Source organism: Triticum urartu, chromosome 1A (assembly GCF_056163025.1).
Source record: "Triticum urartu cultivar PI428250 chromosome 1A, HENAU_Tu73, whole genome shotgun sequence".
Taxonomy (NCBI): Eukaryota; Viridiplantae; Streptophyta; class Magnoliopsida; order Poales; family Poaceae; genus Triticum; species Triticum urartu.
Genome location: NC_141873.1, coordinates 552,555,728 through 552,627,816, shown reverse-complemented (window position 1 = coordinate 552,627,816; position 72,089 = coordinate 552,555,728). Strand labels below are relative to the sequence as shown.

Genomic DNA, 72,089 nt, shown 5'->3' with positions numbered 1-72,089 from the left:
CATAGTCATAGAAACATGTATAAGTCATGAAGAAAGCAATAGCAACAAACTAAACGATCAAGTGCTAAGCTAACGGAATGGGTCAAGTCAATCAGATCATTCTCCTAATGATGTGATCCCGTTAATCAAATGATAACTCATGTCTATGGTTAGGAAGCATAACCATCTTTGATCAACGAGCTAGTCAAGTAGAGGCATACTAGTGACATACTGTTTGTCTATGTATTCACACATGTATTATGTTTCCGGTTAATACAATTCTAGCATGAATAATAAACATTTATCATGATATAAGGAAATAAATAATAAATTTATTATTGCCTCTAGGGCATATTTCCTTCACTTAGGGGGTGGGGGCAAACAAGAAATACACATCTTTGACGGGGGGGGGCAAATGGCTAAACTCTCCTTAATTTAACCCTCCAAAAAAAATCTCTTCAGTAATTAGGCTAGGGCTGGGGGCAGTGGCCACCCCAGGACTGCATGTAGCTCCGCTGCTGGTATCAGGAACTCACTCATGGGGAGATATTGGCCCAATCGGAGGTCGGCTCTGGTGGTCATGGTGGTGGTGGTGGTAAGCACGAAAGTGCTTGAGTTCGTGTAGTATGAATTTGAGAAGGCTTTGTCCATGACATGAAGACATGCTATGTTGTGTTTTTTTTATCAAACTCGATCCATTTGGTGGTAAGCACGAAAGTGCTTGAGTTCGTGTAGTATGAATTTGAGAAGGCTTTGTCCATGACATGAGGACATGCTATGTTGTGTTTTTTTTATCAAACTCGATCCATTTGGTGGCTTTTGGATGAAGTATATGCATGTTTTAATTTGGATTGTTTGACTGAATGAACTATATGTGTGTTTTTATGTTGAATTGCTGCATATTATCAATTTGTATCATTCAAATGATTGATGAAAATCATGCAACTATTTTAAATGCGGGCGACAAAGGATAAAAAAATAGACAGTTTTTTTAAGAGTTAAAAATATAGAGGTTCGATTAGGTCCAACCACTATATAACTCCAAGTTATGGTTTAAAAAAGCACCTGAAGAATTATAGGATAAAGGATTGGTAGTGTTGCCCTTAGCCCGCCCAGTAGCCACCTGGCATGTAACCAACCCCATTTAAGCACGCTCATCGCATCATCATAAACTTCAACTTCGTCTCGCGAAGCTTCAACGGTTATGTCGTTTAACCCAGGTTTCAAATTCAGCAATATAATTTTGCATGCTTACTGCTGTGAAATCTCAAGGCCCCTATTTACCAACACACAAACAAAAAAGAATCTGCAAACCGCAATTTTGTATAGCCTCGTTTCCAAGTTGGCATGCTCTTAGTGTGGTATGTGTAAAGAGAGAAAAGAGCGCCAACTTAGAAAATAATAAATATTAAAAACTATTCACATTTTTTGGACTCACAATTTTACTTTTCCTCTAGAGTCCACGCAAGTCACTTGTTCATGGAACTTTTTTATAAGATTATACAGCTATACTGTTATTGCTTCAATTTCTTTTGAATATTTTTTGACTTCTTTTTGCATTTTCTAAAGTATTGCTTTTAAATCAGGTGCAATGGGTCCGAGACCCATTGGCTATTTCAGTACATTCTAGGCTTTTTATGTTGACATGGTTCATTTCATAAAGTACTTGTACTACCACTATATTTTGGTGGTTTTCAATAAAGGTTGCATTCTTCCAAATTGTTCTTACAGTTGAACATAAATTTGATTTAAAAGAGATTCGATTTAATTCGTTGCAGTAGCGAGAGAGGAAGTAAACCGGTAATGCTATAAACGAGGCGAGCGACATAGGACAGGAGTGACTTCGCGCACCCGTCAATGTCTCGCCGCTCCTCCATCCGCCTCCGCCCTCGCCAAGTCGCCATTCCTCCACCTCACACCGCCCTCATGCATCTGCGAGCGCGACGCCGCCTGGGAAGCCGCCGCGGCGCGCGCGAGGTCCGGGACGCTCACCACGGAGGACGCGCACCACATGCTCGACGAATTGCCGCGGCATGACACTTCGCTCTGCCCTGGCCCGCGCGCCGGCGTCCGGGCCCTGCAGCGACGGCGGGCCCACGCACTCTCACAGACGCCCTCTTTAGCTGCATGTCCCGAGGCGCCCGCCTCCATCCCCACCGGTCGCCTCCCGTCACGCTGCTTCGCCTCCGGCAAATGGGAGCAGCGTCCATCGTCGCTCTCGCTAAAGCCGTAGGGATCCAGGTTGTCCTAGGCGGCGCCGAGGCAAAGGGATGAGGAATGCCGGCGCACGTTACTGCCGGCTGGGGATTCTTCTCGGCTGCCTACGTCGCCGTGCACGGCGTCGCCGCTGGGCATCGCAAGTCTCAGGTTGTTACCGGCAGGAGATTCTTCTGGGTTGCCTACTTTTTTCGATGTATCTCGTTTTATGGCTTCAAGTGAATAAGTATGAAGTTCTAGACCATTTTATTCTGGACATCAACCCTCCATTTTATGTCATTCTAGGCTATTGCCCCTGTATTTAATTACTTAGCCATTCTTTACCATAAAAAAAAGGGCAGCCCAGTGCATGTAGCTCCCACTTGTGCAGGGTCCGACCACTTACCACACCCCTTTTAAATTATCTGCACGACAAGATTATAGCTGTCTGTTGAGAAGTCTTGCAGGCTGTTACTCCCATTGATTTGTTCAGCACTGTTACTTGTTAAGGCTTACTATATTATTGATTTGTTTGCAGCACTCCACCTATATGTCTTTGGGAGTAAGGGCACTTCTTGGCAAAATATCATGTGAAATATCCACTCTGCGAAAACCTTCATCGGATCTCACTCAGTAAGAATCTGAGCCAACCATTTATGGCTGAAACCATGCATCTTTTGGAGGTAATGTGTTACACCTTCTGCAAGCAAGACATGTGCATTTTGTTGATATCATCATGGATCCAGTGGTTGCTTTGTTATGTGATGTCAGATAGTCGCTATCACTGGTCGGCTCACTTATTATGCACCTCACTTGATCTTCCTGGAATTGTCTCTCATGTCCATGTGAAGTATTTTATACTGGTCCCTCGCCCTATATATGGCTACAAGGCAAAATAGAAATTGTTCTCTACAACTGTACTGATAACCCCTGGTATATTATGAACATATGTTCTTGCCAATGGAACCTTTTGGCACTCTTAATTTTGTGCATATACCTGGTCCTGCTTGCTTCATGCTATTCGGTTATAACCTATCAATAATTATTTGTGTCTTGCTGTAATTGAGTTTGTGTTCTGTTATTTAGTGCACTTGCACTTGTGGTTCTTCAATGGATCATGTCAATGCAACCTTTTTGCACATTTGCATCTGTGTGGTTGTTGTGTAACCTACATCCAGCAGTTGACTCAACTTTTTTTTTGTGCTCTCTGTTGGCTGGCATTGTGCTAGCTTTTACCTCTGTTGCAAGGGAAGCTTCCCTTTTGGTGGCTGTAAGTATTTGCTTGTCATATGCTGTGTGTTGTTAATATTTGAGCTTGTTCATTTTCTTTTTTGCTTTGAAATTGGTGACGAAGGTCAAGGATCTGGTCGTCCAGGTGAACTGTGAATAATGAACAATAGATAAGCAAAAAACTTTAATAGGAATTATAAGGCAACCACCAAACTGACAGTACAGTGAAGCGCGTTTATGCTTTGAGTTATATGATCATATCTCCACCCATATTTTGTAAATTTGAGGCAATTTTAACGAGAACACAACATAAATTTATTACTGAAATCAGAACATATAGTTGGCTATCAATCCCCTCAAAGCTACAAAGATCAACTAATCCATGCAGGCGCACGTTTACCACAAAATGTCTATATATCTTCTCCCTAGAAATGCCATGCATAGTCGATAGCTAGAATATCTTGTTTTCACCATGTGCTTATCATCCTACAAATTTGAGCCAATATACTTTCCATGCTTCATCTGCTGACCCGGGCACACCCCATAGGAGCACATGATACTTGCCGACCTTCTTATATCCATCTACTACTTTTATCACAAGAAAGTAGTTGTTGCCCTTTCCTGCAGGTTGCATGCTCACATAGAGCACATCAACAAGGGAGTTGTCCTTCTTGTTTACCAACTTGAACACCACAAAGCGCCCGATTTGCCAGTATAGGGCGTCATGAAAGTTCTGAACTTGCACCCATCCATTGCCAGTAGGGGCACCAGGTGGCGGTGCTGTTGCTGAGGGAGTAAGTGGTGTTGGTGCCGATGCCGGTGGTGGGGCATTACCTTGATAGGTCGGAGGTGTGGCAGGGGGACTAAATTGTGGTGGTGGTGGTTGGTTAACTTGGTACATCGGAGGTGTGGTAGGTGGACTTAATGGTGATGATGGCGGTGGGTGGTTACCTTGGTTGGTCGGAGGTATTGCTGGTGGACTAGACATAGGCGATGGGAAAGTAGATGGAGGAGGTGCTCTAGTGGTTGGTGCCATTGCTGGTGGACTCAATGGTGGTGGTGGAGGACTAGCTAAAACTGTCGGTGGCGAACTATATGAAGGTGGAGGTGGAGGGGACTGGTCATCAGTTTGGTACGTTGGAGGTGTAGCAGGGGGACTAGACAAAGGTGGTGTGGCAATGGATGGAGCCGGTGGTGTACCTGATGATGGTAGTGGAGGACTTGGTAGAGCTGCTGGTGGACTAGATGATGGAGTTTGCTCATCAGTTGAGTCTGTTGGAGGTGTTGCTGGTGGACTAGACATTGGTGATGGTGAAGTAGATGGAGGAGGTGCGCTAGTGGTTGGTGCTATTGATGGTGTACTCAATGGTGGTGGTGGTGGACTAGCTAAAGCTGCCGGTGGCGGATTGTATGATGGTGGAGGTGGAGGGGACTGGTCATCAGCTTGGTATGTTGGAGGTGTAGCAGGGGGACTAGACAAAGGTGGTGTGGCAATGGTTGGAGTCGGTGGTGTACTCGATGATGGTGGTGGAGGACTTGATAGAGCTACTGGTGGACTAGATGGGGGTGGTGATGAAGTTTGCTCATTAGTTGAGTCTGTTGGAGGTGTTGCTGCTGGACTAGATATAGGTGATGGGGAAGTAGATGGAGGAGGTGCACTAGTGCTTGGTGCTATTGCTGGTGGACTCAATGGTGGTGGTGGAGGACTAACTAATGTTGTTGGTGGCGGACTGTATGATGGTGGAGGTGGAGGGGACTGGTGATCAGGTTGGTACGTTGGAGGTGTAGCGGGGGGACTAGACAAAGGTGGTGTGGCAATGTATGGAGCCGGTGGTGTACTCGATGATGGTGGTGGAGGACTTGATAGAGCTATTGGTGGACTAGATGGGGGTGGTGATGGAGTTTGCTCATCAGTTGAGTCTGTTGGAGGTGTTCCTGGTGGAGTGTACATAGGCGATGGGGAAGTAGATGGAGGAGGTGCGCTAGTGGTCGGTGCTACTGCTGGTGGACTCAATAGTGGTGGTGGAGGACTAGCTAAAGCTGCCGGTGGTGGGCCGTATGATGGTGGAGGTGGAGGGGACTGGTCATCAGCTTGGTACGTTGGAGGTGTAGCGGGGGGACTAGACAAAGGTGGTGTGGCAATGTATGGAGCCGGTGGTGTACTTGATGATGGTGGTGGAGGACTTGATAGAGCTACTGGTGGACTAGATGGGGGTGGTGATGGAGTTTGCTCATCAGTTGAGTCTGTTGGAGGTGTTGCTGGTGGAGTGTACATAGGCGATGGTGAAGTAGATGGAGGAGGTGCGCTAGTGGTCGGTGCTACTGCTGGTGGACTCAATAGTGGTGGTGGAGGACTAGCTAAAGCTGCCGGTGGTGGGCCGTATGATGGTGGAGGTGGAGGGGACTGGTCATCAGCTTGGTACGTTGGAGGTGTAGCGGGGGGACTAGACAAAGGTGGTGTGGCAATGTATGGAGCCGGTGGTGTACTCGATGATGGTGGTGGAGGACTTGATAGAGCTACTGGTGGACTAGATGGGGGTGGTGATGGAGTTTGCTCATCAGTTGAGTCTGTTGGAGGTGTTGCTGGTGGAGTGTACATAGGCGATGGGGAAGTAGATGGAGGAGGTGCGCTAGTGGTCGGTGCTACTGCTGGTGGACTCAATGGTGGTGGTGGAGGACTAGCTAAAGCTGTCGGTGGCGGGCTGTATGATGGTGGAGGTGGAGGGGACTGGTCATCAGCTTGGTATGTTGGAGGTGTAGCGGGGGGACTAGACAAAGGTGGTGTGGTAATGGATGGAGCCGGTGGTGTACTCGATGATGGTGGTGGAGGACTTGGTAGAGCTACTGGTGGACTAGATGGGGGTGGTGATGGAGTTTGCTCATCAGTTGAGCCCGTTGGAGGTGTTGCTGGTGGAGTGTACATAGGCGATGGGGAAGTAGATGGAGGAGGTGCGCTAGTGGTCGGTGCTACTGCTGGTGGACTCAATGGTGGTGGTGGACTAGCTAAAGCTGTCGGTGGCGGGCTGTATGATGGTGGAGGTGGAGGGGACTGGTCATCAGCTTGGTACGTTGGAGGTGTTGCGGGGGGGCTAGACAAAGGTGGTGTGGTAATGGATGGAGCCGGTGGTGTACTCGATGATGGTGGTGGAGGACTTGATAGAGCTACTGGTGGACTAGATGGGGGTGGTGATGGAGTTTGCTCATCAGTTGAGCCCGTTGGAGGTGTTGCTGGTGGAGTGTACATAGGCGATGGGGAAGTAGATGGAGGAGGTGTGCTAGTGGTTGGTGCTATTGCTGGTGGACTCAATGGTGGTGGTGGAGGACTAGCTAATGTTGTCAGTGGCGAACTGTATGATGGTGGAGGTGGAGGGGATTGGTTATCAGCTTGGTACGTTGGAGGTGTGGCAGGGGGATTAGACAAAGGTGGTGTGGCAATGGATGGAGCCGGTGCTGTACTCGATGACGGTGGTGGAGGGCTTGATAGTGTTATTACTGGTGGACTAGATGATGGTGGTGATGTAGGAGTTTCCTCATCAGTTGAGTCTGATGGAGGTGTAGCAGGTGGGCTAGAGGGAGGTGGCTGAGTAGTTGGAGCTATTGGTGGGGGGCTAGATGACGATGATGGTGGAGGAGGCTGATCATTAGTTGGGTTCATAGGAGGTGCCACAGTTGGGCTTGATGGAGGTGGTGAGGGAATAGACGGAGGATTCAATGTAGGTGGTGGCGATTGATCATTAGGTTCGTAAGATGGAGGCGTAACAGGGGGACTAGATGGAGGTGTTTGTGGGGTGACTGGAGCTATCGTTGGGGGGCTAGATGAAGGAGATGGTGGAGGAGATTGATCATTAGTCGGGTTCATTGGAGGTGCCGCAGGCGCACTAGATGGAGGTGGTGGGGGAATGGGCGAAGGATTCAATGGAGGCGGTGGCGATTGATCATTAGGTTCGTAGGTTGGAGGTGTAACAGAGGGACTAGATGAAGGTGTTGGTGGGGGGCTTGATGAAGGCGGAGGAGGACTAGTTTCTGATGGAGGTGGAGGTGATGGAGTCATGGGTGGTGAATAAGATGGGGATGGCGGTGGTGATGGCGAACCATTACCTTGGTCTGGGGAAGGCCCAGGTGATGACGGTGTTGTCTCTCCATCATCGCACTCCTTTTCCGGTGGTCCACGACCATCATTGTCATGGTTTTTCGGACCATGTCCGGGCTTAGGGCATTTTGGTTTTTTCACCGGCCCTACACCATTTGATTTATGATCATCACCATCATGGGAATCCTTCCCACTTCCAACCGAAGAGCCCTTGTCATCGGCTTGGGATACATGGGCAGCAAGGACAAGAATCAGGAGGGAAAGTACTACAATGGGCAGTGATCTCATTGTAGGATGAAAACGCTAAGCGTAAACACCTACCAGAGAGCTGTTTTTGTTTGGCTTATGGGTTTGTGCAGAATGGGCAGCAATGCTAGCCATTTATAGTGGTGTTAGCCTTGGTAATGGCTACGTTTCGCTGGATCCAAGTCCCAGAAGCTTCTGACACTGTCACGCACTGCACCGGCCTGCATTTGTTAATTCGTAGGTCAGCTCCTCACGGACCGGCCAGCATTTGTTTCCTGTCAGATAAAAGAGGGGAGAAAGGATCATCACAAGTGAAAACCAGCAGTATAGTCCACTCGGTTTCTCTGCTAATTTCGTTGACATTTTACAGGCTCCATGGTTCTCCGTGCACAGCAGCTTAGTCTAGATCGCAGGGCCATGCATGGAACTAATTAATGCCACACTGTGTGATAATGGGTTGACCATTAGAAGCAGAGCTTGGTAGGCGTGGGCAGATTCCAAATGGAGCAGGCAAAAACTGTCAGGTGCCCTAGTTGAGTTGGTTGGCAGCACAGCACAGCACCGCTGCACACCATCTAGTTGACCTCAGAGATAGTTAGCTAGCAGTTTCAGATCTGCAGCAGCACACTGAAACCCTGGAAGCCCGGCCGATCAAAAGTCGCATATCTCCATGTGAAGCCCTCAGCTGCTCATATCTCTAGGTAGACTTAGGATCCAGTTGATCTGACGTTGTCGATTACTAGATTCACAGGTGGTACGTGTGACCACGCACGCAAGGTTGCATATGGGTGGTAGAATCAATGCCACAGCTTAGTAAGAACTCATGACCTGAAATTATGTGGGATAGGTACATATATTATACCAGGAGGCAACAGGTATCTCTACTAAATTTTTTTGGAAACTGCTCCTGCACCAGATCAGCTCGGTGGCTGTGTCAGCATCCCAAGCAACTCTCATTGATTCTCATTTCGATGCTGGTCCTCGTTTCTTCTCATCGGTGCAAAAGCTAGACCTACTTCCAGTCACATCTTTGCCCCAATGGCCAATGCTAATTTGACAGAGTGCAAACTTAACAGTTCAAGAAAGTAACAACGATGCTGGTACACAACTCTTGTAGGGGGACAATCATATTCATAGGAGAAGTGTATATTTCTGAAATATACACTTATTTCTTTTCTAAAAAGTATGTGGCGAGCGACGCGTCACATTACGTAGGAGTTCCAAGAGGCATTCAACGCCTTTGCTGACACAATGCCAATACAAAGAGGCCAACTGTCTAGAATCACTAGTTCTAGTGAAATCAAGTGGTTTTCCTGAGCTTTGTGTTTTGGTTTGCATACAAGCATAAGTTTAATTTGTTCCTTCACCAGTCTGATGTACTAGAGATGCCTTGCTTTACATGCCCGGTAATGTTAGGAGGGTCTATTTTGTTACCATCCTCGATTTTGGCATCCTGCATTAAGTCCTTGAGATGTTTTAAAGAGGCACGGGACGGGACATAAATGCGCAAGTAAATCGTGTATGCTATGCAACCATAATTGTTACAAAAAACTTTGCTCAATATATGCTTCTCGATTGTTCTGCTTGGTTTTTGCCACCAGCATGGCTGATTCAGAAGGTTTTTTTAATATAAATGTGCACACTTAGCAATGTGCTGCAAATAACTGTAAAATCGACCTAAATCCACTAGGTCTTGCAGATGCTATTTTCAGGAATACTAGTTCCCATTGAAGTATGGTGCTGTTGCTGCTAGCTTCCGGACCTCTAGTTCCATATATTATTTCTAGGTGCTACATGTCATGGTGCAGTAGTTCCATATGTTATTTCTAGCTTCACTGACCTCTTCTAGTTCCATATACAAATCATTTTGGGTCAGGAAGCTCCTGTGTTCTGATATGCTTCTTGTGAATTTTCATTTCGGAGTAGCTAGTTTCTGCTCATTGCTGTTAATGTCTTTCTGAAACATAAATGTAGAGTACTTCAGTTACTTGTTAAAGAAACTAGTAATGATCCACAACTAAATGCTCCAAAATCACTTTTTTTGTCTGTCCATCTACTAGTATTGTGGTCGTCATTGGGCATTTCTACTATATTTAGTTGATATTCAGAGAATACTTAGTTTATGTGCTGCATGCTGGACGAAAATATTTTCCATACATGAAAGCATGAAAATTGCACAAAAGGTGATTTGTGTTACTTTTCTTCATCTCTTTTGCTTAATGCTCTTTCCTTTACATTAGTGCATCTAAGTGGATTTTTTTTAGTAATGAGTGTCTTCTCATTCCAGTAAATAGATATTAAACAGTTACATTTGAGATGACTAGGTCTTATATTTGATTCACGCAAACAATTATGCATGTTAGACATATCATCTGGGAGAATATTTCTCTGTTTTTGCGTTCCTTGGTAGGAGCGTCTCATGACTATATTATTTCTGTGCAACGAAATGCAACTGTAGTGCCTTGGAAGAAATGCTAGAAATGGGAGCATGTGTGTTCATTAGAAATTGCCCAGGTGATTCGTCTTGGTATGTCGTTCATATATTTCATATTTACTCCCTCCGGTCCTTTTTACTCTGCATATTAGGTTTGTCCGAAGTCAATCTCATCCAACTTTGACCAAGTTTATATAAAAAATTATAGACATTCACATAACAACACCACTGTCATTAGATTCATCTTGGAATATATTTTCATATTATATTAATTAGATATTATAGATGCTAATAATTTCTAATATAAATTTGGTCAAACTTAGCAAAGTTTGACTTTTGGCAAATCCAATGTGCAGAGTAAAAAGGACCGGAGGGAGTACTTGACTGCTGGGCTGTGGTGCTCCGACAAGAAAAAGGAATTCGAATAGATGTTAGTGAGTTAAATTTTGAGGCCATCCATCCATTGGGCTCCACATTTTACCATAGTGAAATGTGGAGTTAGTTGGAAATGTCAGTTCTCTGTTTATATTGACCAATGTTTTCTATGTACATCACTTTGTTTTGCGATTGCTGGATTATTTGAGCCTTTCTAGTGATAGGTTCCAGTTGAGGTTCTTGGTTTAAATCTCCAGTTTGCATCACATCCTATGCCTGCAAATGACTCCACTGCTGGCACTTGAGTTTTAAATACACGACATATTATTATGTTACGGGTGGCAGGAAAGACGAACTTTTCGTAATAGCAGTGAGATTATTTAACAGTGTTGTAATGGCCTGCCCACATAACATGAACAATAATTCGTTCCTTGTCAATCTTGCCGATTTGATGCATCATGCATGAGTGTTACTTTTCTACTCCTCTCACCGTTAGCGTTACCCACAATTTCAGGCTATCACACCCTTTACAACTGGGCGAGGTGGATAGCTAGCATTTTCCTGATCTCATGGCGAACATCAGACTTTCTGACTTTATCCTGCATGTAGTAAGCACTTTATGCCTGCGTTCTACAGAATCTACGCGCCTTTGTACTGCACAAAAATCACTTGTTCTGATTGTCTGTCTGCAGAAGGAGAATGGAGTCCCTCGTCGATCGACCGATGCCTGTATCTAGCAAATCTTTGGAAGTTCGGTTTTTGCGGAAAAAAAGGTCAATGAAACTCCATTTTTTTATAGCTTTCATTTGGAATGCGACCTTACTTTCCACCAAGCCACTTAGGCATGCTGTTTTGGTCTAGTGCTTATGTGCTTCTAATATATTCATTTAGCACCTATCACAAAGCACTTTGTACAATGAAAAAAAAACAGAAACATCTTGACCATCGATAAGAGTAGGGGCAAGTCTAGGTCTCGCTTTATGCGAGACAAAAGACAATGTCGCCTGCATGATGCCGGTAGTGGGCCCAGTAAACACATGGTCTCGCCACGCTGATGTTATGCGCATTTTTCCTTTTGTTTATATTTCAAAAATATTAAATACATATATTATGAAATACATCTAGATACTTCTGTTTCAGCGACAATTAATATGGATCAGATGGAGTAAATTTTTTTAAAGTGTTTGTCACACATTTAAAAAATGTAAATGCAGTGTAAAAAATGTTTGCTCAATCATTCAAAATAAATGTATGTGAAATTCCAAAAATGTTAACGTATTTCAGAAAAACGTGCATCACATTATTTTTATTGTTATACCATGAAAACAAATGTCCGTCTAATTCAAACAAAAATGTTTCGTACCATTGAAACGACTGTGTGTTACATTTCGAAAAATGTTCATACTTTCAAACAAAACAAATTGTCACATTTTCTAAAAATGTTTATCCAATGTAGAAACATGTTTACATGGTTTAAAAACTGTTTCATATCATACCAAAACATGTTTAAACTGTGTTTGAATTTTTTAAACATGTATTCAGAAAATGTTAATCATACAAGTTGAGTCACTTATTTTGGGACGGAGGGAGTATTTAAAAATGTTAAATCTATATAAAAAAAATCCCTATCCCTATGAGCACCTCCGAAAGACTGAGCCGACATATCATCTTGAAATTTACGAAGTCACCGTAGGCACCTCGTCATCGACGGGAACGTCTCCTCCCACTAAATGCGCATCGCCAAAAATCCTGAAATAAATCCAGGAATAAATGTGAGCATCAGGACTTGAACCCTGGTGGGCTGAGGATACCACAGTCCCTCTAACCATCCAACCACAGGTTGGTTCACTAATTTCGTTTTTTCTTTTATGTTCTTTATTTCTATTTCTTTTTTTCTCCTTTTTGCGTATCATATAAAAAGTTCATCAAATATTAAAACAATGTTCATAGTATATTATGAAAAAAAATATCATAATGCATTATAAAAATGTTTATCCTGTATTAAAAAAATGGGCATCGTATATTAAGAAATTATTCAACATATATTACAAAATGTTCATTGTGCATTTGAAAAAATTTCACCGTATATTAAGACATTTTTCAGTGTATGCTACAGAATGTTCATTGTCTCTTTCAAATTTGTTCATTGTTTTTTACAAAAAAAATCACTGTATTTAACAATTTTTGGATGTATATTACAAAATGTGCAATGTGTGTTTAAAAATCATTCGGTGTATATAGTCATATTTTCATAAAATATTCGAAATAAAACCAAGCAAGAAATCGGGCACTACAGTGAACCAGGTAGTACAGTATCATTTTGCTATAATACCGAAAACGCTACAATTCCTCATTACTCCTTTCTTCCCAATATCTAAGGCGTCTCAGCTTTTGGAATATCCGAAAATATAAGGCATGTTATCTCCTCCCTCCCGCCTACATATTTTGACATTAATACACCGTATTTTTACATTTCATAAATTTTGTCGTATTTCATACATAAAAAGAGAATGTAAGAAAGTATGTACTCACCATAAAAATTATTTTATGTTACGTAAAATTATGAATGTGAAAACATAGTGTAAAACAAACATAAAATATGATTTTTATGGTCTTATAACCTATATTTTTGTTTTATACCAAATTTTACATATTGAATCAATATGCATGTAACTATTTATATTATAAACGTAATTTATTTGGAAAGCGATCGTAAGATTACCTCGGGTGAAGAATAACTTATTCTACACCCGAGGTAATCTTACGATCATTTCATAATTAAATTATAGATCATAAGAAAATAAAAATATAGATTCACTACGTAAAATTATAGTTACATTTCTATTGATTCACTACGTAAAATTTGACATAAGAAAATAAAAATATAGATCATAAGACAAGAAAATTTACAGTTTATGTGTATTTTAGACTATGTTTTTACGTTTGTAATTTTACATAACATAAAATATTTTTTATGGTGATTATATATTTCTTACGGTCTCTTTTTGCGTCGGAAATAAGACAAAACTTACGGAACGTAAAATTACGATGCATTGATGGTAAAATAGAGGGGGGTAAAGAATAACTATATATATATATATATATATATATATATATATATATATATATATATATATATATATATATATATATATATATATATATATATATATCTGTGTGTGTGTGTGTGTGACGGTTAGCAGGCTAACTGAATGCCATGATTTTCTCCTTGAGTATTTTCTCTCTCGAGGTTAGCTAGCTAATTGATTGCCTAGGGGCGCGTGAGGGAGTTTACAGTGAACCGGGGAGGTACAGTATTGTTTTGGTACGATACCAAAACGCTACAGTGGCTTTACATTACTTATTTTTTCCCAATATATCTAAAACGTCTCAACCTTTAGAATATCCTAAAATATAAGGTGTGTTATCTTCCTCCTCCCGCCGGCAATCTGTCTCTCCTCTCTCCCTCTCTACCTCCCTCCCCCCTCTCTCTCTCTCTTGGTTAGCGAGCTAACTTTTTTTTAAAGGTACGTCAATGGTGTACCTTAGCTTTATAAACGGGAGAAAGATATGTATAAGGGTTTACATCAACGCTAGGTAGGCCTCCTACATAGTCCTACCACAGCCTCCTAACACAACCCAAAGCCTACTACTCACAAAACATAGCTACTCCGGTCGCTCCAGCCCTAGTCCACATCTCTAGTTCTTGCCAGATCAGGTCCACTGTGCCCCCTGCGTTCTGCAAGTCCGTTCTGCCAAACACCCTTCCGTTGCGCTGCTTTCATAAGTTCCAGCATACCGATGTGACAACAGAGTCGAAACCCTTCCGATGCAATTTTGGCATCTGTTTCCTCACTTCTGACCACCATCTCCCAATACTATCTTGAGTCGAGGGACATAAAGCCAGGTCAATCCCCATTCTGTCAAAGCACATGTACCAGACTTGCCGAGCAAAAACACATTGCAGCAAAATATGGTCAACAGTATCTTCCTCCTGTTCACAAGGGAAACACGGTGATCTCTCCTCCTGCAGTCCATGTCTCCATCTCCTGTCCGAGGTCCAGAGCCTGTACTGGATGGCTAGCCACATGAATAGTTTGCAGATTAGTGGTGCCCAACACTTCCAGATTGCAGCGTGATGTTGGAATCTAACCCCTCCAATACACATCATCTTGTATGCCGAGGAGGCCGTGTATTTTCCATCCCTGTTCCATTCCCACACAGGTTTATCCTCCGTGTCCGGCACCAGTTGTACCTCCAACAAAATCTCCCACAACCTGATGAATTGTGCCAAACCCTCCGTGTCCAGCTCTCCGCCAATATCCTCCATCCAAGCATGCATCCATAATGCATCTCTCACACATCTTCTGTTGGCAGTTTGTGTCCTGACCTGACGAGAGACCAGTGGAGCCAGCTCCTTAACTGTTGCACCATTGATCCAACGATCCGTCCAGAAAAGCACCTTTGTGCCCGCACCAAGTTGCCACTTCACCAGGCTGCCAAATGCCGCACAGACCTATTTATCAGGTTTCCAGTTCAGCCCCTGCCATGGTCTCGACTCATCGGTTCTCGAAAGCCATGCCCACCTAAGCCTGAGAGCTATCCCTTGCTTGTGTAAATCAATGACACCAAGCCCTCCCAGCTCTTTTGGACGACACACTCTGTTCCATGATACCAGTCATCTACCTCCATGTACCTCTTCTGATCCGGCCCAAAAAAATGTCCGGCATCCTTTGTCAATTCTCTCCAATGCCCACTTTGGCGCCTCGGCCACGATCAGATGATGCGTTGCCCTAGCTCTCATAACCTGGTTGACCAAAATCAGTCTCCCTGGTCGTGTCACCAATTCTCTTTGCCATCCAGGAAGGATGTGCAGCGCTGCATCAACCATTGGTTGTCACTCCGATCGCTTCAACTGCTTAATGCTCAACTACAAGCCAAGATACTTGCATGGAAATGACTCCATCTTCCATGGCAGAGCATCCCTGACCAGCTGCTCATCCTCTAGTTCAGCCCTTATCATGATTGCCGCCGACCTCGCATAGTTGATCTTCAGTCCCGAAGCTTCTCCAAAAATGCCAAACACTTCTCGCACAAAGTGCAGGTCCAGGATGGTTGGCTTTATAAACAAGATCACATCATCAGCGTACAGTGATAACCTCTGCAACGGGCTGCATCCAGTCATTGTGCTTAACACCTCGGAGTCATGAGCCTTGATAATAATATTGGTAAGAACGTCCATTGCTATAACAAAAGCAAAGGTGAGATAGAATCCCCTTGCCGAAGGCCCTTAGCATGCATGAACTTAGCTCCGGCCGATCCATCCACAATCACTCTGGAACTAGCCGACGTGAGTAGAGTGGCAACCCAATCAATCCATCTCTCCGAACAGCCTTTAGCTCGCAACACCTCGAAAAGGAAAGGCCATGAGAGTGAGTCGAATGCCCTCGATATGTCCAGCTTCAGCATGACACCTTTGGCCTTTCTCTTGTGCAACCTACGTGCCATTTGTCGTACTAGCAGGAAGTTGTCATGTATATTCCCGCCTTTGATGAACGCCGACTGATTAATATCCACCAAATCTCCCATCCTCGGTCTCAATCTCTTCGCCATAAGCTTGGAAGCAATCTTTGGCATACTGTGAACTAAACTTATCGGCCGAAAATCGTTAATGCCGCATGCCTCTGGTGACTTCGGGATTAGAGTTATGAGTGCTTGGTTAAGCCTCCCAAACCCAACTCCATTGCCAATGAACAACTTATGTAGAGCCGCAATCAGGTCTCCCTTGACAATCTCCCAAGCTTTTTGAAACCATCCGGGCCCAGCGCCTTATCCGACGGCATCTCTTTTATAACAGCCCAAATTTCCGCCTCCGAGAATACTAAGTCTTGCTCAGATAAGTCCACCGCTGTCACATCCAGAGAGGCCAAGTCCAAAGTATGCTCCCTGGCCACGTCCCTGCCTAGGAGAGCTTTGTAAGCATTAAGGAAGGCCTCCTCTTTGCCAGCTTGATCAGCAATGACTTGTCCATCCACATGTATAGCTGGGATGTAATTCTTCACTCTCCTTCCGTTGGCCACCAGATGAAAGAGTTTAGAGTTGGCATCACCTTCGTGCAGCCAGGTAATCCGAGATCTCTGGCGGGATATTGTTCTTTCTAGCGAAGCAAGACCTAGCACCAAGTGCTTGAGCCTACCCCTCATCCCACGCTCCTCTGTGGTCAGTAGACGTATTTCTTGAGCATAATCAAACTGAAAAATCACGAGGTTTGCAACAACAATCTGTAGCTTGATATTGCCCACTCTTTTCTGACCCCAAATCGCTAGGTTGTTGGTCGTGTTCCTGAGCAACGTGTCCAAATGATGGAATGGGTCCGTGATCTCCGGGTCACAAACCCAAGCCTCCTTCACAACCTCCAAAAAACCATCCATCTTGACCCAAAACTTCTCAAATTTGAATCTTTTCTTGTAGTGCATATGTTCTTCGAGAGATAGGTATAAGGGACAGTGGTCCGAAGTTGAGGTAGACAGAGCCTGCAGCAAGCATTTCGGATGGTCTAACTCCCAATCAATTGAGACAAATGCTCTATCAATCTTGGTCAGCGTCGGTGTCTCCCTTTCGCTACTCCACGTAAATCTACGCCCATGCAAGAATAGTTCCTTGAGCGCATTATCCTCCACAAACCTTTCAAACCTACTCATCATTCTCCGGTCCAAAAGGGCATTGTTCTTGTCAGCCGCATATAAAATCATGTTGAAATCTCCCCAAACCAGCCAAGGGCCAGGGCAAAGCTGTCACCTCGCCGCTAGCTCTTCCAAAATATGATCTTTTGGGCATCCTCTTGCGGTCCATACACCACTATGAGCCACCACGACGGTCCCTCCAAGGGAGAGACATATCCTGTTGTGAAGTTAGTATCGTTGACAAAGTTTGTCAATTGCACCTTCGTGGAATCCCACGCCACAAAGATCCCACCCCGAGTATCCGAAGCCGGCAAGTAGTAGAAGCCATCATAGACTGGCCCTAAACATTGCATTATTACAAATTGATCCACCGTCTCCAACTTAGTTTCTAGGATACAAATGATAGCTACCCATAGAGATTCTACAAATTCCCTAAGAGCCTTCTTTCTAGCGGGGCTATTGAGTCCCCTCACATTCCAACACACTAACTCCTGGTTGTTGTACGACATGGAAAGCGAGCGTTCCTTGTCCGTACCACCTCCCTGCTAGAGACCTAGACAGCCACCAGCTCACTGCTCTCCAGATCGGCTCCCAAGTTCAATGGAATTGCCTTGCCAAAGATAGTTGCGATCGCCCTCAACTGCTGCTCTTGCAGCGGTGAGTCAAACGCCTCTCTCAGTTGACCTAGCGCGTCCTCGAAGACCGCCAAATCATCACAATCAAACCCAAGTGTCTTGAGTAGGACCGATTCCGCTGCGGAGGCCTTGGACTTGCGTGGACCGCCCACACCAAGTGACCTGGTAGTGCATCATAGTGTAAACGGGTCCTGTCCAGGCCGGACGCCCCGCAATCCCTCGAATTCCTTGAGCAGGGGAGGTGCTAACTTCTTTAACAAACCCGCACAGAATGTCCTTGATATTGCCAAGTGCCACTTGCTCTTTAGTTGAAAGTCTCGCATCCGCACAGACCAGCTGGCCAGGGCTCGCATGCACGTTGCATGGCATGTTGCATGGACTCGACGTGGTTACATCACACGCAGTGGCCTCCGAACCCACCATTGGGTGCATGGGCACATCACCCAATGTAGTTGTCGCCACCACCAACTCGTTGCACGCCCCGGCTGTATCAGTCCGTAAAATATCCTCCACTGGGGCCCATCCACCAACCATCCGTTGGTCAGGTACCAGCTCCCATTCGACCCTGGTGCCGATGGGATTTTCTGCGCGTCCATAGTCTGGATGGCCAGCTGAGTGTTGGAGACCACTAGATCATCTGCCCGCAATTGATCCACCCTCGGGGATTGCTGCACTCCCAACTCCACCTGGGCCCCATGCTATGGGATCACCACCTCTGTCCCGGTCGGCTCCCCCACCTGCACCAATCCTATCTCCTCTGCACCAATCCCATCTCCTCTTCGTATCACCAAAGCTGTCGCAGCCAGCTCCACGGCCTGTGCCACCAGCTGATTGGTGCCCCTCGCCAACCCAGGGCCTGTAATTGGTCCGGAAGACTCGAGAACCTGGGTGGTTGTCCTGGTGCCATTGCCTTTGGTCTTCCCTCTCTCCTTTTCCAGCGAATCCGATGAAACCAGCCTGCCATCTGTCCTCAACAGATTCCTGCCCCTCATTGTGGACCGGGAAGGCACGTTTGAATTTGACTGCCTCACCGCCCTTGTCCCGTTGTCTGCTAACACTGGGGCCCCACCCGACCCCATTGGTGGGATTCTCCAATCCGATGGGCCCACCTGGCCCTCCAGCACCTGCCGGTACGATCTGCCAACGCCGTCAGCTCCAGCTCCAGACTGCCCCGCTGGCTGCCTGCCGGCGCCACGATCGTCGCAAACACCGCGCGTCCAGTGTTGAACCTGCCAATGCCCCTGGCGCCGAATCGCGAGACCTATCCAGCATGCCGCTTTGACCGCTGTCATCCTCCTCACCGTCTGCCCGTCCCCAGAGCTCCGGTGGTGTGAAATCCCACACTCTGCCAACATGAATGAACGTGGGATACTCAAGTAGTTGGCAGAAAGTTTCCCTTCGCTCCGCCGGGTTCAAACTCGCCGACGACGGCTCCGGCACCCAGAGACGGTGATACAATGGCACCTCCTTTGGATCCATGCACCACGCCCTGAGCTTGAAGAGCGACAAATCCTCTTTGCTCTCCGTTTTGGGTGCCAAGCTCTCAATCAAACAGGAGTTGCCTAGAAGCTCCACCGCCGTGTCCCTAGTCCCAGCATGGGACGGCACCCCTTCTATCATCAAGTCCACCTGCATCCTCATCAGCTTGGACTTTGCCTGCGCTTGCCTCAGCCAAGGCTTGATGAACAGCTGCACCCCTCCTTGGACGACGAATGGAGCAGCTAGAGCTTTGTTTCTGAACTCCTGTCCGGCAAACATCACCAGAAAGTCCTCCGGATGATACTTGTGCACCGAAAACCTGTGCCGCGGTATGTCAAGCTGCACCGATAAGATCTCCGCCGGCATATCACAGGTGACCCACGACCGTTGGCCCCCCACATACATCACCACCGACAACTACAGCCGGCGCTCCATGTCGTTCATCGCAGCAGAGCGCGGCAGGATGCAGACATCCACCACCGGCGACGGTGTCTCCGAGAGTAGCAGGTGATTGTTGGGCGCAACCGGCGAGGTAGGCGCCCTCGGCGCCCCCTGCCCAGGCTCCATCAACAACCTCCCACCATCCCGAGCCTGCCTCTTCGCCATCGGTTCAGCCCCAGCCACCGTGGCAATGACCGCCCGACGCAATTCCTCTGCCGAGATTGGACTCCTGGGTTGCGGACACTGCGATGAGACGTGTCCCGACATCCCACATCTGATGCACAACGGATTGTTCGTACAGTCTTGCCTCTGATGGCCCTCCTTGAAGCACCGAAAACACAGCCCATAGAGATCCGGCGGGATTTGCCTCCTCTCCAATGAGGTAGCAGAACCCGACCTACCGCGCACGCCAATCCCTTGTTGGCGCTGCAGAACACGACATCGCCGCCACATGGCCTTGCGAGAAGGCCCAGCTGGCTTGTGCCAGGCCGCCTCCATCCCCGGCGTGGCCGTCTCTGCCTGCGCCGCATCCGCCGACGAAGAGCGCGCCAAGGCAGAAGAGCCCGAAAGTAACTGCCATAATTTTCTCCTTGAGTATTTTCTCTCACATGGTTAGCGAGCTAACTGATTGCCTGGGGCGTAGGGATGGCAATGGGGCCCATACCTGCCAAATCCATGGGGATTTCATCTATTACGGGGCGGGGATGGGCGAAAAACTTCCCCATGGGATATTTACCGAACTAATTTATTTCCCATATGGTACAACGGAGATGGGGACAATATCCTATTCCCCAGACCCAATACCCATCGGGGACCCACCTTTTAACTATGACACTATGGTCAACCTTCAAATATTCATAAACAAACTTGTGAAAACAAAGAAAAAACCTTAAGAAAATGTGAACCATACCTCACATCCTCACCCCAGCTGCCACCACGACCAAGAAGTCAGTACGACCTATATCAACATTAGCAGAACAAGACAAAACCATGTATATATGTTGATTATAGTCTGTTATATTAAGTACTCCCTCCGTTTCTAAATATAAGTCTATTTAAATATTCCAATGCGGGCTACATAAGGAGCAAAATGAGTGAATCTACACTCTAAAATATTATATACATCCGTATGTAGTCCTTAATGAAATCTTGAAAAATACTTGTATTTAGGAACTAAGGAAGTATATGAGTATTTGTTTATGGGGATGGGGATGTTGGAAATATGCCCTAGAGGCAATAATAAATTGATTATTATTATATTTCCTTGTTCATGATAATCGTTTATTATCCATGTTAGAATTGTACTGATAGGAAACTCAGATACATGTGTGGATACATAGACAACACCATGTCCCTAGTAAGCCTCTAGTTGACTAGCTCGTTGATCAATAGATGGTTACGGTTTCCTAACCATGGACATTGGATGTCGTTGATAACGGGATCACATCATTAGGAGAATGATGTGATGGACAAGACCCAATCCTAAGCCTGGCACAAAGATCGTGTAGTTCGTATGCTAAAGCTTTTCTAATGTCAAGTATCATTTCCTTAGACCATGAGATTGTGCAACTCCCGGATACCGTAGGAATGCTTTGGGTGTATCAAACGTCACAACGTAACTGGGTGACTATAAAGGTGCACTACAGGTATTTCCGAAAGTGTCTGTTGGGTTGGCACGAATCGAGACTGGGATTTGTCACTCCGTGTAAGCGGAGAGGTATCTCTGGGCCCACTCGATAGGACATCATCATATGCGCAATGTGACCAAGGAGTTGATCACGGGATGATGTGTTACGGAACGAGTAAAGAGACTTGCCGGTAACGAGATTGAACAAGGTATCGGGATACCGACGATCGAATCTCGGGCAAGTATCGTGCCGATGGACAAAGGGAATTGCATACGGGATTGGTTAAGTCCTTGACATCGTGGTTCATCCGATGAGATCATCATGGAACATGTGGGAGCCAACATGGGTATCCAGATCCCGCTGTTGGTTATTGACCGGAGAGTCATCTCGGTCATGTCTGCATGTCTCCCGAACCCGTAGGGTCTACACACTTAAGGTTCGATGACGCTAGGGTTATAAAGGAAGTTTGTATGTGGTTACCGAATGTTGTTCGAAGTCCCGGATGAGATCTCGGACGTCAAGAGGAGTTCCGGAATGGTCCGGAGGTAAAGATTTATATATAGGAAGTCCTGTTTTGGTCACCGGAAAAGTTTCGGGTTTTATCGGTAACGTACCGGGACCACCGGGAGGGTCCCGGGGGTCCACCAAGTGGGGCCACAAGCCCCGGAGGGCTGCATGGGCCAAGTGTGGAAGGGGACCAGCCCCAGGTGGGCTGGTGCGCCCCCCCACCAAGGCCCAAGGCGCAAGGAAGAGGGGAAGGGGGAAACCCCTAGGGAAGATGGGCCCTAAGGCCCACCCTGGTGCGCCTCCCCCTCTCCCCTTCCCTTGGCCGCCCCTAGATGGGATCTAGGGGGCTGCCGCCACCCCTAGGGAGGGAACCCTAGGTGGGGGCGCAGCCCCTCCCCTTCCCCTATATATAGTTGAGGTTTGGGCTGCCCAATACACACGAGTTCCTCTCCCTGTTGGTGCAGCCCTACCCCTCTCCCTCCCCGTCTCTTGCGGTGCTTGGCGAAGCCCTGCTGGAGTACCACGCTCCTCCACCACCACCACGCCGTTGTGCTGCTGTTGGATAGAGTCTTCCTCAACCTCTCCCTCTCTCCTTGCTGGATCAAGGCATGGGAGACGTCACCGGGCTGTACGTGTGTTGAACGCGGAGGTGCCGTCCGTTCGGCACTAGGATCTCCGGTGATTTGGATCACGACGAGTACGACTCCTTCAACCTCGTTCTCTTGAATGCTTCCGCTTAGCGATCTACAAGGGTATGTAGATGCACTCTCCTTCCCCTCGTTGCTGATTTCTCCATAGATAGATCTTGGTGACACGTAGGAAAATTCTGAATTTCTGCTACGTTCCCCAACAGTGGCATCATGAGCTAGGTCTATGCGTAGTTACTATGCACGAGTAGAACACAAAGTAGTTGTGGGCGTTGATTTTGTTCAATATGCTTACTGTTACTAGTCCAATCTTGATTCGACGGCATTGTGGGATGAAGCGGCCCGGACCAACCTTACACGTACGCTTACGTGAGACCGGTTCCACCGACTGACATGCACTAGTTGCATAAGGTGGCTGGCGGGTGTCTGTCTCTCCCACTTTAGTCGGATCGGATTCGATGAAAAGGGTCCTTATGAAGGGTAAATAGCAATTGGCATATCACGTTGTGGTCTTTGCATAGGTAAGAAACGTTCTTGCTAGAAACCCATAGCAGCCACGTAAAACATGTAAACAACAATTAGAGGATGTCTAACTTGTTTTTGCAGGGTATGCTACGTGATGTGATATGGCCAAAGGATGTGATGAATGATATATGTGATGTATGAGATGATCATGTTCTTGTAATAGGAATCACGACTTGCATGTCGATGAGTATGACAACCGGCAGGAGCCATAGGAGTTGTCTTAATTTATTTATGACCTGCGTGTCAACATAAACGTCATGTAATTACTTTACTTTATTGCTAACTGTTAGCTGTAGTAGTAGAAGTAATAGTTGGCGAGACAACTTCATGAAGACACGATGATGGAGATCATGATGATGGAGATCATGGTGTCATGCCGGTGACGATGATGATCATGGAGCCCCGAAGATGGAGATCAAAAGGAGCAAAGTGACGATGGCCATATCATGTCACTATTTGATTGCATGTGATGTTTATCATGTTTATACATCTTATTTGCTTAGAACGACGGTAGTAAATAAGATGATCCCTCATTAAAATTTCAAGAAAGTGTTCCCCCTAACTGTGCACCGTTGCGAAAGTTCGTCGTTTCGAAGCACCACGTGATGATCGGGTGTGATAGATTCTTACGTTCGAATACAACGGGTGTTGACGAGCCTAGCATGTACAGACATGGCCTCGGAACACATGCAAAACACTTAGGTTGACTTGACGAGCCTAGCATGTACAGACATGGCCTCGGAACACAAGAGACCGAAAGGTCGAGCATGAGTCGTATGGTAGATACGATCAACATGAAGATGTTCACCGATGTTGACTAGTCCGTCTCACGTGATGATCAGACACGGCCTAGTTGACTCGGATCATGTAATCACTTAGATGACTAGAGGGATGTCTATCTGAGTGGGAGTTCATAAGATGAACTTAATTATCCTGAGCATAGTCAAAAGGTCTTCGCAAATTATGTCATAGCTCGCGCTTCAGTTCTACGTTTTAGATATGTTCCTAGAGAAAATTTAGTTGAAAGTTGATAGCAGCAATTATGCGGACTAGGTCCGTAAACTGAGGATTGTCCTCATTGCTTCATAGAAGGCTTATGTCCTTAATGCACCGCTCAGTGTGCTGAACCTCGAACGTCGTCTGTGGATGTTGCGAACATCTGACATACACGTTTTGATAACTACGTGATAGTTCAGTTAAACGGTTTAGAGTTGAGGCACCGAAGACGTTTTGAAACGTCGCGAAACATATGAGATGTTTTGAGGGCTGAAATTGGGATTTCAGGCTCGTGCCCACGTCAAGAGGTATAAGACCTCCGACGATTTTCTTAGCCTGCAAACTAAGGGAGAAAAGCTCAATTGTTGAACTTGTGCTCAAATTGTCTGAGTACAACAATCATTTGAATCGAGTGGGAGTTGATCTTCCAGATGAGACAGTGATGGTTCTCCGAAGTCATTACCACCAAGCTGCTAGAGCTTCGTGATGAACTATAATATATCGGGGACATATATGATGATCCTTGAGATATTCGCGATGTTTGACACCACAAAAGTAGAAATCAAGAAGGAGCATCAATTGTTGATGGTTGGTGAAACCACTAGTTTCAAGAAGGGCAAGGGCAAGAAGGGATACTTCATGAAACGGCAAATCAGCTGCTGCTCTAGTGAAGAAACCCAAGGTTGAACCCAAACCCGAGACTAAGTGCTTCTGTAATAAGGAGAACAGTCACTGAAGCAGAACCACCCTAGATACTTGGTAGATGAGAAGGCTGGCAAGGTCGACAGAAGTATATTGGATATGCATTATAATGTGTACTTTACTAGTACTCCTAGTAGCACCAAGGTATTAGATACCGGTTCGGTTGCTAAGTGTTAGTAACTCGAAACAAAAGGCTACGGAATAAACGGAGACTAGCTAAAAGGTGAGATGACGATATGTGTTGGAAGTATTTCCAAGGTTGATCAAATATCGTACGCTCCCTCTACCATCGAGATTGGTATTAAAACCTAAATAATTTTTATTTGGTGTTTGCATTGAGCATAGACATGATTGGATTATGTCTATCGCGATATGGTTATTCATTTAAGGAGAATAATGGTTACTCTGTTTATTTGAATGATACCTTCAATGGTCTTGCACCTAAAATGAATGGTTTATTGAATCTCGATCGTAGTGATACACATGTTCATGCCAAAAGATATAAGATAGTAATGATAGTACCACCTACTTGTGGCACTGCCACTTAAGTCATATCGGTATAAAACGCATGAAGAAGCTCCATGTTGATGGATCTTTGGGCTCACTCGTTTTTGAAAAGTTTGAGACATGCGAACCATGTCTATTGGTGTATATGCATGAAGAAACTCCATGCAAATGGACCATTTGGACTCACTTGATTTTGAATCACTTGAGACATGCAAATCATACCACATGGGTAAGATGACTGAAAGCCTCGGTTTCAGTAAAATGGAACTAGAAAGCAACTTGTTGGAAGTAATGCATTTTGATGTGTGCAGTCCAATGAGTGCTGAGGCATGTAGTGGATATCGTTATGTTCTTACTTCACAGATGATTTGAGTAGATGTTGAGTATATTTACTTGATGAATCACGAGTCTGAATTATTGAAAGGTTCAAGTAATTTCAGGGTGAAGTTGAAAGATCATCGTGACAAGAGGATAAAATATCTATGATATGATCATAGAGATGAATATCTGAATTACGAGTTTGGCACAGAATTAAGACATTGTGGAAATTGTTTCACAACTAATACAGCCTGGAACACCATAGTGTGATGGTGTGTCCGAACATCATAACTGCACCCTATTGGATATGATGCATACCATGATGTCTCTTATCGAATTACCACGATAGTTTATGGGTTAGGCATTAGAGACAACCACATTCACTTTAAATAGGGCACCACGTAATTCCGATGAGATGACACCGTATGAACTATGGTTTAAAGAAACCTAAGCTGTCATTTCTTAAAAGTTTGGGGCTGCGACGCTTATGTGGAAAAGTTTCAGGCTGATAAGCTCGAACCCAAAGCGGATAAATGCATCTTCATAGGACACCCAAAACATTGGGTATACCTCCTGTCTCAGATCCGAAAGCAATAAGGGATTGTTTCTGGAATCGGGTCCTTTCTCGAGGAAAAGTTTCTCTCAAAAGAATTGAGTGGGAGGATGGTGGAGACTTGATGAGGCTATTAAACCGTCTCTTCAACTAGTGTGTGGCAGGGCACAGGAAGTTGTTCCTGTGGCACCTACACCAATTGAAGTGGAAGCTTATGATAGTGATCATGAAACTTCAGATCAAGTCACTCCCAAACCTCGTAGGACGACAAGGATGCGTACTACTTCAGAGTGGTACGTAATCCTGTCTTGGAAGTCATGTTGCTAGACAACAATGAACCTACGAGCTATGGAGAAGCGGTGGTGGGCCTGGATTCTGATAAATGGCTCGAGGCCATATAATCCGAGAGAGGATCCATATATGAAAACAAAGTGTAGACTTTGGAAGAACTACTTGATGGTCGTAAGGCTGTTAGGTACATATGGATTTTAAAAGGAAGACGGACAATGATGGTAAGTATCACCATTAAGAAAGCTCGACTTGTCGTTAAGATGTTTTCCGACAAGTTCAAGGAGTTGACTACGATGAGACTTTCTCACTCGTAGCGATGCTAAGAGTCTGTTGGAATTATATTAGCAATTACTGCATTATTTATGAAATCTTGCAGATAGGATGTCAAAACATTGTTTCCTCGACGATTTTTGAGGAAAGGTTGTATGTGATACAACCGGAAGGTTTTGTCAATCCTGAAAGATGCTAATAAGTATGCAAAGCTCCAGCAATCCTTCCAAGGACTGGAGTAAGCATCTCGGAGTTGGAATATACGCTTTGATGATGATCAAAGATTTTGGGTGTATACAAAGTTTATGAGAAACTTGTAATTCCAAAGAAGTGAGTGGGAGCACTATAGAATTCTGATGAGTATATGTTGTTAACATATTGTTGATCGGAAATGATGTAGAATTTCTGGAAAGCATGCAGAGTTATTTGAAAAGTGTTTTTCAATGGAAAACCTGGATTAGGCTACTTGAGTATTGAGCATTAAGATCTATAAGGATAGATCAAAACGCTTAATAGTACTTTCAAATGAATACAAACCATGACAAAATTTTGAAGGAGTTCAAAATGGATCGGCAAAGAAGGAGTTCTTGGCTGTGTTATAAGGTGTGAACATTGAGTAAGACTCGAAACCTGACCGCGGCAGAATAGAGAGAAAGGACGAAGGTCGTCCCCTATGCTTAAGACGTAGGCTCTACAGTATGCCATGCTGAGTACCGCACCTGAAGTGTGCCTTGCCATGAGTCAGTCAAGGGGTACAAGAGTGATCCAAGAATGGATCACAGGACAGCAGTCAAAGTTATCCTTAGTAACTAGTGGACTAAGGAATTTTCTCGATTATGGAAGTGGTAAAAGAGTTCGTCGTAAAGGGTTACGCCGATGCAAACTTTGACACTAATCCAGATTATTCTGAGTAGTAAACTGGATTCGTATAGTAGAACAGTTATTTGGAATAGCTCCAAATAGAACGTGGTAGCTGCATCTAGGAGATGACAAAGAGATTTGTAAAGCACAAACGGATCTGAAAGATTCAGACCCGTTGACTATAACATCTCTCACAAGCATAACATGATCAAACCCAGAACTCATCGAGTGTTAATCACATGGTAGTGTGAACTAGATTATTGACTCTAGTAAACTCTTTGGGTGTTAGTCACATGGGGATGTGACCTTGAGTGTTAATCACATATCGATGTGAACTGGATTATTGACTCTAGTGCAAGTGGGAGACTGTTGGAAATATGCCCTAGAGGCAATAATAAATTAATTATTATTATATTTCCTTGTTCATGATAATCGTTTATTATCCATGCTAGAATTGTATTGATAGGAAACTCAGATACATGTGTGGATACATAGACAACACCATGTCCCTAGTAAGCCTCTAGTTGACTAGCTCGTTGATCAATAGATGGTTACGGTTTCCTAACCATGGACATTGGATGTCGTTGATAACGGGATCACATCATTAGGAGAATGATGTGATGGACAAGACCCAATCCTAAGCCTAGCACAAGATCATGTAGTTCGTATGCTAAAGCTTTTCTAATGTCAAGTATCATTTCCTTAGACCATGAGATTGTGCAACTCCCGGATACCGTAGGAATGCTTTGGGTGTGCCAAACGTCACAACGTAACTGGGTGGCTATAAAGGTGCACTACGGGTATCTCTGAAAGTGTCTGTTGGGTTGGCACGAATCGAGACTGGGATTTGTCACTCCGTGTAAACGGAGAGGTATCTCTGGGCCCACTCGGTAGGACATCATTATAATGTGCACAATGTGACCAAGGAGTTGATCACGGGATGATGTGTTACGGAACGAGTAAAGAGACTTGCCGGTAACGAGATTGAACAAGGTATCGGGATACCGACGATCGAATCTCAGGCAAGTATCGTGCCGATGGACAAAGGGAATTGCATACGGGATTGATTAAGTCCTTGACATCGTGGTTCATCCGATGAGATCATCGTGGAACATGTGGGAGCCAACATGGGTATCCAGATCCCGCTGTTGGTTATTGACCGGAGAGTCATCTCGGTCATGTCTGCATGTCTCCCGAACCCGTAGGGTCTACACACTTAAGGTTCGATGACGCTAGGGTTATAAAGGAAGTTTGTATGTGATTACCGAATGTTTTTCGGAGTCCCGGATGAGATCCCAGACGTCACAAGGAGTTCCGGAATGGTCCGGAGGTAAAGATTTATATATAGGAAGTCCTGTTTTGGTCACCGGAAAAGTTTCGGGTTTTATCGGTAACGTACCGGGACCACCGGGAGGGTCCCGGGGGTCCACCAAGTGGGGCCACAAGCCCCGGAGGGCTGCATGGGCCAAGTGTGGAAGGGGACCAGCCCCAGGTGGGCTGGTGCGCCCCCCCACCAAGGCCCAAGGCGCAAGGAAGAGGGGAAGGGGGCAAACCCTAGGGAAGATGGGCCCTAAGGCCCACCCTGGTGCGCCTCCCCCTCTCCCCTTCCCTTGGCCGCCCCTAGATGGGATCTAGGGGGCTGCCGCCACCCCTAGGGAGGGAACCCTAGGTGGGGGCGCAGCCCCTCCCCTTCCCCTATATATAGTTGAGGTTTGGGCTGCCCAATACACACGAATTCCTCTCCCTGTTGGTGCAGCCCTACCCCTCTCCCTCCCCGTCTCTTGCGGTGCTTGGCGAAGCCCTGCTGGAGTACCACGCTCCTCCACCACCACCACGCCGTTGTGCTGCTGTTGGATAGAGTCTTCCTCAACCTCTCCCTCTCTCCTTGCTGGATCAAGGCATGGGAGACGTCACCGGGCTGTACGTGTGTTGAACGCGGAGGTGCCGTCCGTTCGGCACTAGGATCTCCGGTGATTTGGATCACGACGAGTACGACTCCTTCAACCCCGTTCTCTTGAACGCTTCCGCTTAGCGATCTACAAGGGTATGTAGATGCACTCTCCTTCCCCTCGTTGCTGGTTTCTCCATAGATAGATCTTGGTGACACGTAGGAAAATTTTGAATTTCTGCTACGTTCCCCAACAGGGGACCCTAATGGGGCCCTGTTCCCCACTGGGGCATGGGTGTGGGGAAATTTCAGGGGCGCGCGAGGGAGTTTACGGTGGAGCTGAAAAAGGACTGATCAACCAGGGTAGGTAGAGGAGATAATGGAGGATTCCTCGCCTCCTGTAACTGTACTAGTCAATGTGTACGTGCAATGCACGTTAATTTGGAAGTATATATTAAGTGAATGTGGATATTAAGTAGAAAATTATTTGCGTGTTATTATGTGATTAATACTATATTTGACATGAAATTAACTGCACGCTAAACGTGTTGAGCGCTCGACATTAAAGCAATCTAGATTGTTGGATTGACATGATTTGACGGCCAAGATTAATTGAACCTGTTCATTTGTTTTTTTATATTGGTATACATATAGATATAGATATAGATGACACAGAAACAGTCACTGTGTGCTAATTTTTGTGCGAAAAACTAAGATGCCTAACATAACATAATGGGAAGGAGGGAGTACCTCTGTTTAGTTGTACTACAAATGGGCCGACCAAGTTGGATTGCCCAAGTGCGAAACCACGACTTCTTCACACACATGTGCGTCCTATAGGGGGGATCCTCAGACGACATGTAGTTCCTACGCAAGTGCAAGGATCTTGTAGGGAGCAACTAATTAACGAGCGCTCCTTCGGAGCCTCGCAACGATTAGCGTCACTTGGCGCGCTCTTAGTCATTCGCCATGTGTCGCGTTCTGAATGCTTTCTTCGGATTTTAATTTTTTTATTTTTCTGCATGCGTTTTCGGCTTTTTAAACAGTTTTTTCGGGGGTTTTTCGACGTTTTGGTTTTTCCCTGGTCTTTGTTAGCATTTTGATCAAAAAAAATTCGAATTCTTTTTTCGCGAAAAAACGCGTTTTCTTTTTTTTCCTTTCGTGGAAGTCACGGTTTTTCTTTCGTGAGAGGCACGGTTGTGCTTTAGCGAGAGTCACGGCCGTACCTCTCGGAAACGAAAAAAACGCGTTTTTTTTTCTTTCGCGAGAGTCACGGCCGTGCCACTCGGAAAGGGAAAAGCAAAACGAGTTTTCTGTTTTTTTTTTCATTCGCGAGAGTCACGGTTTTGCTTTCGCGAGAGTCACGGTTTTGCTTTCGTGAGAGGCACGGTTGTGCTTTCGCGAGAGTTACGGCCGTGCCTCTCGGAAATGGAAAAAAATGTGTTTTCTGTTTTTTTTCCTTACACGAGAGTCACGGTTTTGCTTCCACGAGAGGCACGGTTGTGATTTTGCGAGAGGCACGGACGTGCCTCTTTCGGAAAGGAAAAAAAAACGTGCTCTCGGTTCGGTTTTTTCGCCCGATTTTTTTCGTCTGATTTTTTTTGTGAAAAAAAAAGTTCGTTAAACCTATCAACATGGGATCTAGTTTTGAAGATCTCGACGCAAGAAATCCAATAATGAAAACGATTCGAGATTTGGACGCATGGTTTAAGAGATAAAACGTTTTGAATAAACGGATCTATGAAGAATGGGAAAACTCCCAGATTGCGACAAGTGGCGCGCTACATATGCGCCACTTGTCGTGACCTGGGAAAGTGAAATGTTCTTTGCAATGGGTATTCCTTAATTACTGATTTCGGACCTTGTACATATACAAGATCAGGCCTAGCGGGCCAAGAAATGAAGGGGCCTCTGGAAATAATGGGCCATACCCAAGTAGTGCGGAGGCAGGGGAGCATCTTTTGTCTCGCTTTTGTGCGAGATGAAAGAAAGCGGTAGCCTCTGGCGCTTCCTTAATGGGCTGGCCCAGCATGGGAGGAGCGTCGACTTATTTTTTACTTTTATTTATATTTTTGAAATGGTATATATTAAGAAACATTCATCACGTTTTTAAAAAAATGTTCATGATGTGTTGAAAAAACTGTTTGTGCAACTTTTCAAATGTCGATAACATTCAAAAAGATGTTCCTCACATATAAAAAAATTATACAATGTAAAGGAAAGTTCATGTAATTTAAGAATCAACTATTCAAAAGATATGACATTTTTAAAATGTTTATATAATGTAATAATGTAGTTTAACATAAATTTTATCATCCAAAAAAATTGGGGTGTATTTGAAAAAATCTTAACACATATTAGAGTTTTTCCAAAACATTTTTTGAAAAACCATTCATCATGTATTTAAAAAATATTCAACATGCAAAAAATGTTCCAAATGTATATGAAAAATGTAGAGCATGTATTGTAAAAAGTAAAGAAGTATTACAAAAATTAAAAAGGATGATAAAACAAGAGAACCGACAAAGAAATACATAGGACCAAAATGAAAAGAAAAGGTGATCAAAACGACACAAAGAACACAAAGAACAAAAGAAAAGAAAACACGAAAGCTTCAGAAAACTTGTCTCAACTAGTCAAGAAGCCTCCTAAAACCACCTCCACGAACCCATTAAACCCATTAAGTGTCGCGTGAAGGGAGGCCAACCAGCTATGCCACGTGGCGCAACCTAGTTGGCCGTGGTGAAATCTTTTTTGGATATTATTTATAGATTAAGGTGAGAGGGATTTTTTTTAAATGTTTTTTCCTTTTTTACATGGAGGTGATGACCCTCATATATATATATTTTTAAATGGAGGGCTACACAAAATGGCGTTCGCTGATGGGTTGCATTGATTTTTTTGATGCCCCAACCACTAGTATAGGGGAATATGTGAGATATAGCTCCCGTGCAGGAAGAGTGTAGTAGGAGCGAGTGGAGAGATGTTTCGCGAGGTCCTAATCGCGTCGCCTACAGCAGGCAGCGCCGCTTGGAACAGCAACACGCCAACAGTGGAGGTGGCATCCGCTGGAGACTCACATGCGCCACTGCTATGATCCTCAGCCGGTGACACCCATCTCTGATTCCAAAGAACAGGGGAATCATTTTAAGAAGGGCTTATGAAATTGCAGGTGGAATATGAGATTGTGCTTGAAAGTCGAAACTTCAATTTTTTATAGACTCTGTTCCAAGTTGGCATAATCTTAGTGTATTTTGATGAATATACACATGTCATCCTCAACCATGGTTGTTCAAAATTTTCATCTCCAAGCTTCATAGATCAGGTCATCTCGTCCAGGTTTTAGATTGAACAATACAATTTTGCATCATTGTCGCAACGAAATCTCAAGGCCCCTATTTGACACACACACACACACACACACACACACACACACACACACACACACACGCATGCACGCACGCACGCACACACACAAGCATGCCCGCATGCACGCACGCACACACACACACATACACAAGCATGCCCGCACGCGCACACACACACAAACACACACAAAGCACGCCCGCACGCGCGCTCGCGCACACACACACAAATCCGGAACTCCAATTTTTATAGCCTTCGTTTCGAATTGGCATATTCTTAGTGTATTCTGATAAATACACAGGTGACAAATGTTTTGGATTTTTTTCTCTAAATGCACGCGCTTGAAAGGCTTTTAAAACAAATGGATCATTGCATATCAATAGCCAAAAGCAATTAATGGTACACTATCTACACTGTTGGCCTTTTATGTTTATATGGTTCATTTGGTAAAGCACCGCTCACTCTATCCAGATTTGTAAGACGGACACGGGATTTTTGGTGTGTAGTTTGATTAGTGAAATGTCTATTATATACCACTAAAAATGTATCATATGATTTTTCATCGAGTTAAAATTTGTGAATATATAATTTTTTTGACATGGTATCAAACACATTTTTAGTCAAACTAAAACCTAAAAATCCATGTCCGTCTTGTAAACCGGAAGAGAGAAGTGCATACTTTAACCCCCAACTTCAATACTATCTGCATTATTACAACTCCTAACTCTTAAAACCGGCCAGGATTGAACCCTCCCCTCCCTACGTTAGCAAAAAAAATTCTAGAAAAAAAATGTAAAATCCAGGAAAAAAAGTTTTGCAGAATGAAAGAAAACTATAAAATCAAAAAATAAATTTCAGAATTCTGGAAAATCGGAAAAAAATGAGGTTGTTTTCTAAAAATTCTGAAGGAAAAAGTTCAAAATTCTGTAAAAATTGCAAAATCGGAAAAAAGTTTCGGGGCTATTTTCTGAAAATTATGGAAAAAAGTAAACTGTATACAAACTTTTTCCTTGGTTTTTTTATTTTACTGATTTGCTTTTTGGAAATTTTGATTTTTTTGCTGACTGGACATGTTGGTGAATGGGTCAAAATTGGTCAATGGGGAGTGGATGGTTGAATCCTAGCCGGTTTTAAGAGTTCGGGGTTGTAATGCAAACGATATTAGAGTTGGGGGTTGTAAATCTCTACTCCTAAAAGGGGAGTTGGTAGGCTGATACGCACAGTTTATTTTCGTCTCCATGATGCCAATTCAATTCAATTACGTAAACATTAGGTAATTAAGAATTCATAAGTCACATTATATGTGAGACAACCTTCTTAAAAGACAGATGGAAGGACATTAATTAGAGAGGAAATCAATTCCATGTTTATATTAGTTAGGACATTAGTTTCATGTTAATTATATGGTTGCATTTTTACGTTATATATGATAGAATATTAATTGCATGCTAAACATTTTGAGCGTTCATGGAGCAACCTAGGTCGTTGGGATGATATTGTTAGGAGATTAATTGGATTTGTCTTTTTTTTGTTTTTTGTATTGATATTGTTCGATGGCGAATGGTGCGAGCGGTCGAGTCAGGAGCGCCATGTGATGGGGGCGGGCATGGCGGGCCGACAACGCATGTTTGTTGGCGGCGACACGAGCATGGGGATACGATGCAGATAGAGGTTTCTTTTATGGTGTTATGAAAATTCCGGCCGATGTGATGATTTTATTTTCTAATTAAGGTGCAATGATTCCTATCAAGGTGTTGTGGAGATGATTAAAATTAATTACTCCCTCCATCCCATATGTAAATGTCTTACATTATGGGATAGATGAAGTAGTAAATATGTGAATTTGATGTGATACAATATGAGGGTAATTCGGTCCATTGATGGATGATGAATATATGGTTGAGATACAATATTTCTACCTTAACTCGTTTGTTTAATAGTAATGGAAATGGAGATAGACATCATTATGTTTACTATTGAATCACAATCACAATTTTTCCTTTAATAATAACGGAGCAGAGATGTGCATTTTTTTTCCAAAACGATAAATGCCACACGTGTGGCATGAAGTAACACCGTCCTGGCGTTTTTACAACTAAAATTGTCATTAAAAAAATCCCGAAAAACTAAAACTTGTCATGCTTCACAACTAAAGTTGCCATCAAAAAACGTCAGGCGAAAATGTTTCCCGCCACACGTGTGACCCTTACCAAGGTCCTTCTTTTTTGTTAGTCTATAACAAACCAAATAATCATGAGTGGACATGCGGCCACGCGGGGTCGGTATCCACACCGCATGTTGCCGCGTGATTCGTACAAACTGAATACCCACAGGCAGTATAATGATTTCCGTCTCACCATATAGCATTCAGTATAGCGTGTATTTGCATCTGACACATGCAGCATGTCAGTTGCATCTGACACATGCAATTAACCACTCACCCGTTACAACGGCTATCTGCAGCATGCTCCTCTCCTTTCTCCTCTTTAAATCACTCTGGCCTTCTTCTTCTTCCCCTGCCCAATTTTGTTCCACTCTATTCTCTCTCTCTCTCTCTCACACACACACACGCGCGCGCGCAAGCACACGCACACACGCGCACACACGCACACACGCACACACACACTTGCATTTTTACGTTATATATGATAGAATATTAATTGCATGCTAAACATTTTGAGCGTTCATGAAGCAACCTAGGTCGTTGGGATGATATTGTTCGGAGATTAATTGGATTTGTCTTTTTTTAGTTTTTTGTATTGATATTGTTCGATGGCGAATGGTGCGAGCGGTCGAGTCAGGAGCGCCATGTGATGGGGGCGGGCATGGCGGGCCGACAACGCATGTTTGTTGGCGGCGACACGAGCATGGGGATACGATGCAGATAGAGGTTTCTTTTATGGTGTTATGAAAATTCCGGCCAATGTGATGATTTTATTTTCTAATTAAGGTGCAATGATTCCTATCAAGGTGTTGTGGAGATGATTAAAATTAATTACTCCCTCCATCCCATATGTAAATGTCTTACATTATGGGATAGATGAAGTAGTAAATATGTGAATTTGATATGATACAATATGAGAGTAATTCGGTCCATTGATGGATGATGAATATATGGTTGAGATACAATATTTCTACCTTAACTCGTTTGTTTAATAGTAATGGAAATGGAGATAGACATCATTATGTTTACTATTGAATCGCAATCACAATTTTTCCTTTAATAATAACGGAGCAGAGATGTGCATTTTTTTTTCCAAAACGATAAGTGTCACACGTGTGGCATGAAGTAACACCATCCTGGCGTTTTTATAACTAAAATTGTCATTAAAAAAACCCCGAAAAACTAAAACTTGTCATGCTTCACAACTAAAGTTGCCATCAAAAAACGTCAGGCGAAAATGTTTCCCGCCACACATGTGACCCTTACCAAGGTCCTTCTTTTTTGTTAGTATATAATAAACCGAATAATCATGAGTGGACATGCGACCACGCGGGGTCGGTATCCACACCGCATGTTGCCGCATGATTCGTGCAAACTGAATACCCACAGGCAGTATAATGATTTCCGTCTCACCATATAGCATTCAGTATAGCGTGTATTTGCATCTGACACATGCAATTAACCACTCACCCATTACAACGGCTATCTGCAGCATGCTCCTCTCCTTTCTCCTCTTTAGATCACTCTGGCCTTCTTCTTCTTCCCCTGCCCAATTTTCTTCCACTCTATTTTCTCTCTCTCTCTCTCTCACACACACACACACACGCGCGCACACGCACACGCACACACGCACACACGCACACACGCGCACACGCACACTTTCTAGCATCGAATCGACCCCTTCCGCAACCATGTGTTCATCCATGTCCCAGGCTAGCTCTCCACCACCTTCATCCGTCATGTCCAATAGTTTGCACGTCTCCCTCTCATCACTCTTGCTGCTCTGGTTCATTTCGGGCACTGCCCTCAACCCGGGGAGGAACTTCTACAAGTGTGATTGCCATGTTGTGAGTTCATATTCGATCTTTCAATCCATTTCGTGCACTGACGAGGCTGAAAAAATGGGGTGCAGGTTCTGGAAGTGGGAACTACATAAGTTCTTCTCATATTGCAGTCAACTGTCTACCTTGTTTACCTTTCAGATTCTCGAAGATAATCAAGCTTTGCTGAAGAAGATAACCATGTTGTGCCTTGCTGATCTGCTCACCAACTGTCTACTTCTTTTACCTTTCAATTTCGACCTTTTCTGGATCCAAGCCAGCAATGCATCAGTCAGTAATGTTTTTTTTTCCACCAAGGTCGTTGATGTAGTAATAGCTAGTAATTTAAGTTTGGACCAAGCTACTCAATGCATATCAATGTGCGATCCAGTATTGGCTGGCTGTTTTAACTATTACTCACACTGTAAATCCCTGCCAGCAATCAAGGCACCCACGAATGATTAATGGCTTTCATTTATCAAGCGTATATTAGGAGCAGGTCGTGAACCGTTAATTACACCAGAAGCTTGCACTCTGGCATAATCACACCAACTTTATCCACCCAGCATTGTTCACTTGAAAAGTGTGGTATTTTAATTTCGGCACATGTTTTGAACTCCTGATTAACAACTGAAAATCCTTATATGTATCAGTTTCTAACCGAAAAAATCAGTTGGCTTCATTCTTCATCGTTAACTCTAATCATGAAAGATACAACTTGAATTTTAAAACGCCGGTCCCAAAATGGCTCTCCATCGAGACACACTGCAAAACATCAGGGACGTCATTCATACCGCCATTTACGTGTGCACCACAGCCATTGGCAGTCCATAAATCACAAATGGACAAGCCTTTAATGAGACTCAGCTCCTCTGTGCCCATCAATTTTCCCAGCTCTCGTGTAGTCTGCAGCCCATCATGACACCCAGCTCGCACGCTTGTACCGAAATAAACAAAAAATGACGGAATCAAGGATTTTTTTTATTGACCAACCTGTTGAGCACCGTTTGTGCAGAAGCCATGTCCCAGCCCTCCGTTGTTTTAGCTCTGTTACGTTTCCTCCTTCTGTTTTACTACAGGGCTGGGACTAGAGAGGGTGGTGCTAAATGATCACTGCCCCACGTCAACAGGAATGAAGGCATCTCCAGAACTGTGACGCGCAGTGCTGGCAGACTTGCATGTATTCCTATGAATCATAAATGCGGTACAGCCTGCTCATGTGATGTATATCACGATGTATTCGAAGGACAAACTATTAACGCGACGTGTATTGCCAATGGGGCTATATTAACTAGGAATCACGATGCGCGCACGGACGTCTGGGATAACGGCATCGCGTGGCCGCATGTCCCAAAAATCCGCGTCCATAACAAACGGACGCGAATTTTTGGGACATGGTACCACGTGAGGATGTTATCCTGGTCGACGATTGATGCTAGCGATTCGCATTTAATATAGTGATTAAGTGGATACTGCGACAATACATAGGGATAAGCTAGCAAATACACAACGGTAATACATTTAACGTGGGCCAACTACTGGTGTGTTTATGATCAGGACGCAGGGATGCAGGTTACCATTCAATGCAATTAACGTTCGTGACCTGGCCCGTAGTAAATGAGGCCTGCTCCTAGTTAAATACAAATTACTCACCCAGACTGCACTATGGACCTTTTACTCAACCTAGCACATGGGACCAAGTGTGCTGCTTAAGTGTATGGGTGAGTTTCTGGTTTGTTTCTGCCACAGATCTGGACCTTTTACTCCGCGGGCTACATCATCTGGTTTGTTTCTGCCACAGATCAAAGCCTGGTTGGCATCTTTACAAGTTTGAACTCTGGTAGTTCATCATCCACCTTTTCTCCATCCATCTATATCGTTCTCTGGCCGACTAAAGATTTGTTTTGCAGCATGGAGAATGCAGGTTCTGGCTGTGGGAATGAACAGGGAGTAGACCATTCTCGTGGCTTATGAACTTTTTCATCCTGTGCATCGTGGCCATCGTCCTGTTGTTTGTCCACAGCAACTGAAGCATAACCCTACTGCAAAAAGATGGTCGTCGTCATTATTTAGCACTGAACCCATTAGACCATCTGATATCTAGTACCAGTATTTATTTCCTGCACCATCTAGTAGGCTTTGCGTCTCCATGTACCGCGTATTCATTTCCGTCGAGCAGCTAACCATGCAAGTCTAATTTAAATCATCAATGAAAACGCACCAAATCAGCAGGGAGTAGACCCACATAATACGTGCCCCATTCAAGCCGCCGATATAAATATCTGACGCACGGCCTTTAATTTAGTCATTTAATTGGCAGCCAAGGCAGCGTAAATGCCTCTGACAGCCATTAAGCTACCTAGGAGGGATTAATGGGCAATTGGACATACAGATGATGTCAAACCACCGCTCATGGTAAGGTCAAACAAAAGAAACAGATATGAGATGTGATCGTGTAGTGCCATATGCCCATACCTAAGAATCAACCACACGTGATCGATTTGAGACTGACAAGATAACCTCTGCATTTATGTGCACGCCGAAGCCAATTTTCTGGTGTTCTTCTACTTTCCAGGGATCCAGCTTGAAGACGGGCTACATTACTGACATACAGAGAGAGAGAGAGAGAGAGAGAGAGGAGAGAGAGAGAGAGAGAGAGAGAGAGAGAGAGAGAGCAGGGTGACGATGCTTATGGGCGGGTGCGTCACGATGTGTAAATATCACCCAGCTTACAGGCACGGGGCATAGCTAATGGACATGGCAGCATGCAGTGAGCACCCCGCTCCTGAACTCTCCACCAAAACAGTCGACATGCTAAGGTACGAACAGGATGAGTAGACGTCAGCGTGTTCGGTAATACCTATAAATAAACAAAAGATGCATGATCAAATACAATGTCAAGATGCTAACCCGTTTCCGTTGAAGCCATTTTCTCTTATTCTGCTGCTTTTCCACAAGCTACAGCTTGAAGACGAGCTACAATGCATAGCACGAGCGAGGCGGTGTTATTGGACGACAGCCCCACACCCAGAGCAGTTATTGACCGACTCAACCTGTGTGCTCAGTCGCTATCGGACAAGCGAGTATTCATACAATGATAAATGACACCTGGCCCACTACTCCGAGGTATACCACGACGTATTCTTGTTGAACAGCAAATAACGCGTCAGGTATTGCGCAACGCCCTATAATAAGTAGTAATCATGATGTGCATCCAAACGGCCGAGATAACGGCATCGTGTGCCACCATGTCCCAAAAATTCACGTCCTTCCGCAAAAGAAAAACAAAGTTTGATTTTTGAAGGTATGTATATGTATCTGTATCCGAAGACTCTGGCAGTTGGAGTAGTTAGAGGAAATAAACGATTCCCTGCTAGTAGAATTCAGACTTCGCGCACTCGCCGATGTCTCTCGCCTCTCCTCCCTCCGTCACTCCTCCGCCTGCTCATCTTCCACCTCACCGCCCTCACGCAGCTTGGAGCGCCACGCCGCCCGCGCCGCCGCCACGGAGCGCGCGAGCTGCGGGTCCGGGACGCTCACCACGGAGGACGCGCACCACATGTTCGGCGAATTGCCGCGGCATGACACCTCGCTGTGCTCTCGCCTGCCCGCCGAGGCAAAGGGATGAGGAGGTCGGCGCACGTTCCTGCTGTACCGGAAGGGGATTCTTCTCGATCGGCTGCCATGCACGGCCTCGCCGCCGCCGCCACGCCATGGCCAAGTCTCAGGTCATTACTCATTACTCGTGACCCTGTACCGGCAGGAGATTATTCTCGGTTGCCAAGACCTCGTTTTATGGCAAGTGAACACGCATGAAGTTTTAGACCATTTTATCCTCGACATCCGTTTCATGTCGTTCTAGGCTATTGCCCCTATATTTACTTAGCCAATTCTTCACCATGCCTTTGTAAACGCACTCTCTGCCAAGGTTTTGGTTACCGAATGCGGCAATTTTACCGAAGGGGACTGGTAAATGTGGTTACCACGGTTACCGAGAAATATCGAGAAATACCGAGAATATTTCGAGCGAATTTTGTAGCTGAATTTTGAATTCAAATAAGTGAATGAACGAATATTCGAACCAGAGACCTTTCAAAACAGGAACTAGGTTGCTACTAAACACGCCAGGACCAACTCTCGTGGCATTAATTAGATCCTACGTACTTTATAGTAAATCGAGTGTTTAAATTCAAAAATTTCAAAAAGATGGTATTTTTTGCTCGGTATGGCGATTTACCGAGGGGCACGGAAATACGCGGTAACCATGGGAAATCTTGAAATTTCGACCGGTAACCAAAACAGTGCTCTCTGCACAACACAACAATACAGTCATTTAATTGTTATTTTGTTCTTTCTCACATTATAGCTTTCTATTGATTAAGTCTCACAGGCTGTTACTCCCATTGATTCATTCAGCATTGTTACTCCTTAAGGCTTACTATATTATTGATCGTGGTTGCAGCACTCCACCTATATATATGTCTCTGAGGATAAAGGCACTTCTTGGCAAGAGATCATCTAGAATATCCACTCTGCCAAAACCTTCGCCGGATCTCACTCAACAGGAATCTGAGCCAACCATTCATGGCTGAAACCATGCATCTTTCGGAGGTAATGCGTTACATCTTCTGCAAGCAAGACATGTACATTTTGTTGAGATCATCATTGATCCAGTGATTGCTTTGTTATGTGATGTTGGATAGTCGCCATCACAGGCCGGCTCACTTCTTGTGCACCTCACTTGATCTTCCTGGAATTGTCTCTCATGTCTATGTGAAGTATTTTATACTGGTCCCTCGCCCTATATATGGCTACAAGGCAAAATAGAAATTGTTCTCTACAACGGTATTGATAATCCATGGTATATTATAAACATATGTTCCTGCCAATGGAACCTCTTGGCACTCTTAATTTTGTGCATAAACCTGGTCCTGCTTGCTTCATGCTATTCGGTTATAACCTATCAATAATTATTTCTGTCTTGCTGTAGTTGAATTCTTGTTCTGTTATTTAGTGCACTTGCGCTTGTGGTTCTTCAGTGGATCATGTCAATGCAACCTCTTTGCACACTTGCATCTGCGTGGTTGCTGTGTAAACTACATCTGGCAGTTGACTCCAACTTATTTTTTGTGGTCTCTGTTGGCTGGCATTGTGCTAGCTTTTACCTCTGTGCCAGGGGAAGCTTCCTTTTTGGTGGTTGTAAGGATTTGCTTGTTGTATGCTACGTGTTGTTAATATTTGAGCTTGTTCAATTTTCTTTAAGCTTTTAAATTGGGGACGAAGGGCAAGGATCTGGACGTCCAGGTGAACGGTGAACAGTGAACAATTAACTACAGATAAGCAAACAACTTTAATAAGAATTACAAGGCAACCATCAAAATAACAGTACAGTGAAGCGCGCTTATGCTTTGAGTTATATGATTATATCTCCAGCCATATTTTGTAAATTTAAGGCAATTTTAATGAGAACAAAACATAAATTTATCACTGAAATCAGAACATATAGTTGGATATCAAGCCCCTCAAAGCTACAAAGATCAACTAATCCATGCAGGCGCACGTTGACCACAAAATGTCTATATATCTTCTCCCTAGAAATGCCATGCATGGTCGATAGCTGGATAATCTTGTTTCCACCATGTGCTTAGTATCCTACAAATTTGAGCCAATATACTTTCCATTCTTCATCTGGTGACCCAGGCACACCCCATAGGAGCACATGATACTTGCCGACCTTCTTATATCCATCTGCTACTTTTATCACAAGAAAGTAGTTGTTGCCCTTTCCAGCGGGTTGCATGCTCACATATAGCACATCAACAAGGGAGTTGTCCTTCTTGTTTACCAACTTGAACACCACAAAGCGCCCGATTTGCCAGTATAGGGCGTCATGAAAGTTCTGAACTTGCACCCATCCATTGCCAGTAGGGGCACCAGGTGGCGGTGCTGTTGCTGAGGGACTAAGTGGTGCTGGTGCCGATGCCGGTGGTGGGGCATTACCTTGATAGGTCGGAGGTGTGGCAGGGGGACTAAATTGTGGTGGCGGTGGTGGTTGGTTAACTTGGTACGTCGGAGGTGTTGCCGGTGGACTAGACATAGGCAATGGTGAAGTAGATGGAGGAGGTACGCTAGTAGTTGGTGCTATCGCTGGTGGACTCAATGGTGGTGGTGGAGGACTAGCTAAAGCTGTCGGTGGCGGACTATATGATGGTGGAGGTGGAGGGGATTGGTCATCAGCTTGGTATGCTGGAGGTGTAGCAGGGGGACTAGACAAAGGTGGTGTGGCAATGGATGGAACAGGTGGTGTACTCGATGATGGTGGTGGAGGACTTGATAGAGCTACTGGTGGACTAGATGGTGGTGGTGATGGACTTTGCTCATCGGTTGAGTCCGTTGGAGGTGTTGCCGGTGGGCTAGACATAGGCGATGGGTAACTAGATGGAGGGGATGCACTAGTGGTTGGGGCTATTGCTGGTGGACTCAATGGTGGTGGAGGAGGACTAGCTAAAGCTGATGGTGGCGGACTGTATGATGGTGGATGTGGAGGGGACTGGTCATCACCTTGGTACGTTGGAGGTGTAGCAAGAGGACTAGACAAAGGTGGTGTGGCAATGGATGGAGCCGGTGGTGTACTCGATGATGGTGGTGGAGGACTTGATAGAGCTACTGGTGGACTAGATGGTGGTGGTGATGGAGTTTGCTCATCAGTTGAGTCCGTTGGAGGTGTTGCTGGTGGACTAGACATAGGCGATGGGTAAGTAGATGGAGGAGGTGCGCTAGTGGTTGGGGCTATTGCTGGTGGAGTCAATGGTGGTGGAGGAGGACTAGCTAAAGCTGACGGTGGCGGACTGTATGATGGTGGAGGTGGAGGGGACTGGTCATCAGCTTGGTACGTTGGAGGTGTAGCAGCGGGACTAGACAAAGGTGGTGTGGCAATGGATGGAGCCGGTGATGTACTCGATGATGGTGGTGGAGGAGTTGATAGAGCTACTGGTGGACTAGATGGTGGTCGTGATGGACTTTGCTTATCAGTCGAGTCTGGTGGAGGTGTTGCTGGTGGACTAGACATAGGCGATGGGTAAGTAGATGGAGGAGGTGTGCTAGTGGTTGGTGCTATTGCTGGTGGACTCAACGGTGGTGGTGGACTAGCTAAAGTTGTCGGTGGTGGGCTGTATGATGTTGGAGATGGAGGGGACTGGTCATCAACTTGGTACGTTGGAGGTGTAGCAGGGGGGCTAGACAAAGGTGGTGTGGCAATGGATGGAGACGGTGGTGTACTCAATGATGGTGGTGGAGGACTTGATAGAGCTACTGGTGGACTAGATGATGGTGGTGGTGGAGTTTGCTCATCAGTTGGAGGTGTTGCTGGTGGACTAGACATAGGCGATGGGGGAGTAGATGGAGGAGGTGCGCTAGTGGTTGGTGCTATTGCTGGTGGACTCAGTGGTGATGGTGGTGGAGGACTAGCTAAAGCTGATGGCGGAGGACTATATGATGGTGGAGGTGGAGGGGACTGGTCATTAGCTTGGTACGTTGGAGGTGTAGCAGGGGGACTAGCCAAAGGTGGTGTGGTGATGGATGGAGCCGGTGGTGTACTCGATGACGGTGGTGGAGGACTTGATAGAGTTGCTGGTGGACTGGATGCTGGTGGTGATGTAGGAGGTTCCTCATCAGTTGAGTCTGTTGGAGGTGTAGCAGGTGGGCTAGAGGGAGGTGGTTGAGTAGTTGGAGCTATTGGTGGGGGGCTAAATGACGACGATGGTGGAGGAGGCTGATCATTAGTCGGGTTCATAGGAGGTGCCACAGTTGGGCTTGATGGAGGTGGTGAGGGAATGGCAGGGGAATTTAATGTAGGTGGTGGCGATTCATCATTAGGTTCGTAGGATGGAGGCGTAACAGGGGGATTAGATGAAGGTGTTGGTGGGGTGGCTGGAGCTAGTGGTGGGGGGCTAGACAACGGAGATGGTGGAGGAGGTTGATCATTAGTCGGGTTCATTGGAGGTAAGGTTGGTGGGCTTGATGGAGGTGGTGAGAGAATGGACGGAGGATTCAATGGAGGTGGTGGCGGTTGATCGTTAGGTTCGTAGGATGGAGGCGTAACAGGGGGACTAGATGAAGGTGTTGGTGGGGTCGCTGGAGCTAGTGGTGGGGGGCTAGATGACGTCGTTGGTGGAGGAGGCTGATCATTAGTCGGGTTCATTGGAGGTGCCGCAGGCGCACTAGATGGAGGTGGTGGGGGAATGGGCGGAGGGTTCAATGGTGGTGGTGGTGATTGATCATTAGGTTCGTAGGTTGGAGGTGTAACAGGGGGACTAGATGAAGGTGTTGGTGGGGGGCTTGAAGATGACGGCAGGGGAGGAGATTGATTGCTAGGTTGGTAGGGTGGAGGTGCAGTAGGAGGACTAGTTTCTGATGGAGGTGGAGGTGATGGAGTCATGGGTGGTGAATAGGACGGGGATGGCGGTGGTGATGGCGAACCATTACCTTGGTTTGGGGAAGGCCCAGGCGATGACGGTGTTGTCTCTTCATCATCGCACTCCTTTTCTGGTGGTCCTCGACCATCATTGTCATGGTTTTTTGGACCATGTCCGGGCTTAGGGCATTTGGGTTTTTTCACCGGCCCTACACCATTTGATTTATGATCATCACCGGCATGGGAATCCTTCCCATTTCCAACCGAAGAGCCCTTGTCATCGGCTTGGGATACATGGGCAGCTAGGACAAGAATCAGGAGGGAAAGTACTACAATGGGCAGTGATCTCATTGTAGGATGAAAACGCTAAGCGTAAACACCTACCAGAGAGCTGTTTTTGTTTGGCTTATGGGTTTGTCCAGAATGGGCAGCAATGCCAGCCATTTATAGTGGTGTTAACCTCGGTAATGGCTATGTTTCGCTAGATCTGACTTTGTAGAAGCTTCTGACACTGTCACGCACTGCACCGGCCTGCATTTGTTAATTCTTAGGTCAGCTCCTCGCAACCAGCCCGCATTTGTTTCATGTCAGATAAAAGAGGGAGAAAGAATCATCAAGCAGTATAACTCACTGGGTTTCTCTGATAATTTTATTTCGTTGACATTGTATAGGCTCCATGGTTCTCCGTGCACAGCATCTTAGCCTAGATTGCAGGGCCATGCATGGAACTAATTAATGCCTCACTGGTGGTAATGGGTTGGCCATGAGAGGCAGAGCTTGGGAGGCGTGGGCAGATTCCAAATGGAGCAGGCAAAAATTGTCAGGTGCCCTAGTTGAGCTGATTAGCAGCATAGCACAGCACCGCTGCACACGATCTAGTTGACTTCAGAGATACTCCAGTTGGCTAGCAGTGTCAGATCTGTAGCAGCAGTGCGGCGCACACATCAAATGGACGGGAGAGCTACCAAGCTGTGAGCTTTCATGGGCAGCACTGGAACCCAGGAAGCCCGGCCGATCAAAAGTCGCATCTCTCCATGTGAAGCTCCCTGCTTCTCATATCTCTAGGCAGACTTTGGATCCAGTTGATCTGACGTTGTCGATTACTAGATTCACAGGTGGTACGTGTGACCATGCACGCAATGTTGCATATGGGTGGTAGTATCGACGCCACAGCTTAGTAAGAACTCATGACCTGAAAATTATGTGAGATGGGCACATATATTATACCAGGAGGCAACAAGAATCTCAACTTATTTAAAAAATTGGAAACTGCTCCTGCAGACCTGCACCAGATCAGCTCGGCTGCTGTACATGTCAGCATCCCAAGCAAGACAGATCTCATTGATTCTCATTCCTATGCTGATCCTCTTTTCTTCTCGTCGGTGCAAAAGCTAGACCTACATCAACAGTTACATTGTTGCCCAATGCTAATTTGACAGAGTGGAAACTTAATCGTTCAAGATGCCTTTGGGTAGAAAGTAGATGAACATGGCAAACTGAAAGTGTAAGAAATATTCACTTTCTTTTCTAGAATACGTTGTGAGGAGACGCATCACATTGCATAGGAGTGCCGAGAGGCATTCAACGCCTTTGCTGACATAACACCAATACAAAGAGAGGCCCGCTGTCTAGAATCGCTAGCTCTAGCGAAATCAAGGGGTTTTCGCAAGCTGCGTGTCTCAGGTTGCATACAAGAATAAGTTTAATTTGTTCCTTCACCAGTCTGATATCCTAGATATGTCTTGATTTACATATACCCGGTGGTGTTAGGAGCATATATTTAATTACCAGGCATCCTGCATTTAGTCCTTGAGATGTTCTGAAGTGGCACAGGACGGAACATAAGCGCACAAGTATACTATGCAACCATGTTTGGTACAAAAAAATGCTCAATAAATTCAACTTATTTGTGCTTGATTTGTTCTGCTTGTTTTTTTGCCACCAGCGTGGCTGATTGAGAAGGGTTTTTTTTTATGTAAATGTGCATACCAAGCAATGTACTGCAAATAACTGTAAAATCGACCTAAATCCACTATGTGTTGCGGATGCCATTTTCAGGAATACTAGTTCCCATTTAACTATGATCTAGCTGACCTCCTGACCTCTAGTTCCGATTTCAGGAATACTAGTTCCCGTTTCAGGAATACTAGTTCACAATGTTCTGCTAGCCTCCTGACCTCTTGTTCCCTATGTTATTTCTAGCTGCTAAATGTCATGGTGCAGTTGTTCCATATGTTCTTTTTATTCCTCTTCGGTCAGGAAGGTCATGCGTTCTGGCATGCTCCTTGGTTATTTTCATTTCGGAGTGGCTAGTTTCTGCTCAGTCCTGTTTGTATTTTAGAATAGTCTGTTAAACATAAATGTAGATGTTCTGCTTTGTGCAACATCTGTTAGGTATGGTGTTAGATATTCTTCTTTAAATTACTGCAGATTTAATGTTCTTTTATTTTCCGATGTATTGCTTTAAAGAACATGGCCTTAAAGGGTGTGGGTTTAAAATTCTTCAAATACGAATACTTCAGTGAGTGCTCCAAAATTACCTTTTTTTGTACATCTACTTATCTTGTCGCCATCATTGGTCATTTCTAATATATTTTATTGATATTCAGAGAATACTTAGTTTATGTACTACATGCTGGACGAAAATAATTTTCATATATGAACATATCATGGCTAATTGGTAATTTTGCTTCATGTTGGATGCTTTTTTGACCTTCTGGGAGATATGATATGAGAAAGTGTTTCAAGCTTTCAACCTCTGTCCATTAAGTTTATATATAGACTACTACTCTATGAAGATATGAGAGTGAATGCCATGCGATACAGCTTAACCTTGCTAACTGTACTCTGAACCGAGCCTGCCTTTTGTCTCTCGGGATGGTAAAATTTCACCGGTACATATATCACAAGTGAAACTGAACTTGGGAGTTCCTTCCATGTAACAAAATATTTGGTGAGACTTTAGCTAATCACTTCAATTTTTTTCTTAAAATTCTGTTATCATTCTTTGCGCATCATTGTCGGTGTGTTCTGCCTGGCGTGCAGTCACCAGTCCATGAGGGATTCTTCGTGATTTGGGCCTGCGGCGGTCATCCTTAGCCAGGAGAGGATCTCACGCCAAGTCTGCCTGGCAAAGGGGCACTCCAAAAGTTGTACTAAATCAGCGACGATTAATATGGATCAGAGGGAGTATTAAAAAGTTACATTTGGGATGACTAGGTCTTATATCTGATTCTCTCGAACAGTTATGCATGTTAAATATATCATCTGGGAGAATATTTTTCTGTTTTGTGTTCCTTGGTAGGAGCTTCTCACGGCTATATTATTTTTGTGCAACCAAATGTTGGAAGAAATGCTAGAAATGGGAGCATATCTGTTCATTAGGAATTGCCTAGATGTTAGTGAGTTGAATCTTGAAGCTGTATCCATTGGATTGCACTTTTTACCATAGTGAAAATGTGGAGCTACCTGGAAACGTGAGTTCTCTGTTGATATTGGCCAATATTTTCTATGCACATCGCTTTGTTTCGCTATGGCTTGTTTCTTTGAGCCTTTACACGCCTTCCCTAGTTATAGGTTCCAGTTGAAGTTTTGAAGTTCTCGATTTAAATCTCCAATTTGCATTAGGGTGCTAGCAGTCTATGCATGCACATGACGCCACTGCTAGCGCTTGAGTTTTAAATATACGACATATTGTTATGTTATGTATAGCAGTGAGATTACTTAACAGTTAACAGTGAGATACTTAAAAGTGCGTAATGGCCTGCCCACAGAACATGTACAATAATACTGTCCTTGTTCAGTCACTCGTTCTGATTGTCTGTCTGCAGAAAAAGAGAGGAGTTCCTTGTCGATCGATCAACTCATGTTGTTGTACCAGTGATTTTTTTGGAGCCACCTGTACGGATGCATAAACTTGTTCCATATTCGTCAGGTGAGGCCTTGACGACATTTTGCTGTCGTCGGTCGAGCCAAGCGAGCTGGAGGTCGAGGGAGGCGCTGTCACGCTGGACGACCAATGATAACAGCGGTCAGGAATCCAAGTGCTGAAGCGGCATCCTTCATGAGAGGCATTGTCTGCATATTTGTTCTTTAGCGACCCTAGCTGTGAGAAACTGAGAATGCGGGATCGGTACCTTTTTCAGAGAGATTCTGGGGAAGATTTTTACCAATCCTTGCTGCTGCTGATCCTGTTTTGATACCACCTCAGCTCATCGTGGCTTTTATCCTATCTCACTTGGTTGAAACAATTTTGTACTGTAATTACCAGCTGGAGGTTACAGAGTGTTGGTTGAAACGATATTTCTGCCTTCTATAAAGCTGTGGCATGCTCTTGGCGTGCTCTAATTTTTTATTTTTTAACAGCTGGAGGTTCATGCCATCCAGTCCGATGATCAAATGGTATGAGCACTCTGTATAAAAGGCACAATATAAAGTGTTAACAACATTGTTTATTTATAATCTGGTGTTTTTCTGTGATCTACTGTCTGGTTTAACCAATGGAGTCTAAGTGGCAAGTTGTGCTTTCATTGGTAACCAGCTGGTAACAAGCCGCCCCCTCTAAGATCTGGTTCTGCCATCTAGAAAGAAAGAAAAAAGACATGGTTCTGCCAACGCTGAAATTTTGTTGTTGATGCAGTTTCTGAATACTGCATCTTGGTAGAAAGGTTCACTTATTGAAGAGGTTCCCCTAAAAAAAACTTATTGATGAGGTCGCCGGTGCTCAAGGGTGTGTTTGGTTGCCAGCATAACACCCAACCAAGCCCTGGGGATGCAACCCGTTTGGTTACCAGCGCGTGTGGCCGAGCCTGCATAGCACGGTACTCATAGCAGCCCAAGCCTAGCTCTAGAGGAAGTGATCGAATAGATCGTGTCCAACGAGTCAGGCCCGATTGAGGGAAAGGACGGCATGTGGCTGCAGGCGGTTACACACGCGGGCACGAGTGGGAGACGTCATGTTGTTTCCCGAAGTCATGCCATAAATCCCCTGATCTCTATCTCACCGATCACTATCCCTCTCTCCACTATCACCCTCTCTCTCACTGGGGCGGCGGAGGGTATCAGCGGGTCGAAGATCTAGATGGCGAGCACCGACGGTGACCGCCAGCTTCATCACCCCTCCATCATCCCTTCGTTAATGGCGCTAAGCCCTTGTCTGCCTGATTTAGGGATCCATGTACCCACTGATTTGGGTTTATGGTTAGATTTAGGGTTCACACAACCCGATTAGGGTGTTGATTAAGTGTTTCATACAACTTGATTAGGGTCTGGATATGAGATTCGATTTGGGTGTCCAAGTACGGTTAGATTTGGGTATCTCCATGGGGGTTAGATTAGGGTGTGGATATGGGGTTCGATTGGGGTGTCCAACTCCGATTAGATTTGTGTGTTGATATAGGGCTCGAATTGGTCTTGTCGGCATGAAAACTCTTGATCTTTCTATAGGGGCTTGTCGGCAATGATGATGGCCTTCCTGTCGTGGTAGATGAACATGTTTTCCATGTCGGTTTGAATGTTACTGCCAATCCTTGGCAACTTTTGTAAACACATGGACACCATCTCACGTAAGATCAAACTCAAGACGAACACCGGTTGCACCTAGAAGGTCAAGCTCACAGAGATCAACGGGAGGCTAGCCATGGATCAGGGGTGGGTCGGCTTTGCTGTTGCTCACCAGATCCCGATCGGCTACCTCATCACTTTAAAGGTGATGATCCTGCACACCTTCAAGGTGCCAACCGCACGACGAAGCACTTGCCTTCGCTGTTATTATGACTATTGATATGTCTCCGTCGTATCTACTTTTCCAAAAACTTTTGCCCTTCTTTTGGACTCTAACTTGCATGATTTGAATGGAACTAACCCGGACTGACGTTGTTTTCAGCAGAATTACCATGGTGTTATTTATGTGCAGAAACAAACGTTCTCGGAATGACCCGAAACTTCATGGAGCAACTTTTTGGGAAATATAAAAAATACCTGCAAAAGATGAAGGCCAGGGGGCCCACCACCTGTCCACGAGGGTGGGGGGCGCGCCCCCTACCTCGTGGGCCCCCTGGTGCCCCTCCTACTCCAACTCCAACTCTATATATTGTGTTTCGGGGAGAAAAAAAGCCAGAGAGAAGAATTCATCGCGTTTTACGATACGGAGCCGCCACCAAGCCCTAAAACCTCTCGAGAGGGCTGATCTGGAGTCCGTTCGGGGCTCCAGAGAGGGGAATTCGTCGCCATCGTCATCATCAACCATCCTCCATCACCAATTTCATGATGCTCTCCGCCGTGCGTGAGTAATTCCATCGTAGGTTTGGTGGACGGTGATGGGTTGGATGGGATCTATCATGTAATCGAGTTAGTTTTGTTAGGGTTTGATCCCTAGTATCCACTATGGTCTGAGATTAATGTTGCTATGACTTTGCTATGCTTAATGCTTGTCACTAGGGCCTGAGTGCCATGATTTCAGATCTGAACCTATTATGTTTTCATCAATATATGAGTGTTCTTGATCCTATCTTGCAAGTCTATAGTCACCTATTATGTGTTATGATCCGTTAACCCCGAAGTGACAATAATCGGGATACTTACCGGTGATGACCGTAGTTTGAGGAGTTCATGTATTCACTATGTGTTAATGCTTTGTTTCGGTACTCTATTAAAAGGAGGCCTTAATATCCCTTAGTTTCCGTAAGGACCCCGCTGCCACGGGAGGGTTGGAAAAAAGATGTCATGCAAGTTCTTTTCCATAAGCATGTATGACTATATTCGGAATACATGCCTACATTGCATTGATGAACTGGAGCTAGTTCTGTGTCACCCTAGGTTATGACTGTTACAAGATGAACCGCATCCGGCATAATTCTCCATCACCGATCCATTGCCTACGAGCTTTCCATATATTGTTCTTCGCTTATTTACTTTTCCATTGATATTGCTATCATCACTACAAAATACCAAAAACATTACTTTTACTACTGTTACCTTTTGCTACCGTTATCACTACTATCATATTACTTTGCTACTAAATACTTTTCTGTAGATACTAAGTTTCCAGGTGTGGTTGAATTGACAACTCAGCTTCTAATACTTGAGAATATTCTTTGGCTCCCCTTGTGTCGAATCAATAAATTTGGGTTGAATACTTTACCCTCGAAAACTGTAGCGATCCCCTATACTTGTGGGTTATCAAGACTATTTTCTGGCGCCGTTGCCGGGGAGCATAGCTCTATTCTTTGAGTCACTTGGGATTTATATCTGCTTATCATTATGAAGAACTTGAGAGATCCAAAAACCAAGATTTATCCATCAACTATGAGGGGAGGTAAGGAACTGCCATCTAGCTCTACACTTGATTCATCTTCTGTTTTGAGTAAGCTTGCGACACCTAAAACTGCTTCTGCTATTCGTTCTGATATGTCGCATGTTATTGATGATGCTACTTCTGCTATACATGATACTTATGATGAAACTACTTCTATGCTTGATACTACTGTGCCACTTGGTGAATTTCTTGATGAACAACTTGCTAGGGCTAGAGAGATTGAAAATATTGAATCTGATAATACTGATGAAAGTGATGATGAAGAATCACTTGTTATTCCTGAGGGTTATATTTTTGATCAAGAAGATTCTTTAGCTATTTTAGCTTGCAAAGATAGATACGAACTTAAGAGGTTATTAGCTAAATGGAACAAGCAATCTCTAAATGCTAGAATGAAACCTGACCCTGCTTTTGCTACTTCACCTATCTGTGTTACCGATAAGGATTATGAATTCTCTGTTGATCCTAATATAATTACTTTGGTTGAATTTGATCCTTTTCATGGCTATGAATCTGAAACTGTTGTGGCACATCTTACTAAATTGAATGATATAGCTGATACGTCTCCAACGTATCTATAATTTTTGATTGCTCCATGCTATATTATCTACTGTTTTGGACTATATTGGGCTTTATTTTCCACTTTTATATTATTTTTGGGACTAACCTATTAACCGGAGGCCCAGCCCAGAATTGTTGTTTTTTACCTATTTCAGTGTTTCAGATAAACGGAATATCAAACAGAGTCCAAATGGAATAAAATCTTCGGGAACGTGATTTTCTCACCGAACGTGATCCAGGAGACTTGGACCTTGCTCCAAGGAACAAAAGAGGCGGTCACAAGGGTGGGCCCCCCTAGGGCGCGCCCCCTGCCTCGTGGGCCCCTCGTTGCTCCTCCGGCGTACTTCTTCCTCCTATATATACACACGTACCCCCAAACGATCAGAACAGGAGCCAAAAACCTAATTCCACCGCCGCAACTTTCTGTATCCACGAGATCCCATCTTGGGGCCTGTTCCGGAGCTCCGCCGGAAGAGGGCCGTCATCACAGAGGGCTTCTACATCATCCTAGCCTCTCCGATGAAGTGTGAGTAGTTTACCTTAGACCTTCGGGTCCATAGTTAGTAGCTAGATGGCTTCTTCTCTCTCTTTGAATATCAATACAAAGTTCTCCCCCTCTCTTGTGGAGATCTATTCGATGTAATCTTCTTTTTGCGGTGTGTTTGTTGAGACCGATGAATTGTGGGTTTATGATCAAGTCTATCTATGAATAATATTTGAATCTTCTCTGAATTCTTTTCTGTATGATTGGTTATCTTTGCAAGTCTCTTCAAATTATCCGTTTGGTTTGGCCAACTAGATTGGTAGTTCTTGCCATGGGAGAAGTGCTTAGCTTTGGGTTCGATCTTGCGGTGTCCGTACCCAGTGACAGAAGGGGCAGCAAGGCACGTATTGTATCGTTGCTATCGAGGATAACAAGATGGGGTTTATTTCATATTGCATGAATTTATCTCTCTACATCATGTCATCTTGCTTAAGGCGTTACTCTGTTTTTAACTTAATACTCTAGATGCATGCTGGATAGCGGTCGATGAGTGGAGTAATAGTAGTAGATGCAGAATCATTTCGATCTACTTGTCACGGACGTGATGCCTATATACATGATCATGCCTAGATATTCTCATAACTATGCTCAATTCTATCAATTGCTCAACAGTAATTTGTTCACCCACCGTAGAATACTTATGCTCTTGAGAGAAGCCACTAGTGAAACCTATGGCCCCCGGGTCTATTCTCATCATATCAATCTCCATCACTTTAATCTTGCTTTGCTTTTTTACTTTGCCTTTACTTTTTACTTTGCATCTTTATACCAAAAATACCAAAAAATATTATATCTATCAGATCTCACTCTCGTAAGTGACCGTGAAGGGATTGACAACCCCTAATCGCGTTGGTTGCGAGTAGCTATCGCTTTGTGCAGGTATGAGGGACTTGAGCATGGGATCCTACTGGATTGATACCTTGGTTCTCAAAAACTGAGGGAAATACTTACGCTACTCGGCTGCATCATCCCTTCCTCTTCGAGGAAAACCAACGCAAGCTCAAGACGTAGCAAGAAGGATTTCTGGAGCCGTTGCCGGGGAGTCTACGCAAAAAGTCAACATACCAAGTACCCATCACAATCCCTATCTCTCGCATTACATTATTTGCCATTTGCCTCTTGTTTTCCTCTCCCCCCAATTCACCCTTGCCGTTTTATTCGCCCTCTCTCTCCCTATCCTCCCTCTCTATTTGCCTCTTTTTGCCCGTTGCTTTTTGTTTGCTCGTGTGTTAGATTGCTTGCTTGTCGCGATGGCTCAAGATACTACTAAATTGTGTGACTTCACCAATACCAATAATAATTATTTCCTTAGCACTCCGATTGCTCCTCTTACCGATGCTGAGTCTTGTCAAATTAATACTGCTTTGTTGAATCTTGTTATGAAAGATCAATTCGCCGGCCTTCCTAGTGAAGATGCCGCTACTCATCTGAATAGCTTCGTTGATTTATGTGATATGCAAAAGAAAAAAGATGTCAATAATGATGTTGTTAAATTGAAGCTATTTCCTTTTTCGCTTAGAGATCGTGCTAAAGCTTGGTTTTCGTCTTTGCCTAAGAATAGTATTGATTCATGGAACAAGTGCAAAGATGCTTTTATCTCTAAGTATTTTCCTCCCGCTAAGATCATCTCTCTTAGAAACGATATTATGAACTTTAAACAACTTGACCATGAACATGTTGCACAAGCTTGGGAGAGAATGAAATTAATGATACGTAATTGCCCTACTCATGGTTTGAAATTGTGGATGATCATACAAAATTTTTATGCTGGATTGAATTTTGCTTCTAGAAATCTTTTAGATTCGGCCGCGGGAGGCACTTTTATGGAAATCACTTTAGGAGATGCTACTAAACTCCTAGATAATATTATGGTTAATTATTCTCAATGGCATACTGAAAGATCTTCTAATAAAAAAGTGCATGCAATAGAAGAAATTAATGTGTTGAGTGGAAAGATGGATGAACTTATGAAATTATTTGCTACTAAGAGTGTTTCTTCTGATCCTAATGATATGCCTTTGTCTACTTTGATTGAGAATAACAATGAATCTATGGATGTGAATTTTGTTGGTAGGAATAATTTTGGTAACAATGCTTATAGAGGGAATTTTAATCCTAGGCCATATCCTAGTAACCCTTCTAATAATTATGGTAATTCCTACAACAAATCTTATGGAAATTATAATAAGATGCCCTCTGAATTTGAGAATAGTGTTAAAGAGTTTATGAATTCATAAAAGAATTTTAATGCTTTTCTTGAGGAGAAATTGCTTAAAGTTGATGATTTGGCTAGAAACGTTGATAGAATTTCTCTTGAGGTTGATTCTTTAAAGCTTATATCTATTCCTCCTAAGCATGATATCAATGAGTCTCTCAAAGCCATGAGAATTTCCATTGATGAGTGCAAGGAAAGAACCGGTAGGATGCGTGCTTCCAAAGATGCCTTTATTAAAGCGTGTTCCTCCAATACCCATGAAAATCAAGATGAATATCTAAAAGTTATTGATGTGTCCCCTATTAAATCTTTATTTTGCAATATTAATCTCGATGAAACTGAATATGATCTTCCTTTACCTAGAAGGTGTTCTAAAAATTCGGAGTATTTAGATCTTGATGATGAAATTGATGAAAGTGGGATTGAAAGAAATAAAAATCTGGATGTTGCTAAACCCACTATATTGGATTTCAAGGAATTTAATTATGAAAGTTGCTCTTTAATTGATTGTATTTCCTTGTTGCAATCTGTGCTAAATTCTCCATATGCTTATAGTCAAAATAAAGCCTTCACCGAACATATTGTTGATGCCTTGATGCAATCTTATGAAGAAAAACTCGAGTTGAAAGTTTCTATCCCTAGAAAACTCTATGATGAGTGGGAACCAACTATTAAAATTAAAATTAAAGATCATGAGTTTTATGCTTTGTGTGATTTGGGTGCTAGTGTCTCTACTATTCCCAAGACTTTGTGTGATTTACTAGATTTCCGTAATTTTGATGATTGCTCTCTAAACTTGCATCTTGCGGATTACACTATTAAGAAACCTATGGGAAGGATTAATGATGTTCTTATTGTTGCAAATAGGAATTATGTGCCAGTATATTTCATTGTTCTTGATATAGATTGCAATCCTTCTTGCCCTATTATTCTTGATAGACCTTTCCTTAGAACGGTTGGTGCGATTATTGATATGAAGGAAGGGAATATTAGATTTCAATTTCCATTAAAAAAGGGCATGGAACACTTTCCAAGAAAGAAAATAAAATTACCATATGAAACTATCATGAGAGCCACTTATGGATTGCCTACCAAAGATGGCAATACTTAGATCTATCCTCACTTTTATGCCTAGCTAGGGGCGTTAAACGATAGCGCTTGTTGGGAGGCAACCCAATTTTATTTTTATTCCTTGTTTTTTGCTCCTGCTTAATAATAAATAAATTATTTAGCCTCTGTTTTGGTTGTGTTTTTTGTGTTTAATTAGTGTTTGTGCCAAGTAGAACCGTTGGGAAGACCTGGGGAAAGTCTTGTTGAACTTGCTGTAAAAAACATAAACTTTAGCGCTCATGAGAACTGCTGTCATTTTTATTTGAAGAGTTATATTTAGTTAATTCTTTTTTCAGATGATTAATAGATAAATTCCTCACGTCCATCAATTTATTTTAGAATTTTTGGGGTTCCAGATCTTGCGCTAGCTACAGATTACTACAGACTGTTCTGTTTTTGACAGATTCTGTTTTTCGTGTGTTGTTTGCTTATTTTGATGAATCTATGGCTAGTAAAATAGTTTATAATCCATAGAGAAGTTGGAATACAGTAGGTTTAACACCAATATAAATAAATAATGAGTTCATTACAGTACCTTGAAGTGGTCTTTTGTTTTCTTTCGCTAAAGGAGCTCACGAGTTTTCTATTTTGAGTTTTGTGTTGTGAAGTTTTCAAGTTTTAGGTGAATTCTTTTGATGGATCATGGAACAAGGAGTGGCAAGAGCCTAAGCTTGGGGATGCCCATGGCACCCCCAAGATAATCCAAGGACACCAAAAAGTCAAAGCTTGGGGATGCCCCGGAAGGCATCCCCTCTTTCGTCCACTTCCATCGGTAATTTACTTGGAGCTATATTTTTATTCACCAACATGATATGTGTTTTGCTTGGAGTGTCTTGTATTATTTGTGTCTTTGTGTCTTAGTATGCCACAATCATCCTTGTTGTACACACCTTTTGAGAGAGCCATACATGAATTAAAAATTTGATAGAATACTCTATGTGCTTCACTTATATCTTTTGAGCTAAGTAGTTTTGCTCTATGTGCTTCACTTATATCTTTTGAGCTAAGTAGTTTTGCTCTATGTGCTTCACTTATATCTTTTGAGCTAGATAATTTTGCTCTATGTGCTTCACTTATATCTTTTGAGTGTTATAATTTTTCTCTATGTGCTTCACTTAGATCTTTTAGAGCACGGTGGTGGATTTGTTTTAAAGAAACTATTGATCTCTCATGCTTCACTAAAATTATTTTGAGAGTCTCTTAATAGCATGGTAATTTGCTTAATAATAATATGCTTGGTATTCAAGATTTGTGAAACTTTCTTTTGAGTGTGTTGAATACTAAGAAAAGATTGAAGCATGATAATTGTTTTGAGATATGGAGGTGATAATATTAAAGTCATGCTAGTTGAGTAGTTGTGAATTTAAAGAATACTTGTGTTAGAGTTTGTGATTCCCATAGCATGCACGTATGGTGAACCGTTATGTAACGAAGTCGAAGCATGATTTGTTTATTGATTGTCTTCCTTATGAGTGGCGGTCGGGGAGGAGCGATGGTCTTTTCCTACCAATCTATCCCCGTAGGAGCATGCGCGTAATACTTTGCTTTGATAACTTCTAGATTTTTGCAATAAGTATATGAGTTCTTTATGACTAATGTTGAGTCCATGGATTATACGCACTCTCACCCTTCCACCTTTGCTAGACTCTCTAATACCGCGGACCTTTCACCGGCATCATACACCTACCATATACCTTCCTCAAAACAGCCACCATACCTACCTATTATGGCATTTCCATAGCCATTCCGAGATATATTGCCATGCAACTTTCCACCATCTAGTTCATCATGACACATTCCATCATTGTCATATTGCATATCCCGGTACACCGCCGGATGCATTCACATAGAGTCATATTTTGTTCTAAGTATCGAGTTGTAATTGTTGAGTTATAAGAAAAATAAAAGTGTGATGATCATCATTATTAGAGCATTGTCCCAGTGAGGAAAGAATGATGGAGACTATGATTCCCCCATAAGTCGGGATGAGACTCCGGACGAAAAAAAATAGGCCAAAGAAGCCCAAATAAAAAGAGGCCATAAAAAAAGAGAAAAGGCCCAAACAAAAAAAATAAATAAAAAAATGAGAGAAAAAGAGAGAAGGGACAATGTTACTATCCTTTTACCACACTTATGCTTCAAAGTAGCACCATGATCTTCATAGTAGAGAGTCTCTCATGTTATCACTTTCATATACTAGTGGGAATTTTCATTATAGAACTTGGCTTGTATATTCCAATGATGGGATTCCTCAAAATTGCCCTAGGTCTTCATGAGCAAGCAAGTTGGATGCACACCCAATTAGTTTCCTTTTGAGCTTTCATATACTTATAGCTCTAGTGCATCCGTTGCATGGCAATCCCTACTCACTCACATTGATATCTATTGATGGGCATCTCCATAGCCCGTTGATACGCCTAGTTGATGTGAGACCATCTTCTCCTTTTTGTCTTCTCCACAACCACCATTCTGTTCCACCTATAGTGCTATATCCATGGCTCACGCTCATGTATTGCGTGAAGATTGAAAAAGTTTTGAAAAAGTTAGAGTATGAAACAATTGCTTGGCTTGTCATCGGGGTTGTGCATGATTTAAATACTTTGTGTGGTGAAGATGGAGCATAGCCAGACTATATGATTTTGTAGGGATAACTTTCTTTGGCCATGTTATTTTGAGAAGACATAATTGCTTTGTTAGTATGCTTGAAGTATTATTATTTTTATGTCAATATAAACTTTTGTCTTGAATCTTTCTAATCTGAATATTCATACCACAATTAAGAAGATTTGCATTGAAATTATGCCAAGTAGCACTCCGCATCAAAAATTCTCTTTTTATCATTTACCTACTCGAGGTCGGGCAGGAATTAAGCTTGGGGATGCCTGATACGTCTCCAACGTATCTATAATTTTTGATTGCTCCATGCTATATTATCTACTGTTTTGGACTATATTGGGCTTTATTTTCCACTTTTATATTATTTTTGGGACTAACCTATTAACCGGAGGCCCAACCTAGAATTGCTGTTTTTTGCCTATTTCAGTGTTTCAGATAAACGGAATATCAAATGGACTCCAAACGGAATAAAATCTTCGGGAACGTGATTTTCTCACCGAACGTGATCCAGGAGACTTGGACCCTGCTCCAAGGAACAAAAGAGGTGGTCACGAGGGTGGGGGCGCCCCCCTAGGGCGCGCCCCCTGCCTCGTGGGCCCCTCGTTGCTCCTCCGGCGTACTTCTTCCTCCTATATATACACACGTATCCCCAAACGATCAGAACAGGAGCCAAAAACCTAATTCCACCGCCGCAACTTTCTGTATCCACGAGATCCCATCTTGGGGCCTGTTCCGGAGCTTCGCCGGAAGAGGGCTGTCATCACGGAGGGCTTCTACATCATCCTAGCCTCTCAGATGAAGTGTGAGTAGTTTACCTCAGACCTTCGGGTCCATAGTTAGTAGCTAGATGGCTTCTTCTCTCTCTTTGAATATCAATACAAAGTTCTCCCCCTCTCTTGTGGAGATCTATTTGATGTAATCTTCTTTTTGCGGTGTGTTTGTTGAGACCGATGAATTGTGGGTTTATGATCAAGTCTATCTATGAATAATATTTGAATCTTCTCTGAATTCTTTTATGAAAGATTGGTTATCTTTGCAAGTCTCTTCGAATTATCCGTTTGGTTTGGCCAACTAGATTGGTAGTTCTTGCCATGGGAGAAGTGCTTAGCTTTGGGTTCGATCTTGCGGTGTCCTTACCCAGTGACAGAAGGGGCAGCAAGGCACGTATTGTATCGTTGCCATCGAGGATAACAAGATGGGGTTTATTTCATATTGCATGAATTTATCTCTCTACATCATGTCATCTTGCTTAAGGCGTTACTCTGTTTTTAACTTAATACTCTAGATGCATGCTGGATAGCGGTCGATGAGTGGAGTAATAGTAGTAGATGCAGAATTGTTTCGATCTACTTGTCACGGACGTGATGCCTATATACATGATCATGCCTAGATATTCTCATAACTATGCTCAATTCTGTCAATTGCTCAACAGTAATTTGTTCACCCATCGTAGAATACTTATGCTCTTGAGAGAAGCCACTAGTGAAACCTATGGCCCCCAGGTCTATTCTCATCATATCAATCTCCATCACTTTAATCTTGCTTTGCTTTTTTACTTTGCCTTTACTTTTTTACTTTGCATCTTTATACCAAAAATACCAAAAAATATTATATCTATCAGATCTCACTCTCGTAAGTGACCGTGAAGGGATTGACAACCCCTAATCGCGTTGGTTGCGAGTAGCTATCGCTTTGTGCAGGTACGAGGTACTTGAGCGTGGGCTCCTACTGGATTGATACCTTGTTTCTCAAAAACTGAGGGAAATACTTACGCTACTCTGCTGCATCATCCCTTCCTCTTCGGGGAAAACCAACGCAAGCTCAAGACGTAGCAATAGCCACCCTGTTCACGACTGATGGGAGAACTCGTTACTTTTATATCCTTAAAATATTTCCGTTCTCATTAAAGAGTGATGCTAAGATATGGTTTAATTTTCTTGATCCTGGTTGTGTGCGTAGTCCCGAGGATATGATTTATTACTTCTTTGCTAAATATTTCCCTACTCATAAGAAACAAGCTGCTTTAAGGGATATATACAATTTTGTGCAAATTGTAGAAGAGAGTCTCCCACAAGCTTGGGGAGGCTTCTCCAATTACTTAATGCTTTGCCTGATCATCCTCTTAAGAAAAATGAAATACTTGATATCTTTTATAATGGACTAACCGATGCCTCCAAAGATTACCTGGATAGTTGTGCTGGTTCTGTTTTCAGGGAAAGAACACCGGATGAAGCTGAAATTCTATTGAATAATATGTTGAAAAATGAAAATAATTGGACACCTCCGGAGCCAATTCCCGAGCCTATTCCTAAACAAACTCCGAAGAAGAGGGGTATTCTATTTCTCAGTCCTGAAGATATGCAAGAGGCAAAGAAATCTATGAAAGAAAAAGGTATTAAAGCTGAAGATGTTAAGAATTTACCTCCTATTGAAGAAATACATGGTCTTAATTTACCGCATGTTGAAGAAACATATGATCTTAATCCTCTACCTATTGAAGAAACTCATGGTCTTGATAACCCGACACAGGTAGTAAAGGTAAATTCTCTCTATAGATATGATAAAGCTGAAATCCCATTTACTAAATTTGCTAGCCATGCTTAGATGAGTTTGATAAATTTATGGCTAAGCAAGAAGATTTTAATGCTTATTTTGGTAGACAATTGAAATACAATTCAAATATGCTTGAACACTTGGGTGATTGTATGGCTAATGTCAAAGGTGAACTTAAACTTATTAGTAAACATGCTTCTATGGTTACCACTCAAGTAGAACAAGTACTTAAAGCTCAGAATGATTTGCTTAATGAATTGAATAGTAAGGATAATGATAATGCTGTTAGAGTTATGACTAGAGGTGGTAAAATGACTCAGGAACCTTTGTATCCTAAAGGACATCCTAAGAGAATTGAGCAAGATTCTCAGAGAAACAATATAGATGCACATAGTCCTTGTAAAAGGAAGAAAAGGAAAAACGATAGGACTTTGCATGCTTCTAGTGAACCTATTACTGAAACACTTGAGAATCCAAATGATATTTCTATTTCTGATGCTGAAACACAATCTGTTAATGAACCTGAAACTAGTAATAATGTTAATGATAATGTTCATGATGATGCTCAACCTAGTAATGATAATGATATAGAAATTGAACCTGCTGTTGATCTTGATAACCCACAATCAAAGAATCAACGTTATGATAAGAAAGACTTTGTTGCTAGGAAACACGGTAAAGAAAGAGAACCATGGGTTCAGAAACCCATACCTTTTCCTCCCAAACCATCCAAGAAAAAGGATGATGAGGATTTTCAGCGCTTTGCTTAAATGATTAGACCTATCTTTTTGCGTATGCAATTAACTGATATGAATCCTTATGCTAAGTATATGAAAGAAATTGTTACAAATAAGAGAAAGATACCGGAAGCTGAAATTTCCACCATGCTTGCTAATTATACTTTTAAGGGTGGAATACCAAAGAATCTTGGAGATCCCAGTGTACCAACTATACCATGCTCCATTAAAAGAAACTATGTTAAAACTGCTTTATGTGATCTTGGAGCCGGTGTTAGTGTTATGCCTCTCTCTTTATATTGTAGGCTTGATTTGAATAAGTTGACACCTACTAAAATATCTTTGCAAATGGCTGGTAAATCAACTGCTATACCTGTCGGTATTTGTGAGGATGTGCCTGTTGTAGTTGCAAACGCTACTATTTTAACGGACTTTGTTATTCTTAATATTCCCGAGGACGATAGTATGTCTATTATTCTTGGAAGACCCTTTTTGAATACTGCAGGGGTTGTTATTGATTGCACTAAAGGCAATGTCACTTTTCATGTTAATGGTAATGAGCATACAGTACACTTTCCGAGGAAACAACCTCAAGTTCATAGTATCGACTCTATTGGAAAAATTCCATCGATTATATTTGGAGGTTTTGAATTTCCTCTTCCTACTGTCAAGAAGAAATATGATGTTCTTATTATTGGGGATGTGCATATCTCAGTTGAGGTAACATAGTGTTATTCGAAATTTCTTCGGTTCCATGTTATTCGGAATGAGTTCGTTAACAAGACTTGATCAACCTTGTTAGTGGATTCCTTTTGATGATCATGAGATGGATGAAACTAGAAAGCACAACCTGTTGTACCCTCCTTTTACTTTCTGTTATGTATATTAAATAAAATAAAAATAGTATTTTTCTGTCTGTTATCTGATTATCCGTGCAATATAAAAATACCCCGAAAATAAAAGTTCTCCAAATGCCCTGAAATTTAAATATGATTTTTTTTGGAATATTTGAGAATATTTGGCACTGAGAACACAACAAGGGGGGGGGTCAACCACCTGCCCACGAGGGTGGAGGGCGCGGCCTACCCCCTGGGCGCGCCCCCTGCCTCATGGGCCCACGGTGGCCCTCCTCCACTTATCCTTTCACCCACACACTCCTTCTTCCTCCCCAAACACGAATATCCAGCTCAAGCATGAGTTCTAGCTCATGTTGCTGCCATTTTCAATCTCCTTGCTCAAAGCACCTCTCACAAAACTGCTTGGGGAGATTGTTCCTTGGTATGTGACCCATCCATTGGTCCAATTAGTTTTTGTTCTAGTGCTTTATTCATTGCAAATTTTTGCTGCTTAGGTGACCCTGTTCTTGAGCTTGCATGTCAAATTTATATGGTCAAAAGTAGTTTTGATGCATGATATAGGCCCTAGGCACTTGTAGGAGTAGTTGCTATCAATATTATTGAGTTTGGTTTACTTTTATTTTGAAGTTACTAAAAATTTCAGAATTTTTTAGAAAATGATGAAGAGACTTTTGAGGGGCTCATCGAGCCGAAGCTCGAAGGAAAAGGCGCCGAAGCCTAAGTATAATATGCCTCGCACCACGAAGGTTCGGGCGTGTGAATGGCCTTCCGATGATTTCTTGAGAGCAGCCGGGATTTATGAAGATTTTTATGAATTGGCTAAGAATGCAGGCCTCACCGCTTTCCTCCACGACCAACGCCAATCAGTATCTCTTACTCACAAATATCTTTGTGCAAAACTTTCATTTCCATTCTAGGAGCTTGTGACGCCCCCGATTTAATCGTACACTAATCATACACGCAAACATGTACGATCAAGATCAGGGACTCACGGGAAGATATCACAACACGACTCTACAAATAAAATAAGTCATACAAGCATCATATTACAAGCCAGGGGCCTCGAGGGCTCGAATACAAGAGCTCGATCATAGACGAGTCAGCGGAAGCAACAATATCTGAGTACAGACATAAGTTAAACAAGTTTGCCTTAAGAAGGCTAGCACAAACTGGGATACAGATCGAAAGAGGTGCAGGCCTCCTGCCTGGGATCCTCCTAACTACTCCTGGTCGTCGTCAGCGGGCACCACGTAGTAGTAGGCACCTCCGGTGTAGTAGGAGTCGTCGTCGACGGTGGCGTCTGGCTCCTGGACTCCAGCATCTGGTTGCGACAACCAGAAGGAAAGGAAAGGGGGAAAAGGGGGAGAAAGCAACCGTGAGTACTCATCCAAAGTACTCGCAAGCAAGGAGCTACACTACATATGTATGCATTGGTATCAACTGGAATAAGGCTATCATAGGTGGTCTGAACTGCAGAATGCCGGAATAAGAGGGGGATAGCTAGTCCTTTCGAAGACTACGCTTCTGGCGGCCTCCGTCTTGCAGCATGTAGAAGAGAGTAGACTGAAGTCCTCCAAGTAACATCGCATAGCATAACCCTAACCGATGATCCTCCCCTCGTCGCCCTGTGAGAGAGCGACCACCGGTTGTATCTGGCACTTGGAAGGGTGTGTTTTATTAAGTATCCGGTTCTAGTTGTCATAAGGTAAAAGTACAACTCCAAGTCGTCCTGTTACCGAAGATCACGGCTATTCGAATAGATTAACTTCCCTGCAGGGGTGCACCACATACCCCAACACGCTCGATCCCATTTGGCCGGACACACTTTCCTGGGTCATGCCCGGCCTCGGAAGATCAACACGTCGCAGCCCCACCTAGGCACAACAGAGAGGTCAGCACGCCGGTCTAAACCTAAGCGCACAGGGGTCTGGGCCCATCGCCCTTAGCACACCTGCACGTTGCGTGGGCGGCCGGAAGCAGACCTAGCCTAGTGGCGTTCCAGTCCAATCCAGCGCGCGCCGCTCCGTCGCTGACGTCAAGAAGGCTTCGGCTGATACCACGACGCCGGGATACCCATAACTACTCCCACGTAGATGGTTAGTGCATATAGACCAAATGGCCAGACTCAGATCAAATACCCAGATCTCGTTAAGCGTGTTAAGTATCCACGAACGCCGAACAGGGCCAGGCCCACCTCTCTCCTAGGTGGTCTGAACCTGCCCTGTCGCTCCGCCACAAAGTAACAGTCGGGGGCCGTCGGGAACCCAGGCCCACCTCTACCGGGATGGAGCCACCTGCCCCTTCAGCCCCCATGTCCGAACAGTATCACAGGTAATGTATCAAAGTAGAGTATATAGTATATGCCCGTGATCACCTCCCGAAGTGATCACGGCCCAGTAGTATAGCATGGCAGACGGACAAGAGTGTAGGGCCACTGATGGAACACTAGCATCCTATACTAAGCAGTAGGATAGCAGGTAAAGGCAGCAACAGTAGTAGCAAGGACAGGCTATGCAGCAGTATAGGATTAACTGTAAGCAGTAACATGCTACACTACGCTAATGCAAGCAGTATAGAGAAGAGTAGGCGATATCTGGTGATCAAAGGGGGGGCTTGCCTGGTTGCTCTGGCAAGAGAGAGGGGTCGTCAACACCGTAGTCGTACGGGGTAGCAGCGGCGTCGGTCTCGGTGTCTAGAGAGAGAAGAGGGGGAAGAAACAATAAATATAATGCAAGCATATGCATAGTGAAGCATGACATGACAAGTAACGATGCTAGGCGTGCCCTAACGTGGTATGAGGTGGTACCGGTTAAGGGGGGAAACATCCGGGAAAGTATTCCCGGTGTTTCGTGATTTCGGGCAAAGGAGCCGGAGGGGGAAAGTTGTGGGTTCGATAGGTTAGGGGTGTGTGGCGGACGAACGGACTGCGTATCCGAATTCGTCTCGTCGTTCTGAGCAACTTTCATGTATAAAATATTTTCATCCGAATTACGGATTAAAATATATGATTTTCTAAAGATTTAAATCATTTTTAGGATTTATTTAATTAATTAAATCAACATTATCCAGAATAGTGTTTGCTGACATCATCATGACGTCAGCATGACGTCAGCGGTTGACCTGGTCAACCTGACTTGTGGGTCCCATTCGTCATTGACTGATTAGTCTAACTAGGGTTTAATTAAACTATCTACTTAATTAGATTAGTTAAACAAGATTAATTAACTTAATTAGTTCACTAATTAATTAACTAATTAATTATTAATTTTATTAATTCATTTTTATTTTATTTTGTTTATTGAAGTGGGGCCTATAGGTCAGTGAGATAGGGGCGGCCCAGTCAGCAGTTGACCCAGTCAACAGGTCAACAGGGGGGCCCTTGGCCCACCAGTCAGTGGCCCAGGTGGTGGGACCCGCGGTGCCAGGTCAGCAGGGCCGGCTCTCGCCGCCGGCGACCAAAAGCACGGCACCGACCCGCCGGAGTTCGCCAGAATTTGTGCTCAGGGCACGGATCCGCGCGTGCCTGGGCCCGTTCGAACAAGCGCAAAGACGCGCATCTAGTGGTGGTGGTGGTTCGTCCCGAGGTCGCCGGAGCTGTCGCCGGCGAGGAGAGAGGCGGACGTCGGGGCTCGGGTGAGTGGCGGGTTTCGTCTGCAGGCCACCAAAATGGGCGGGACCGGTCGCATTCGAACGGCAAGACGACGGCGGAGCGAATGGGGGTGACTGCGGAGGCTGTGGTGGCCGGAGTCGAGCGCCACGGGCTCGACGGCGGCGAGGTGGTTCGGGCGTGAGGCGAGGCCGCCGTGGGCGCGAGCCAGCAGGGCTCACTGACGGCGCGTGTAGAGGGCAGAGAGGAGGAGAGGCGGCGCCAGCGGCCACGGCGTAGGCGAGGTCGCGCGGCAGCGGCAGAGTAGCAGGGGGGCGGCAGAGACTAGCGGCGGCGGGGCTCACCGAGGGGTGTAGGGATCGGGGCAATGGGGCTCGGGGTGGAGAGATGGGGACGGTCCGGCGAGGAGGATGCAGGCCGGCGAGGGGGGGGGGTCCGGGGACGGGGTTCCGAGTGGCGTCAGGCGGTTCCAGGCGGCGGCGGGCGCGCGGGGAAGTGGGGCGAGGGGATCGGGATCCCCCGATCCAGATCCAGACGAGGGGAGGGGGAGTGGTAGGTGTCGGTGGGGGGTTACGGGTTAGGTTTCGGCCTCCAGGGGGTTATGGAGAGAGTGGGGGGTGGCCGGGTGGGCCTGGTGGTCTGGCCGACCAGTTAGGCCAGTGGGCCGTGGGAGGGGGGGTTCCCTCTTTTTTTTTCCTGTTAGCTTAGGTTTTAGTTTTTCTCTTTTGTATTTTCTCTTTTGTCTTATTTCATTTTAAAATATTCAGACACTTTATAAAAATGTGTGCACCCCACCATAACTAACCTTGTAATATTTGACAACCCCCGAACATTTTAGTTTGATTAATTTTTTTGAAAACTTTTATTACCATCATAATTTTGAATTGAATTTCGAAACCGTTTTGATTTAACCCGAGATTAAGTACAGTGACAGAGGTGACGTGGCATCATTAGTGAGGATTACTGTAGCTTAATTACCCGGGCGTCACAATTCTCCTCCACTACAAGAAATCTCGTCCCGAGATTTAGGAGGTAGAAGGAAAGAGTGCGGGGTATTCATCACGCAGACGATCCTCGCGTTCCCAGGTGGCTTCGTCTTCAGAGTGGTTCGACCACTGGACTTTGAGGAACTTGATCGCCTTCTGACATGTGCGGCGTTCAGCTTGGTCGAGAATGCGGACCGGATGCTCTTTATAGGAGAGGTCCTGCTGCAATTCGAGCACTTCATGATCCACTGCTCGGATTGGGTCCTTGAAGCAGCGTCGGAGTTGTGACACATGGAACACATCGTGAACCTGAGAAAGGTTCGGCGGAAGCTCCAGTTGATATGCCACTTTACCACGCCTTTCGAGAATAGTGAAAGGACCGATATAGCGAGGAGCTAGCTTGCCCTTGATCCCGAAGCGGTGAGCACCCTTCATTGGGGTAACTCTAAGATAAGCCTTTTCGCCAGGTTGATAGACCATGTCTTGGTGATGACGGTCATACTGACTTTTCTGACGTGACTGAGCAGTCTTGAGATTCTCGCGAATAATGCGAACTTGTTCTTCGGCCTGTTGGATAATATCCGGACCAAAGAGTGGACGTTCCCCAGTTTCTGACCAGTTCAGAGGGGTCCGACACTTTCGTCCATATAGCACTTCGAAGGGGGACATCTTTAGACTAGCTTGATAGCTATTATTATAAGAGAACTCGGCATATGGAAGAGATTCCTCCCATTTCTTGCCGAATGAGATTACACAAGCTCGAAGCATGTCTTCGAGAACTTGGTTGACACGTTCAACCTGTCCTTGCGACTGAGGATGGAACGCAGTACTGAACGACAGATGAGTCCCCATAGCTTCTTGGAAACTCGCCCAAAATCTTGAAGTGAATAAGCTGCCACGGTCTGAACTGATAACCAGTGGGATACCGTGAAGTGAAACAATTCTAGCCACGTAGAGAGTAGCAAGCTGACTAGCAGTGATTGTCTCTTTGACCGCCAGGAAATGGGCAACTTTGGAAAGCCGGTCAATGACGACAAGAATAGCATCATTACCTTTCTGCGATTTGGGAAATCCAGTGACGAAGTCCATTTCAGCATGGTCCCATTTCCATTCAGGAATAGAGATAGGTTGCAGAGTTCCAGCAGGCCTTTGATGCTCTGCTTTGATTCGGCGACAAACGTCACACTCAGCAACATAACGAGCAATGTCCCGCTTCATATTAGACCACCAGAATCTTTGACGAATATCCTGATACATCTTTGTACTACCAGGATGGATGGACAGAGGCGTATCATGAGCTTCTTGCATAACCCTTTTAGTCTTATCTAGGTTTTTCTTCGAACATGGTACCACTAAGCGGCCTTTGAAATACAAGGCGCCATCGTCGGCGATCGTGAAGAATGAGGGCTTTCCTCTTTTGAGGTCGCGCTTAATCTTGAGGACTTCATCGTCACATTTCTGTATCCATTTGATGGTGTCCACAAGATCTGGTTTCGCAACCAGGGTATTGAGAGAACCCTTGGAAACAACATGGAGGTTCCGTTTGGGAAAACCTTCGGGAGGGGGAGCGAGTGATCCCGGAGGAACAATATGAAGGTTCAGCCTTCTAAATTCTTCGGTAAGCGAGGGCTGAACTTTATGAACCTGGAGGTGGTTGCAGTAAGACTTGCGGCTCAAGGCATCAGCCATCACATTAGCCTTGCCGGGGGTATATGATATATCCACGTCAAAGTCTGCAACAGTCTCCATCCATCTTTGCTGGCGTAGGTTCAAATCTGGCTGAGTAAACAGATACTTCAGACTTTGATGGTCGGTGAAGATCTCGCAACGATTACCGAGAAGGTAATGTCGCCACTGCTTCAGTGCATGAATGACAGCAGCAAGCTCGAGGTCGTGAACTGGGTAGTTTTCTTCATGAGGGCGCAGTTGACGAGAGGCATAAGCAATCACTCTGCGCTCCTGCATTAGGACACAGCCTAATCCTTGGCGGGAAGCGTCGCAGTAAATGACGAAGTCCTTCTTAGTATCAGGTGGTGCAAGCACGGGGGCAGAAGTCAACTTGTCTTTGAGCGCCTGGAAACTTTCCTGACACTTGTCTGTCCAGTCGAACTTGACACCCTTATGCAACAAATTAGTCAGAGGCCTGGCAATCTTGGAGAAGTTCTCGACGAATCGACGGCAATAGCTGGCGAGACCGAGGAAACTTCGGACTTGCTTCACATTCTTTGGAGGAGTCCAATCGAGAATAGCCTGAACTCGTTCAGGGTTGACGGCAATACCATTCTTGGAGATGACATGCCCAAGATAGGTTACTTCGGGGAGCCAGAATTCACACTTGGAATACTTAGCATAGAGTTGATGTTCTCGAAGCTTCTCTAGCACAAGACGAAGATGTTCAGTATGTTCCTCCTTGTTCTTGGAAAATACAAGGATATCGTCCAAATAAACCACGACGAACTTGTCTAGGTAATCCATGAATATATAATTCATCAGACGAGAGAAGGTGGCTGGAGCATTCGTTAAACCGAATGACATGACGGTGTACTCGTATGATCCATACCGAGTCACGAAGGCAGTTTTTGGGATGTCCTCTTCACGAACACGGATCTGGTGGTAACCCAACCTCAAGTCGAGTTTGGAGAACACTGATGAGCCAGCCAGTTGATCATAAAGATCATTGATCCGAGGAAGAGGATATTTATTCTGAATGGTAGCTTGGTTTATAGGACGGTAGTCTTGGACTAATCGGTTTGTCCCATCCTTCTTCTTAACAAAGAGAGAAGGTGCTCCCCAAGGAGAGCAACTTGGGCGAATGAAACCTTTGACAAGAGATTTGTCGATTTCCTCCTTAAGCTCAATGAGTTCATGCGGCGGCATCTTGTAGGGTCGTTTAGCTATAGGGGTAGTGCCGGGTTTCAAGTCGATGATGAATTCGACAGCTCTAACAGGAGGAATCCCTGGAAGTTCTTCTGGGAAGACATCTTTGAATTCACGAACGACGGGAATGTTTTCAATTCCCTCGAGTGGTGCAGCGTTCAACGCATTCAAGGCATAAAGTCGTGCCTCGGCGTTCTGAACTAGATGAGCCTGATAAGCTATTATTTCATCAGAAGGGTGTAGCAGATGGACGACCTTAGTGGCGCAAACTATAGAAGCAGTATGCGCTTTTAACCAATTCATTCCCAGAATGAGATCAATGCTACAGGACTTCAGTACGATGGGAGAGACAAGGAATTCCAGTCCTTCGATTTCTACAGGGACGTCATTGCAAATCATGGAGGTTCGACATTGGCCCGCAGGGGTGTGTACTAATAGTGAAGCATCCATGTTCTCACATTTAATGTCGTGCAAGCATGCAAAACCTTCTGACATGAATGAATGCGATGCACCTGTATCAAATAAAACGGATGCTGGTACTGAATTTACGAGGAGGGTACCCATCACAGTAGCAGGCTGGTCTTGAGCTTCGCTCAGATCAACGTGGTTGGCATGAACACGACCATAAGACTTGGCATTGTTGTTGCGGGGCTGGTTACTTCCACGGCCAGTTGCTGGAAGGGCCAGTTGATTCGGGTTCTGGTTGCATTCCCTAGCACGATGCCCTGGTTGTCCACACCTGAAGCACAATCCATTATTGGGAGTGGGAACAGGAGCTTGTGGTGGTGGAGCTGGGAGTCTTGGCCGCCTAGTCGGAGGAGTAGGCAGACGAGGTGCAACATAGGTCTGCCTTGGGGTAGGTGCATC

General features: G+C 44.4%; 3 protein-coding genes, 1 long non-coding RNA gene and 1 pseudogene across 4 annotated transcripts; 1 reads left to right on the top strand and 4 right to left on the bottom strand.

Annotated features, from left to right (window-relative positions):
• Window positions 1-3,672: 3,672 nt before the first annotated feature.
• On the bottom strand, window positions 3,673-7,855 carry LOC125539677 (uncharacterized). Its single transcript, XM_048703186.2, has one exon. It carries the CDS (start codon window positions 7,781-7,783, stop codon window positions 3,887-3,889), a length of 3,897 nt encoding a protein of 1,298 aa, XP_048559143.2. The 5' UTR covers window positions 7,784-7,855; the 3' UTR covers window positions 3,673-3,886.
• An 8,469-nt stretch (window positions 7,856-16,324) lies between these two features.
• On the bottom strand, window positions 16,325-17,742 carry LOC147992600 (uncharacterized). Its single transcript, XM_087539083.1, is given in 2 exon segments — window positions 16,325-17,367; window positions 17,370-17,742. Coding segments are annotated over 2 exon segments (1,416 nt in total).
• An 824-nt stretch (window positions 17,743-18,566) lies between these two features.
• On the bottom strand, window positions 18,567-20,352 carry LOC147992599 (uncharacterized; annotated as a pseudogene).
• A 19,711-nt stretch (window positions 20,353-40,063) lies between these two features.
• LOC125530913 (uncharacterized) lies at window positions 40,064-49,475 on the top strand. Its single transcript, XR_007293015.2, has 3 exons — window positions 40,064-40,559; window positions 41,294-41,442; window positions 49,075-49,475. It is a non-coding gene; the product is annotated as an uncharacterized LOC125530913 (long non-coding RNA).
• On the bottom strand, window positions 42,233-45,670 carry LOC125530901 (uncharacterized). Its single transcript, XM_048695321.2, has one exon. The coding sequence runs from the start codon at window positions 45,593-45,595 to the stop codon at window positions 42,476-42,478; it is 3,120 nt and encodes a 1,039-aa protein (XP_048551278.2). The 5' UTR covers window positions 45,596-45,670; the 3' UTR covers window positions 42,233-42,475.
• Window positions 49,476-72,089: the final 22,614 nt, after the last annotated feature.

What these genes read in the sequence shown, in the direction of transcription:
- LOC125539677 (XM_048703186.2), bottom strand. Translation starts at nt 7,783, where the DNA reads ATGAGATCACTGCCCATTGTAGTACTTTCCCTCCTGATTCTTGTCCTT.
- LOC125530901 (XM_048695321.2), bottom strand. Translation starts at nt 45,595, where the DNA reads ATGAGATCACTGCCCATTGTAGTACTTTCCCTCCTGATTCTTGTCCTA.